The 72,089-nt window shown below is 42.2% G+C and overlaps 1 protein-coding gene, 1 long non-coding RNA gene and 1 pseudogene across 4 annotated transcripts; 2 read left to right on the top strand and 1 right to left on the bottom strand.

The window, feature by feature from the left end:
- Nucleotides 1–21,791: 21,791 nt before the first annotated feature.
- Nucleotides 21,792–26,903, top strand: LOC124010808. The gene is made up of 2 exons (XR_006834504.1): nucleotides 21,792–21,901; nucleotides 26,595–26,903. It is a non-coding gene; the product is annotated as an uncharacterized LOC124010808 (long non-coding RNA).
- A 7,626-nt stretch (nucleotides 26,904–34,529) lies between these two features.
- LOC124010695 lies at nucleotides 34,530–42,555 on the top strand (annotated as a pseudogene).
- Nucleotides 41,274–55,247, bottom strand: LOC124011644 (patatin-like phospholipase domain-containing protein 4). 3 transcript variants are annotated; one of them, XM_046325102.1, is made up of 7 exons: nucleotides 54,846–55,247; nucleotides 43,335–43,522; nucleotides 43,129–43,223; nucleotides 42,326–42,461; nucleotides 42,005–42,070; nucleotides 41,729–41,881; nucleotides 41,275–41,540 (listed from the first exon to the last, which is right to left on the bottom strand). In XM_046325102.1, exons 2-7 carry the CDS (start codon nucleotides 43,518–43,520, stop codon nucleotides 41,409–41,411), a joined length of 768 nt encoding a protein of 255 aa, XP_046181058.1. In that variant the 5' UTR covers nucleotides 43,521–43,522; nucleotides 54,846–55,247; the 3' UTR covers nucleotides 41,275–41,408. The 3 variants fall into 3 exon arrangements, with proteins under 3 accessions (XP_046181059.1, XP_046181058.1, XP_046181057.1); XM_046325101.1 differs by lacking the exon at nucleotides 54,846–55,247 and adding an exon at nucleotides 43,865–44,019 and having other exon boundaries at nucleotides 41,276–41,540; XM_046325103.1 differs by lacking the exons at nucleotides 43,129–43,223; nucleotides 54,846–55,247 and adding an exon at nucleotides 43,865–44,019 and having other exon boundaries at nucleotides 41,274–41,540; nucleotides 43,327–43,522.
- Nucleotides 55,248–72,089: the final 16,842 nt, after the last annotated feature.

The raw sequence follows: 72,089 nt of genomic DNA, 5'->3' as shown, positions 1-72,089 counted from the left end.
TCAAACGCATTAAGAAGGAAAGATATTCCACAAATGAACTTTTAACAAGGCACACCTGTTAATTGAAATGCATTCCAGGTGACTACCTCAAGAAGCTGGTTGAGAGAATGCCAAGAGTGTGCAAAGCTGTCGTCAAGGCAAAGAGTAGCTACTTTGATGAATCTCAAAAATAAAATATATTTTGATTTGTTTAACACTTTTTTTGGTTACTACACGATTCCATGTGTGTTATTTCATAGTTTTGATGTCTTCACTACTTTCTACAATGTAGAAAATAGTAAAACTAAAGAAAAACCCTGGAATGAGTAGGTGTGTGTCACGACATCCCCCGAAGTTGGTCCCTCTGCTTGTTCGGGCGGCGTTCGGCGGTCGACGTCACCGGCCTTCTAGCCATCGCAGATCCACTTTTCATTTTCCATTTGTTTTGTCCTTGTCTTACACACCTGGTTTCAATTCCCCAATTACATGTTCGTTATTTAATCCTCTGTTCCCCCATGTTTGTTTGTGAGTAGTTGTTTGATGTATTTCGGTCCTTTGTGTGGGCTTAGTATTTACTTCATGTATTTTGTATATTTGAGTAAAATTATTTTTATTACTCATCTCTGCTGTCCTGCCCTCAAATTTGGTATATTTGAGTAAAATTACTTTTATTACTTATCTCTGCTGTCCTGCACCAGCTACACCGCCTTACATTGTGTCCAAACTTTTGACTGGTACTGTACGTTTTACGGACACAATCTATTTTACAATAGTTACATCTAGTTTGTTTTTAGGCCTGTCCTTCCGCTACCCTCAACCCCTCCCACCTATCTCGAAGCACTGTCCATATTGGATTTCCACCCCCCCCCCCAAAAGATGTACTGTGCTGTGATAGTTTTGAACCTTTTTATTCTCATAGTTTCTACAGATTGTAAATTAAAATATTAGTTTTTTTTCTAAAAGTATTATTATATAAAAGTCGATCGACTATGACTTTCAAGCCACCCAGTTTTGCTATCTGCAGCATTAGCTCTAGGTAAATGTTGCAATTCTTCAGCCATTCCTGGCCCTGTGACCAAAAACAAGCTACATATGGACAGTACCAAATTGAATGATTGTCACGACTTCTGCCGAAGTCGGTCCCTCTTGTCGAGCGGTGTTCGGCGGTCGACATCACCGATCTTCTAGCCATCACTGATCCATTTTTAATTTTCCATTGGTTTTGTTTTGTCTTCCATCACACCTGGTTCCAATCCCATCAATTACATATGGTGTATTGAACCCTCTGTTTCCCCTCATGTCCTTTCAGTGATTGTATGTTTGTGCTAGTTATGTGTTGGTGCGTGACGGGTTTAGTACCCACTTTTATTATTTTTGTATATTTAGGTTTTTGGAGTTTGTGAGCACTTATTAAACAACTCCGTTTATACCAAGTTCGTTCTCCTGCACCTGACTTCCCTGCCACCAACACTCACCCTTTACAATGATCAAGGTTGTATCCCCCATATACAGTGCCTTCAAAGTATTCACACCCCTTGATTTTTTCCACATTTTGTTAGGTTACAGCCTTATTCTAAAATTGATCAAATTGTTTTTTCCATCATCAATCTACACACAATACTCCATAATGACAAAAGAAAAACTGTTTAAAAAAAAACTGCTAATTGATTGAAAATAAAAAAAAAAAATATCACATTTATATAAGTACTCAGACCCTTCACTCAGTATTTTGTTGAATCACCTTTGGTAGCAATCACAGCCTTGAATCTTCTTGGGTATGATGCTACAAGCTTGGCACACCTGTATTTGGAGAATTTCTCCCATTCCTCTCTGCAGATCCTCTTAAGGTCTGTCAGGTTGGATAGGGAGTGTTGCTGCACAGCTATTTTCAGGTCTCTCCAGAGATGTTTGATCGGGTTCAAATCTGGGCTCTGGCTGGGCCACTCAAGGATGTTCAGAGACTTGTCACGAAGCCACACTTGCATTGTCTTGGCTCTGTGCTTAGGGTCGTTGTCCTGTTGGAAGGTGAACCTTCGTCCCTGTCTGACGTCCTGAACGTTCTGGAGCAGGTTTTCATCAAGGATCTCTCTGAACTTTGCTCCGTTCATCTTTGCCTCGATCCTGACTAGTCTCCCAGTCCCTGCCGCTGAAAAACACCTCCACAGCATGCTGCTGCCACCACCATGCTTCACTGTAGGGATGGTGCCAGGTTTCCTCCAGACATGATGCATGGCATTCAGGACAAAGAGTTTCATCAGACCAGAGAATCTTGTTTCATATGGTCTGAGAGTCTTTAGATGCCTTTTGACAAACTCCAAGCGGGCTGTCAATGTGGCGTCCGTCTGGCCACTCTACCATAAAGTCCTGATTGATGGAGTGCTGCAGAAATGGTTGTCCCTATGGATGTTTCTCCCATTTCCACAGAGGAACTCCAGAGCTCTGTCAGAGTGACCATCGGGTTCTTGGTCACCTCCCTGAGCAAGGCCCTTTTCCCCCGATTGCTCAGTTTGGGCAGGCAGCGAGCTCTGTGAAGAGTCTTGGTGGTTCCAAACTTCTTCCATTTAAGAATGATGGAGGCCACTGTGTTCTTGGGGACCTTCAATACTGCAGACATGTTTTGCTACCCTTCCCTAGATCTGTGCCTCGACACAATCCTGTCTCGGAGCTCTACAGACAATTACTTCGACCTCATGGATTTTTTTCTCTGACATGCATTGTCAACTGTGGGACCTTATATAGACAGCTGGGTGCCTTTCCAAATCATGTCCAATCAATTGCATTTACCACAGGTGGACTCTAATCAAGTTGTAGAAACATCTCAAGGATGATCAATGGAAACAGGAGTCTCATAGCAAAGGATCTGATTACTTATGTAAATTTAAATGAACTGTTTTAGCTTTGTCATTATGGAATATTGTGTGTATGTGTGTAGTTTTATTTTTATTTTTTAATACATTTTAGAATAAAGCTAATGTAACAAAATGAGGAAAAAGTCAAGTGGTCTGAATACTTTCTGAAGGCACTGTATATAACATTCTATTGGTTGCAAGAACTTTGTATAATAAATTAAATTGGGAAATTCTAAGATTTGAATCTGGCAACGTTTTGCGTATCAATTCACAAACCATGTGCCATGGAATCGGTACATCAAAAATCTCTTCCCAACGACTTTGCAATCTATATGGCACAGCTGTCCTTTTTTGGTCCTTAAATGAAACTTTCTTTAACCAATTTTGGTCTTTAATGCAGGGCTGACAGACAAGTTCCTTACTTTTCCCCCTTGCCCTTGCCTCTTCCATTTTTGCGGTAATGCTGCAATTAGTTGGTTGTAATTTTGGGTAGAGAAGATATTTTCATATATTGTTGTTAGCTGCATGTGTGACAACTCCAACAGTCCTATTTATGATATAATATACAAAGAGTATACTTTTTTTTTAAGTATAGATGTTTTTTCATTTTTTTAATCAATTAGTATATTTTAGTTTAACCACAATATTTATTGTATTATTTGTTCTGTCGTTTCTGGTGGATTAAACTGAAATTGCATCTAACTTTCTATGGCTTGTTTTAAAAGTAGTGATATTTTGGAGATTATTTTGTTTTCAAATAACTGAAAGTAAGAGGTTGCAATCTGAATAAAGGGAAAGGGGCCATTCTTGAACATGGGGTGAGACATTTTTACTAATTTGCTAGCGAACCAGATTGGATTTAAGTATAACTTTTGTTTGACTGATGCCTTTAGTGAGAGGTCTAATGCTTTAATATTTAATCATTTTATTTTTGCTCATATAATTTAAAAAACAGGTCACTAGGTGTAGGCAAGACCATAAGCAGATAGGTCAACTGGAATATAACTAGGGAGTTATTCAGAATGATTTTTCTACAAATAGACAGGTATTTTCCTTTCCATGGTAGCAAGATCATTTCTTTCTTTCGGGATATGTATACCGAGTATGTCCACATCCTTGTCAGACCATTTTATTGGTAAACTATATGGTAATGTAAAAGTTGTACTTTTTGTGATTCAATACTTAATATAGTACACATTTGGTTCTAATCCAGAGGTTAGAAAAAGTATCTAGTATCCAGCCTCATCTTAAATGGCACAGACTGCCACTGATTGGTGTTTAAAATTTAAGGTTTCAGCATGAAATATCCTTTATTGATTCTTTTTTACAACTCTTTAATTTATTTGAATATGTCAATATTGTAAATTGTTTTGCCGCCAAACTGGTGGCTGTGGAGAAAAAGTCATTATTTGGAAGAGTAACAGAGTTAACTGAAAATAATGCCACTATTTGCTCTATCTACTAGAAATTCATGGACAATATGGACGCAAATATATGCTTTATACAGTGGGGAGAACAAGTATTTGATACACTGCCGATTCAGCAGGTTTTCCTACTTACAAAGCATGTAGAGGTCTGTAATTTTTATCATAGGTAGTATACTTCAACTGTGAGAGACGGAATCTAAAACAAAAATCCAGAAAATCACATTGTATGATTTTGAAGTAATTAATTTGCATTTTATTGCATGACATAAGTATTTGATCACCTACCAACCAGTAAGAATTCTGGCTGTTCTCCAGTTTGTTTGTTCTTTCCAATTCACCCTTTAGAAAACTGATATACTCCCTATAGAGATGTTTTAAGTAAAAATAAATTCCATGTCAAGAAGCGTCCTGTCTGTGCATAATGCGTGAAACTGAAAGCGCGAACCACTGCTTTTAATCAGGGCAAGGTGTATGGTAACATGTCCGAATATAAACAATGCAGATATTCCCTCCGCAAGGCTATTAGACAAGCTAAGCGTCAGTACAGAGACAAAGTGGAATCTCAATTCAATGGCTCAGACACAAGAGGCATGTGGCAGGGTCTACAGTCAATCACGGACTACAAGAAGAAACCTAGCCCAGTCACGGACCAGGATGTCTTGCTCCCAGGCAGACTAAATAACTTTTTTGCCCGCTTTGAGGACAAGACAGTGCCACTGACACGGCCTGCAACGAAAACATGCGGTCTCTCCTTCACTGCAGCCGAGGTGAGTAAGACATTTAAACGTGTTAACCCTCACAAGGCTGCAGGCCCAGACGGCATCCCCAGCCGCACCCTCAGAGCATGCGCAGACCAGCTGGCCGGTGTGTTTACGGACATATTCAATCAATACCTATACCAGTCTGCTGTTCCCACATGCTTCAAGAGGGCCACCATTGTTCCTGTTCCCAAGAAAGCTAAGGTAACTGAGCTAAACGACTACCGCGCCGTAGCACTCACTTCCGTCATCATGAAGTGCTTTGAGAGACTAGTCAAGACCATATCACCTCCACCCTACCTGACACCCTAGACCCACTCCAATTTGCTTACCGCCCAAATAGGTCCACAGACGATGCAATCTCAACCACACTGCACACTGCCCTAACCCACCTGGACAAGAGGAATACCTATGTGAGAATGCTGTTCATCGACTACAGCTCGGCATTCAACACCATAGTAACCTCCAAGTTCGTCATCAAGCTCGGGACCCTGGGTCTCGACCCCGCCCTGTGCAACTGGGCGGGGTCAACGTCAACAAAACTAAGGAGATGATTGTGGACTTCAGGAAACAGCAGAGGGAACACCCCCCTATCCACATCGATGTAACAGTAGTGGAGAGGGTAGCAAGTTTTAAGTTCCTCGGCACACACATCACAGACAAACTGAATTGGTCCACTCACACTGACAGCGTCGTGAAGAAGGCGCAGCAGCGCCTCTTCAACCTCAGGAGGCTGAAGAAATTTGGCTTGTCACCAAAAGCACTCACAAACTTCTACAGATGCACAATCGAGAGCATCCTGGCGGGCTGTATCACCGCCTGGTACAGCAACTGCTCCGCCTTCAACCGTAAGGCTCTCCAGAGGGTAGTGAGGACTGCACAACGCATCACCGGGGGCAAACTACCTGCCCTCCAGGACACCTACACCACCCGATGTTACAGGAAGGCCATAAAGATCATCAATGACATCAACCACCCGAACCACTGCCTGTTCACCCCGCTATCATCCAGAAGGCGAGTTCAGTACAGGTGCATCAAAGCTGGGACCGAGAGACTGAAAAACAGCTTCTATCTCAAGGCCATCAGACTGTTAAACAGCCACCACTAACATTGAGTGGCTGCTGCCAACACACTGTCATTGACACTGACCCAACTCCAGCCACTTTAATAATGGGAATTGATGGGAAATTATGTAAATATATCACTAGCCACTTTAAACAATGCTACCTTATATAATGTTACTTACCCTACATTATTCATCTCATATGCATATGTATATACTGTACTCTACATCATCGACTGCATCCTTATGTAATACATGTATCACTAGCCACTTTAACTATGCCACTTTGTTTACTTTGTCTACAAACTCATCTCATATGTATATACTGTACTCGATACCATCTACTGTATGCTGCTCTGTACTATCACTCATTCATATATACTTATGTACATATTCCTTATCCCCTTACACTGTGTATAAGACAGTAGTTGTCTTATACTGTCATACTTATATTGTCGGAACTAAAAGCACAAGCATTTCGCTACACTCGCATTAACATCTGCTAACCATGTGTATGTGACAAATAAAATGGCCTGATTTGATTTGAATGTATCTTATACTGTATGATTCAAAAGTCCATAGTTATAAACCAGAGAAAATGAACGACCATTGTGTTTCTATTGACATGATGGCTTGTTTGGTGTGCAAACAAAAGGTTCGCTAGTGAAACACAGGTCTCCTGGGGACGTGTGGAAATACAAACACACCACCCGGCAACGCAGTCTGTCAGCGTTCTATACCCATGGTGCATGGCGTCACACTTATCCCCATTCAACCCAACCAACTGGGTCTCTGTGTTTCTGCCTGTCTAAATACAGAATGTGTACACATGCATCTGAATATGACTGCTATGGTATCTCTCTCTCTCTCGCTATCCCTCTCTATTTTATGTCTTTGGGGTCCTTTACCTTTTAATTTTTTATCCTATGAGGGAGTTGTTGGTTCACAGATTGAAGAAAGTCATCCTTGCTGCTCTTTATGCTAACGCAGATATAATTTTCCGTCTATGGCATGTAACGGTGTAAAACACTTGTATGAACAGTAAACAGCTGAACACTCTGGTAAACACTGTACCTGGAGTCTATTTAGTATAAGGAATGAATGGCCTTGCTGTGAACATAACCAACTCTATCCAGCTTCATCCTGCTTCAGGATTAATGACTGTGTTTTAAGACCGTGGTCCCTCTATGCCCCAAACACATTTATGACCTTCCCTAGAGAGACAGAGTGAGAGCAAGAGAGATAAGGCAGAAACATAGAGGGAGCGATGGCAAAAGAGAGGAGGAGGAAGGAAGGAAGGAAGGAAGGAAGGAAGGAAGGAAGGAAGGAAGGAAAAGAAAGAAAGAAAAAGGGAAAACATGGGATGTACAGTTGAAGTCAGAAGTGTACATACACTTTAGCCAAATACCTCTAAAATCAGTTTTTCACAATTCTTGATATTTAATCCTCGTAAAAATGCCCTGTTTTAGGTCAGTTAGGATCACCACTTTATTTTAAGAATGTGAAATGTTAGAATAATAGTAGAGAGAATTATTTATTTCAGCTTTTATTTCTTTCATCACATTCCCAGTGGGCCAGAAGCTTACATACACTCAATTAGTATTTGGTAGCATTGCCTTTAAATTGTTTAACTTGGGTCAAACGTTTCGGGTAGCCTTCCACAAGCTTCCCACAATAAGAGGTGAATTTTGGCCCATTCCTCCTAACAGAGCTGGTGTAACTGAGTCAGGTTTGTAGGCCTCCTTGCTCGCACACGCTTTTTCAGTTCTACCCGCACATTTTCTATAGGATTGAGGTCAGGGCTTTGTGATGGCCACTCCAATATCTTGACTTTGTTATACTTAAGCCATTTTGCCACAACTTTGGAAGTGTGCTTGGGGTCATTGTCCATTTGGAAGACCCATTTGCGACCAAGCTTTAACTTTCTGACTGATGTCTTGAGATGTTGCTTCAATATATCTACATCATTTTTCTTTCTCATGATGCCATCTATTTTGTGAAGTGCACTTGTCCCTCCTGCAGCAAAGCACCCCCACAACATGATGCTGCCATCCCTGTGCTTCACGGTCGGGATGGTGTTCTTCGGCTTGCAAGCCTCCCCCTTTTTCCTCCAAACATAACGATGGTCATTATGGCCAAACAGTTCTATTTTTGTTTCATCAGACCAGAGGACATTTCTCCAAAAAGTACGATCCTTGTCCCCATGTGCAGTTGCAAACTGTAGTCTGGCTTTTTTATGGCGGTTTTGGAGCAGTGGCTTCTTCCTGTCTGAGCGGCCTTTCAGGTTATGTCGATATAGGACTTGTTTTACTATGGATATAGATAATTTTGTACCTGTTTCCTCCAAGTTCTTCACAAGGTAATTTGCTGTTGTTCTGGGATTGATTTGCACCATTGCAGCAAAGTACGTTCATCTCTAGGAGACAGCACGCGTCAACTTCCTGAGCAATATGACGGCTGCATGGTCCCATGGTGTTTATACTTGTGTACTATTGTTTGTACAGATGAACGTGGTACCTTCAGGTATTTGGAAATTGCTCCCAAGGATGAACCAGACTTGTGGAGGTGTCAGGACCTGGTTACGAACCCGGGTCTCCGGAGTGAGAAACAGTCACTTAACCAACTGAGCCACGAATAGTCGGCAGAACCCAGAAGATGAGGCAGACACAGCAGTACTTGAGACGGTGTATTTAATGAAGTAAAAAGTGAAGTTCTTCAGGAAACCTCAAAAGGAATTCCACAAGAACAAAGGGAATCCTCCAAGACAAAAAAGGTAAATCCACAAGGTGGAAGGTATAGCACAAAAAGCCTCAAAAGATACTCAAAAACAAACCAACAAGAACAAAAAACAGAATTCCACAAGAGAGTCCACCGGGATCAACAAGAGTTCACAGAGTACTAGGGCTGGGTGCTAACATACAAACACAGAGTAAAGAACTGAGGAAGGGTTTAAATACAATCAGGGGAAACGAGGCACAGGTGCAAATAATAATGGGGATCAAGGGAAAACAAAAGGTCAAAAGGCACAATGGGGGCATCTAGTGACCAAAAACCGGAACAACCCTGGCCAAATCCTGACAGGAGGTCTACAATTTTATTTTATTTTCCCATGATGTCAAGTAAAGACGGACTGAGTTTGAAGGTAGGCCTTGAAATACATCCAAAGGTACATCAATTATATCAATAAGCCTATCAGAAGCTTCTAAAGCCATGACATACTTTTCTGGAATTTTCCAAGCTGTTTAAAGGCTCAGTCAACTTAGTGTACAGCACAGTCAACTTCTGACCCAAATGGAATTGTGATACAGTATATTATAAGTGAAATAATCTGTCTGTAAACAATTGTAGGAAAAATTAGTAGATGTCCTAACTGATTTGTCAAAACTATAGTTTGTTAACAAGAAATTTCTGGAGTGGTTGAAAATCGAGTTTTAATAACTCCAACCTAAGTGTATGTAAACTTCCGACTTCAACTGTATATGAAAGTTTAGACTGCAAATTTACAATATTAAAAGATATTTCACATATTTCTTTAAGTATTTTAGCACCTAGCAACTAACTTCAAAATGATAACCGAGCAACAAACATTATTTTTAACATTGGCCTTATCCTTCACCTGATACCTCCATCTTTGTCCTCTGTTTTTACCACCATGACACAAACCTGTATCCTCATTGAGGAAAAATCATTCTAAATCATTCTACAAGGTCATCTTTGTGACTGAGGAAATATCCAATTTTGATATGTCAAGCTTATGGTACTGTATATATTAGTGTTATACTGGTAACTGACAAAATAATGGAAACATGTAAGTAAACGAGGACTACAAAGCTTATTGAAAGCAGGTGCTTTCAGACAGGTGTAGTTCCTGAGTTAAGTAAGCAATTAACATGCCATCATACTTGGGGTCATGTACAAAAATGCTGGGCAGGCCATTATTTTTGCAATTATTTTGGGTACCATGTCTATGCCCCCATCCACAGGGAACGAGTGGTCACTAAATGGTTTGATGAGCATGTAAACAACGTAAACCAAATGCCATGGCTGTCTAAGTCACCAGATCTCCCCCAATTGAAAACTTATGGGAGATTCTGGAGCGTCGCCTTAGACAGTGTTACAACCCATTAAGAAAACACCAAATGATGGAATTTCACGTGGAAGAATGGTGTTGCATCCCTCATAGAGTTCCATACAATTGTAGAATCTATACCATGGTGCAGTGAAGCTATACTGACTGGCTTGTGGTGGCCCAATGCCCTTGGGTGTTGTTGGTGTTTCCTTTATTTTGGCAGTTACATGTATATTAACGGAGGCTGTTGTCACAGACACAAAATCTTGTGTGGTTTAGAGGAATTTATTCAAACCAACTCCTCAGAGTCACCTTCAAAGCAGCTCTTGTATGTCTTTTTTTAAATGGCCCATGTGAAATGTATGTATAAATTAATGATCTGACACCATACTGAGCTGTGGGATTAGCGTTGGCTGAAAGCAGCATGGTGCCCTGAGAGGAATGCTTTATGTTCCCGTTATGTTTGTTACAGAGAGAGTCATTCATTCCTTTCATTATAAAAAATGGCTCTTTTGGGAGAACGCAACATCTGTTAGGGACTCACTAGGCCTGAAGTGTGAGAGGAGAGGAGGAGGACGGATGCTGCCTCTCTCCTCCCTTGTTCAGGGCATCAGCATGGTCCTCTACCATTGCATATGTTGGCTGGTTTGGATAACATGATATTATGGGGTAACATAACACCACATAGCATAACATAAGGGTTTACAAATGAATTCATTGTGGCTGATTGATTGTGGCACAATACAGTTGCCAACAGTATAAAAATAATTGAATCACATTGTATTTGTCACACGTGCCGAATACAAGAGGTGTAGCCCTTACAGTGAAATGCTTACTTACAAGCCTAAATAAACTGATGTAAAAAAGAAAAACAAAAAATGTAGAAAATCGAAAAATAACTACTAATTAAGGAACAACAATAGAATAACAGTAACCGAGGCTACAGTATATACAGGGGCTACCGGTACAAAGTCAATGTGCGGGGGCACCGGTTAGTTGAGGAAATGTAGATAATATGTACACTACCGTTCAAAAGTTTGAGGTCACATAGAAATGTCCTTATTTTTTAAAGAAAAACACAATTTTTGTCCATTAAAATAACATCAAATTGATCAGAAATACAGTGTAGGCATGGTTAATGTTGTAAATGACTATCGTAGCTGGAAACGGATGATTTTTAATGGAATATCTACATAGGCGTACAGAGGCCCATTTTCAGCAGCCATCACTCCTGTGTTCCAATGGCACATTGTGTTAGCTAATCCAAGTTTATCATTTTAAAAGGCTAATTGATCATTATAAAACCCTTTTGCAATTATGTTAGCACAGCTGAAAACTGTTGTCCAGATTAAAGAAGCAATATAAATGGCTTTTTTTTAGACTTGTTGAGTATCTGGAGCATCAGCATTTGTGGTTTCGGATTACAGGCTCAACATGGCCAGAAACAAAGACCTTTCTTCTGAAACTTGTCAGTCTATTCTTGTTCTGAGAAATTAAGGCTATTCCATGCGAGAAATTGCCAAGAAACTGAAGATCTGGTACAGCACTGTGTACTACTCCCTTCACAGAACAGCACAAACTGTCTCTAACCAGAATAGAAAGAGGAGTGGGAGGCCCCGGTGCACAACTGAGCAAGAGGACAAGTACATTAGAGTGTCTAGATTGAGAAACAGATGCCTCACAAGTCCTCAATTGGCAGCTTCATTAAATAGTACCCTCAAGTCCCATGGCTTGGGGGTAGAAGCTATAAGTAGCCTTTTGGACCTAGACTTGGCGCTCCGGTACAGCTTGCCGTGTGTTAGCGGAGAGAACAGTCTATGACTAGGGTGACTGGAGTCTTTGGAAATTGGACACTCTGGGGGTCTCAAATGGGGGCGTGCTCGGCCCTCCTTTTCCTGTAGTCCACAATCATCTCCCTTGTCTTGATCACGTTGAGAGAGGGGTTGTTATCCTGGCACCACACTGCCAAGTCTCTGACCTCCTCCCTTTAGGCTGTCTCATCGTTGTCAGTGATCAGGCCTACCACTGTTGGGTCATCGGCAAACTTAATGATGGTGTTGCAGTCATGCTTGGCCATGCAGTCATGAGTGAACAGTGAGTACAGGAGGGGACTGAGCATGCACCCCTGAGGGGCCTGTCATGCCAAATAATGTCCCCCTGTACGTCACAATGGGATTTGATGAGTTCTAACTTCTGTTGCTAGGGTAGTTGCTAGAAATTGCAACATTCTGACCGGATTACGTAATGAACCAAAGTGTCCGTTGCTATGCTGGTTGCTTGGTTACCTTGTAGTGGTCGTGAAGGAAGGAGGACACTGGCAGTTCTAGTTGTATTTCACCTCAGAAGTGCTCCCTCAATCCATGCAAAATTATTACCTCAGAATTGCTTTCCAAAGACTGTGTTTTTGACAGTGACAACCTTCTGACTACCTGCTGCTTCAGAGGCCCAGAAGACTGGAAGGAAAACAGTATTTCTTTCCCATATATTTGTCTTTATATAAGAAAATATTGTTAAATAGGAATCAATTATTTAAGCTGTTTGATTTTATATTGACATTGCTAGGTACTTATTTACCTCAGCGACACAGTTTTATTTAGCTAACGTTATCTAAGTTAGCTAGCTAACTGTTATTGCTGCTTTCTGTTTATCTAGCTAGCTAACTTCTTGTAGCTGCTTTCTGTTTGTATGTAGTTTGCACTTTAATGGCATCTCTCGAGGAGATTTTATTTTATCTTTCCAAGCAGGCAAAGTACTATGAAGGCAGCACTGATCTCAACTAGAGGCGTAACATTCATAGGGGGGCAGAGAAATTCACAATTCAGGCTAACGTTAACGTTAAGCTGTTAATTTATATTACTGTTACTGTTAGATAACTGGAAGGATTTATGTACAACCATTTAACAACCATTTGTCATCTAGCTAACGTTAGTTGGTCATCTACATGTCGCTAGCCATACATTTAGTTATACTGTATGTCTGTCACATTGAGGTATCTAGCTATAAGTTTACCCTGATCAATCAAATGGATAGGTGTAAACAATTATGGTAACTCCAACTGCCCTTAACTAGGTGTCATTAGATGACAGAGAGAGACCCATACAGAAAGAGAGGGAGGAAGAAAGTGAGAAAGAAAGAGAGAGAAAGTGGTGGGAAGAGAGTGAAAGACAGAGAGATGGAGAGTGAGAGAAACAGAAAGAGAAAAAGTGCAGTACAATTTTACTTTGATTTTAGTATTACAACAACTCTTGTCTTCCAACTTGTTAGGCAAGCACGTGCACCTACTGGGGAAGGATGGCCAGCAACACAGGAGGGTGATTTTCACTAAGGAGGAGAAGGAGGACGTGCTGACAGAGATGCATGTTGGACATTTAATATGAAATATATTTGCATTTATTTCTGTTGTCAATCAAGGTGAGACTGAAGATCAACAAGGTGCAGGATAAGCAGAAGGAGAGCTACCAGAGGAAAATCAAGAAGGGGACCAAGTGCTTCGACATCCGGGCGAATTACTTGGTTTGGAAGAAGGATGAAGGCGAGACCTGGGAAACCTCGCTCCTCTTTCGTTCCTAGCTGGGGTCATCATCCGTTAGGGTTATGTAAATATAACAGAATATCAGATAATAACTATTTGCACACAAAATAACCTGAAGCTAGTTTTAGTTTTCCTAACACTGACATTTTTTCTCTTTATGTCTTCATAATGGTTACGTCGGTAAAAGCCAACAATCTTCTCCAGTTGGAGCAGTTGGACACTTCCAAATATTCCGTCACACTCCTAGTTAGACAATTTTACAATTGATCATGCTCAAGCTCTTCTGCAGGTACAGCATTCAGAAGTAGGAGGCCTCCTCGCGGTGGGCGGCATCGCCATGATGTCAGCAGTACCAAGACTGGCCCAGGGGTTTGTCCAGATAGTCAATCTCAAGGCTAACTACTGGGTCACGGTAAGTAACCTTCGCTGAGAGGTAGGTGCTGTTAAGGTGTATGACTCCAGTGGTCATAACCCCATCCCAGAGTTTCTCTCACAATTGACAGTTCAGTTGCCTAGTTCCTTACTGGTCCTTAACCTCTTCTCCCTAACTATTCATCTTTTGTGTCTAATTCCAAATCAAGTTTTAGGTCAGGGTTGGCATGGAATTGTACATGGGTTTCTAGTGTTTGCATATCCGGAGGCTCTAGATTTGTATATGTAATCTGGCAGAAGTCTCCTGGAGTCCATTACACAGCAGGGTTGAGTCATCACCATATTGCTCCACCTATCCAAGCCCCATCAGGTCAAATACTACAAAGATAGAGTAGGGGGTTAAAGGCCTTAATCAAAAACAAAATCCTTCTCTTGGCCTGTATCCTGATGTGGTGAGAGGGCTTCCAACTAAACCAGGCCCATGTTATTGAACCCCTGACTGAGACTGGCTGCCTGTTGGGAACAAGTGACTGGAAGAACTAGCCACAGCACCTGATCGAACATCTCTTGATTCTGCCTCTTTCCTCTCTCCTCATCCTTTAACTCTTTCTCTCCTCTCCCTCCAGATGAAATTCTATATCTAGGGATGTCTGATTGCCCAACAATCTGACCACTCATCCCATCCCCTCCTCCATCTCATTACATTGTCTAAAGCTACTGTCATTGTCATGTTGTCATTATCTGCTAATAAAGTTTGCTAGCCGTATCATACTGGGCATATAATATGTAAAATACACAGATGAACTAAAAACCACTAGCACTGCAAACACTCAGAACAAAGAGAGCAGCAGTGCTTGGACTTCGCAGTCTCCCTCTTCAAGTCCCCCTTCCGAGACTGCCTGTTGAGAACAAGTGACAGGCATTCCACACACCCGAATGAAGTATTTCAGTTTGATTGCAATGTGAGTGTACAAACAAATGACCCGTGAAAAAAAATTCAATGACACAAATGTACCAAGAAACGATCAAAATGTATGTATTAAAATCTTACATTTTTCCAGGATGGTTTTCACAGCTGTTTCACAAGGTGTTCATTCCTGGAAGTTTCCTTTGATGCTATGTATTTCTTCCACATTATTCATTGCTGTATCCTAGGACCTACAATAAATAGATACATATATATTCAACCACAATGTTGTACCAATAAGCTATGCGAGATAGAAAAAAATGAAACATAATTAGAGGACTACTGAAATGATATTATTTCAGTGTAGACAAGGGTAAGGCAGGATGAAATAAAAACGTGACAGCCAGACAAGCCAGTGTATGACTCAAACGGATCTGCATACGAACTTTAATGTGTCAAGCAGATTACACGTTTACACATGGATTTCGTGTTGTAATGTTAACAAGGTACCAAAAAGTAGTTAGAATGAATGTTTTCATTTTATTAGCTAAACAAAACTTGTTTAAACAGCGAAATCGTCACAGACATCACTGCCTTGTTTGCATAGCGATGACGAATAGAACGTCATTTAGGCTGTAATGATCTCCAAAATTCGAATCATTAGGTCATCACACTGTTGATATAGCAACGGACGGACGAGGGGGGCGTCAGGAAGTCCAGGATCCAGTTGCAGAGGGAGGTGTTTATTCCCAGGGTCCTTAGCTTAGTGATAAGCTTTAAGGGCACTATGGTGTTGAACGCTGAGCTGTAGTCAATGAATAACATTCAGTGTGGAGTGCGCCATCTGTGGATCTGTTGGGGCGAAAAGGCAAATTGGAGTGGGTCTAGGGCTTCTGGGATAATGGTGTTGATGTGAGCCAGCATTTCAAAGCACTTCATGGCTACAGACGTGAGTGCTACGGGTCGGTAGTCATTTAGGCAGGTTACCTTGGTGTTCTTGGGCACAGGCACTATGGTGGTCTGCTTGAAACATGTTGGTATTACAGACTTGGTCAGGGACAGGTTGAAAATGTCAGTGAAGACACTTGCCAATTGGTCAGCGCATGCACAGAGTACACGACCTGGTAATCCGTCTGGCCCTGCGGCCTTGTGAATGTTGACCTATTTAAAGATCTTACTCACATCTGCTACGGAGAGCGTGATCACACAGTCATCTGAAACAGCTGATGCTCTCATGCATGCTTCAGTGATGCTTGCTTCAAAGCGTGCATAGAAGTTATTTAGCTCGTCTGGTATGCTCGTGTCACTGGACAGCTTGCAACGGAGCTTCCATAATAGTTTGCAAGCCCTGCCACATCCGACGAGCATCGGAGCTGGTGTAGTAGGGTTGAATCTTAGTCCTGTATTGACGCTTTGCCTGTCTGATGGTTCGTCAGAGGGCACAGCGGGATTTCTTATAAGCATCCGGGTTAGAGTGAGTGGCGCAGAGGTTTAAGGCACTGCATCTCAGTGCTAAAGGCGTCACTACAGACCCTGGTTCAATTCCAGGCTGTATCACAAATGGCTGTGATTGTGAGTCCCATAGGGCGGTGCAGAATTGGCCCAGCGTTGTCCTGGTTAGGGTTTGGCGTTGTCCTGGTTAGGGTTTGGCAGGAATAGGCCGTCATTGTAAATAAGAATTTGTTCTTAACTGACTTGCCTAGTTAAATAAAGGTTAAATAAAAATAAGAGTCCCGCTCCTTGAAATGAAAGCGGCTTCTGGTTGGGGTATGTACGTACAGTCACTGTGGGGACAATGTCATCGATGAAGCCAGTGACTGATGTGGTGTACTCCTCAATGCCATCGGAAGAATCCCGGAACATATTCCAGTCTGTGATAGGAAAACAGTCCTGTAGCTTAGCATCTGCTTCATCTGACAACTTCTGTATTGAGCGGGTTACTGGTACTTCCTGTTTTTGCTTGTATACTTGCTGTAGTGTGTATATTGGTTATATTTTATCCAATACACTATACACTAGAACCTTTCATGTAACTACAAATCATATAGTGTGCAATATTGATCGCACAACACATATAGACAGCAAGTATGCTATCCAAGTGGTTTGTGAGTGAGTGAGTGAGTGAGTGCCTTGCTTGTTGAGTAGTGAGCAACAAAATGTACAAGGTCAAGCAGGACTAGCAGATTTAATTAGGAATGTTCCTGTTAATTCTGATGAATAAAAAGTCCTTGAAATGGAAGTGTGATTTCCAATGTAACCTAATATGATGTGCTCTGGATAGTAAAGGGGGGACCTCTCTCTGTCTCCCTCTCTCTGTCTCTCCCTTTCTCTCTTTCTCTCCCCCCCTTCTCTCTCGCTCTCCTCTTTCTTGCTCTCTCCCTCTCTCTTAGAGGACATGCATGATCTGTCGTGATGTGTGCACAATACTGAGATGCTGGAAATTCTGATCTAGAGACACAGACTGTCAGTAAGGGGGACAGTCCAAGGTCCAGACAGAATATCCCTCTAATAAAAGCAGAGATGATACTGTGGGTTATGTCAGGGAGGTGGTTATGGATGAGAAATGCATTGTGTGTCATTTATGGCATGGCTTATAGCTAATTGTTTTTAAACTCAGCAATAGGGCAACAATGATTTATTGTACATGCAGGAGAAGCACTTTTTTTTAAAGTACTGGTGTGCACTCATGCATAACGTATAGGGTTTAAACCATTTTCTATGATCACAAATTTTACAACCTCAGCATGGTAACTGCATGTATTACCTGTAGAATGAATAGTAGCTTGAAGAGGTTTATGTACCGTGTTGTTATGGAATATGTACGCGGTGAGGAACTACAGGTCAATGGCAACACCCTGTATAACAGTTGTTGGTGTTGGAGATGCTGTGCTTCCTGTAAACCCTGGCTGGGTTGATTAAGTGGGCTGGGAGTAAAATACGTCACCTTCATTCTTCATTGGACCTGCAAGACAATGAAACAGCAGACTTCACCTCGAGGGCATTCTCTGTCTCCCATTGTTTCGAAAACGCTGTGTTGAAGGTCATCAACTCACTCAACTCACTTGTGCTGTATCTTCCATCCTGACAGGGTTTTCTTCTTATCAAACAAATGGGTACTGCGATCAGCCAAAAGAGAGAGAAAGAGAGAGTTGAATTACCTCAGAAAGAAAGGGAGAGAGAGAAGATGGAGAGAGATAGGGATAGAGAGAGAGAGGAATAGAAAGAGGTGGCTTGAGAAAGACAGATTGAGAGAGAAAGGGATAGAAAGCGAGAGAGAGAGAGAGAGCAAGTGTGTGTGTGGGGGGGGGGGGTGATGGCAGCTCTGATAGGTAGATAAAGCACGCATTGACACTTAATCTAAACCAGAGGGGCTGGCAGCAGCAGTTAGAAGTGATGAGGAGTCAAGGTAATACATTACAAATGGACATTCTTCCCGAGCTGCTATGCCAAAAGCAGGGTTTAACACAGGTGTGTAACAGAGGGAAAAATGTATGCAAAAATAGAGAAAAGTACATTGGAACAATACATCAATATCACATAGGGATGGTTCATCTTACAATGCAAGACGCCAAACAACTAAATAATACACATATGTATGTAGAAGTATATATACTCTGCACGATTTAGCCTAGCCTTGATTCCCAGGTTTCATCAACAATGAGACTTGGAAGGATGGCATCGCGAGACTAGCTTATTAAACCAAATTTCCTCACTCTCTTTGGTCTGCTATGTGTATTAAGCCAGTCATGAATGTCCTTGTGACGGGGACAGTGAGAGCTAGGTCACCACTACAGAAGTGTACAGTGCCGGGGTCCAACCACACAACCTTGGCCGCATTGATCTGCATTCCTATTCCCTTAGCAACAAGCCAACAATGTTGCACGTCCATGTTCTAACTGACCAACTCATTGAATAAACATGGATATTGATTGATATGATCTGTTGCACATAAGGGGTATCTGAGCTCCAATTGTCACGTTTATGGAGATTTTATGGGGATGTCAGCACAGTATGTGTAAAGCGTACTCACTGTGACTGTAGAATCAGAGAATAGACCATAGAAATTTGAATAATTCTGTGGCTGCGAGCCTGTGACTGCATTTCTGAGGAGATAGAGTATTTGATGTGGAAAATGAATACTTGAGAATGAAAGTATGACCTGACTTAGGGCTTCCATCAACACAGACCCCGTTACTGTACCCTAACCAAGGAGGAGATTAATCAAAGAGCATGACATTCTATACCGTATTTTCCACCTTCCTCATTAGTGAACTATTAAAAGTGCTATAGCAGTAGGACTGAGAAAACATCAGCTTGAGTGTTGAAGTGATATCAAAGTTCAGACACACTTGCACGCATACAGGCTCTCACCCACTCTCCCACACACTCACACACACACACACACACACACACACACACACACACACACACACACACACACACACACACACACACACACACACACACACACACACACACACACACACACACACACACACACACACACACACACACACACGATTGCGCGCACCAACTCCCCTCAGAATATCCACAGTCTCTTTGAAAAGAGAATATGGCGGTTTCATAATTCTGATTTGTGCTTCATGGCAGATCTGCTGCATGTGATCTTCAGGGATCTATTACTTGGACGCTTCCAACAGTCAGGAAGAGGCCTAGCAGAGGATATTCCCATTGGAAGAGCTGCTTCTAACGCCGATAGATTCAAACTGCCTCCCAAATGGCACTCCTGGTCAAAAGTACTGCACTCTATAGGGAATAGGGTGCCATTTGGGATGGATCCTTAGCAGAGTAGGTTACCGAAGAGAGGGCAGCCTGACCCACAGATATTGATAGACTTTAATATCACTTAGTATTGCATGATCTCTGGCCTCTCCTCTGCATTTCCATTACGCCTATCAACGTGTAGGTGCTTATAATATGGTAGGTGTTGAAACAAAATGGGTAGAGACACTTTACACGTGTAATAATCACTGAATTAGTTGCTGATTATTATGAATTATGAATCCAACTCCCTCTGCCTCCTATCTGATGGCATCTTCAGAGAATCATTCAGGAGTTTCATATAAACAAATCGGGACCTGTTACGGTATTGACAATATAATGACAAACTTGAGTCTCTGCCATGGCCTCAATGGTCGTTGTTTACGTGCCATGACGAGCATTCACATCAATAAGGAAACAAATGAAGTTCTTTGTAAGCGTAGTGGAATAGAGTCAGAACTGTCCTCAGTAGAGATGAATGATGAAAGAGCTGGGTACCTGGTTTCTCTCCCCTCTCCTTCCTATAACGCTAATGATGTGGTCATACACATCAGATGTGGACGGAGCTTGTGATCCACTGCCAGTTACCTTATTAAACACTAGGCTACAGAGCCTTGCAAAAGTATTCATCCCCCTTGGCTTTTTTCCTATTTTTTTGCATTACAACCTGTAATTTTTTAAATTTATTTTTTATAGATTTTTATTTGGATTTAAATGTCATGGACATACAATAATAGTCCATATTGGTGAAGTGAAATAACATGTTTCAAAAAATTCAAAACAATAAAAAATGGAAAAGTGGTGTGTGCATATATATTCACCCCCTTTGCTATGAAGCCCCTAAATAATATCTGGTGCAACCAAATAGCTTCAGAAGTCACATAATTAGTTAAATAAAGTCCACCTGTGTGCAATCTAAGCGCCACATGATCTGTCACATGATCTCAGTATATACACACCTGTTCTGAAAGGCCCCAGAGTCTGCAACACCACGAAGCAAGCGGCACCATGAAGACCAAGGAGCTCTCCAAACAGGTCAGGGACAAAGCTTTTGAGCAGTGACAAAGTGAACAATTATAAAAATAGACAAAAAATAAATACATCTGTCAAATCTAGCTAACATGTTGTTCTCTATATGTACAGTATGTACTGTAGGATTAATTTAATTTTTGGCTGTGAAAAGAGGCTATTATGCACAACTATAGTAACTGTAGTTATGCTTGCTCAAGTTTTCATTTTTTGGTCTTATTTCACAATAAAAAATATTTTGCATCTTCAAAGTGTTGTGTAAATCAAATGATACAAACCCCCCCCAAAAAATCTATTTTAATTCCAGGTTGTAAGGCAATGAAATAGGAAAAATGCCAATGGGGGTGAATACTTTCGCAAGCTCCTGTACTTTACTCTAGATCGGGTATTCCCAAACTGGTGTACGCATACCAATGCCGTGGGGTTTAAGCCAAATAAAAATGTGATTCACATTTAATAAATGTGTTTTACATTATTTTATTAATTGTTTTCAAACAGTCAACAGTAGCCTCATTTCACTGCCAAAAATAAAATGCTTCCTACAGTACATACATGCCGAGAACAACATGTTAGCTAGATTTGACAGATGTATTTATTTTTTTGTCTATTTTTATAATTGTTCACTTTGTCACTGCTCAAAAGCTTTGTTTTACAGTAATAATATCACTGTTGTTAGACGGTCCTAAACACAGTTAATTATGAGTTATTGACAGATATGTCAAGCACCACTGGCTATACGTCAGCACCAGAGGCGTGTGTGTTCATCGATTCCTACATGATGTGCTGTCAGGGATCTGAAGCCTGGCCAGCTCAGTAAATGACGAATGGATGACAAAGTCATAGTTAGTCACAGTTATAATTAATTATTAACCTACTAACAGAGTGCTGCTGTTAGTTTGAATTCAGCATGCAGTGGTCTAATAAACATTTATATTGGTTAATCTAGGAAAGTGGGCAGCCCACAGGGTCTCTCAGACAAAGGTGGTGCATTTTGAGAATATACTATAACATGAGAACACTGTTTCAGGATTCCACAGAGTGACGAGCTGTGTGAAACGGATTGTTCTAGGTGGAGAGGAAGATCAGAAATGTGTCTGCCTGCAGTTTTAGTAAAGTCCTGCATTTGTGTGAAATGTAAGTACTTGGACTGCAGACCACAGTGTAAAAAAAAGTCTAGTTGTTTCAATGAAATATTATTAAGTAACTTGGTTCCACAGCCTTTTTTTGTTTACGCAACTTTTCAGTCAAAGTGTTACCCGAACGTAACATTTTTAGTTGGTGCAAACGTAGCTCCAACATGAGAAAACTATAGGTGTAACGGCTTTCTTCCCTCGAAGGAGAGTCGGACCAAAATGCAGCGTGGTTAGTTCGATACATCTTTAATAAAGAAAAAATACACGAACAATACAAAAACAACAAACGGAACGTGAAAACCTATACAGCCTGTCTGGTGACAACTAACACAGAGACAGGAACAATCACCCACCACAACTCAAAGAATATGGCTGCCTAAATATGGTTCCCAATCAGAGACAACGATAATCACCTGACTCTGATTGAGAACCGCCTCAGGCAGCCATAGACTATGCTAGACACCCCACAAAAACCTCATGACCAAAACGCACCACAATAACCCATGTCACCCCCTGGCCTGACCAAATAAATGAAGAAAAACATACATACTTCGACCAGGGCGTGACAATAGGCAAAAACTTAAAATGACGTGTTTGCTCAAATTGTCTCATATGTTAATTCAACAAGAAATTATTATTTGGGCATCTTACCAGAAAAAAAGGCTGTGGAATTAGTTACACACAACAGTGGTAATAACAATGTTTCCAACTTAAATATTTTAACCACATGATTACCTGGGGCACATTCATTTAGAGTAATTTATATTCAACATGTCCTCAGCTGGGATTTGTATTCAAATCCTCTTGTTTCACAGCACACCAAGCGTCCTGCTATGCCACCATGTCAGTGTCAATAACTGATTTCACCTGTATAGCTACACTTTGCACTTCAAAGTAAATATCAGTTCTGTTAAAAGTACACCCAAGAAAAACTATTTTATTCATCATGGTGATTAAGGAGAGATACAGTGCTTTCAAAAAGTATTCACACCTCTTGGCTATTTCCAAGTTTTGATGTGTTACAACATTTAGATTTTGTGTCAGTGATCTGCACACAACACCCCATTTATGGGTAGCAGGTAGCCTAGTGCTTAAGAACATTGGGCCACTAACCAAAAGATTGCTGGTTCAAATCCCCGAGCTGCTAAATTGGGAAAAACCTGCTATTATGTCCTTGAGCAAGGTTGTTAACCTTCAACAACAACTGCTCCCTGGATGCTGATGAAGTTGATTAAGGCAGCCTCCTGTCTTTAGTCAATAAGTATTCAACCCTGTTGTTATGGTAAGCTTAAATAACTTCAGGAGTAAAGATTTGCTTAACAAGTCAGATAATACGTTGCATGGACTCACTCTGTGTGCAATAATGGTGTTTAACATGAATTTTAAATGACTACCCCATCTCTGTACACCACACATACAATTATCTGTCAGGTTCCTCAGTCAAGCAGTGAACTTCAAGTATAGATTCAACAACAACGAACAGGGAGGTTTTCCAACGCCTCGCAAATAAGGGCACCTGTTGGTAGATGGTTAAAACATTTTAAAGCATACATTGAATATCCCTTAGAGCATGGTGAAGTTAATAATTAATTACACTTTGGATGGGGTATACACCCAGTCACTACAAAGATACAGGCGTCCTTCCTAACTCAGTAGACAGAGAGGAAGGAAACCGCTCAGGGATTTCAGCATGAGGCCATTGGTGATTTTAAACCAGTTACATAGTTAAATGGCTGTGATAGGAGAAAACTGAGGATGGATCAACAACATTGTAGTTACTTCACAATACCAACCTAAATTACAAGAAGGGAACCTGTACAAAACAACAAACATACTCCAAAACATGAATCCTGATTGCAACAAGGCACTAAAGTAAAACTGCAAAGCATTTGGCAAAGAAATCCTCAATACAAAGCATTATGTTTGGAAAAAATCCAAGAAAACACATCACTGAGTACCACTCTTCATATTTTCAAGCATGGTGGTGGCTGCATCATGTTATGGGTATGCTTGTCATCAGAAAGGTCTAGGGAGTTTTTGGGATAAAATACATGAAATAGAGCTAAGCACAGGCAATGTCCTAGAGGAAAACCTGGTTCAAACTGCTTTCCAACAGACATTATATTTATTCTTCCACTTTGACATTACAGAGTATTTTATGTAGAACGTTGACCAAAAAATGACAATTAAATCCATTTTAATCCCACTTTGTAGCACAACAAAATGTGGGAAAAGGGATTCAAATACTTTCTGAAGGCACTATAAGTTTGGGCTGACCTTTTTTTCCCTTCAGGTAACACTTAGACTGAAACATTTGAGTAAACCAAAAAAAGGCTATGGAACCATTTACTTAATAATACTTAGTTGAAACTATTAGATTTGTGGAATTTAAAAAATATTTTTTACAGTGTGCAGGCTGTTGAGGTATTGGAGATGGAAATCAAACTACTTGTTTTCAAATGGAAGTAAGACTGGGAAATCAGTCCTCGCATTCAGTGGTTAGTTAAGGCTCTGTGTGCCAAAGGTCAAATAGGGTGTGCTTATGTTTGTCCTGCTTCACTGCATGTGCAAGTGGGTAACCTGTACGAGTGTGAGGTGTGAAATGGAAATGTGTATTTTTGCATATCCCAACTTCCCCTGAGACACCCTCGGAGAGTGGGGTCATTGCCATGGATCAGCCATTATTGACCGCGACCCTCGGGCTAAGTGCCTTGCTTAAGGATAGATCGACCAATTTTTTTTACAACTTGTCATTTCAGAGATTCAAAATCTAAACCTTTTGTTCACTGGTCCAACGTTCTAACTGCTGCCAATCGAGGGAGTATTTTGTTAACTTTGTTGTTGAGGTACTTAATGTTAAACCACCAAACTGTTACAATGTTCAATATTTAACAGTTGTGCATGCATTGTGTGTGTGTGTGTGATTGTATGTAGTACTGCTGTGATCCTCATGCACAAGCCTGGTCTGGGCTTCAGTGCTAATTTTGTTGACAGTCTATCACACACACACACACACACACACACACACACACACACACACACACACACACACACACACACACACACACACACACACACACACACACACACACACACACACACACACACACACACACACACACACACACACACACACACACACACACACACACACACACACACACAGCTTAAGGCCTTGTGTGTCTTTCCCGGCTTCGACCTAAACCCTGCTTGTGAGCGATGAGGTTTAGCCACCCCACTGGGAAAACCACAAAACACTCTCAGATATTTGACTTGACAGCACAAAAAAAAACTCTTCAAAATAAATGGCTTCAAATGGCACATCGATAGTTGTTTGCTGTCCACATATCTTGCATTTTGTATCTCCTCGCACCCAATCATGCATTTGCATTTTGTATCTGCTCGCACCCAATCATGCTTTTACATTTTTTTTAGATGCTTTTGTTCTTCATAGTGATGTAAGTACTCATAATTCCAATTAGATTTTATAGAGGCTGTCTGATTCCAGTTCAAATACGGCATAACTGTGAACTAAATCAAACACTCCAACCATCTGTTGTGGTTGCGGCATGACCGGAGGGCTGCAGACAAATGAAGGCATCAAGTCAAAAGCTTTTCGCTGGCTTGAACATCAAGTGAAACAGACCCTTTCGACTGCGCTGTGAAACCACTTGAACAGTTTGTCCCGGACTTTTATTCTTATAGTCATGTACATGTCAACAGAAAGACAATTGTTTTCAGTTGCAATCCACTTTGGAAAATGTATGATAAACCCTCAAAAACATTATAGTCTTGTTATTGCTTCAGGGTCAACCAAAGGCAGAGAAACTTAAGAGCATCGGATACCCAATTTATTTTGATAGCTCCAGTATGAATGCCCCAGTATGCCACAGAAGTATGGAAATGACGGTCAGTGGAACAGTATAGTCAGTGGAGTTGCAGGCAACATAAATGAAGGATCATTATAGAAATATAATCAGATATAAATCATTGAATTTAGTTTTTAGAAATTACTCCACCCTATTAGTTATTTTTCCCTCTCCTGACACGAGGGACAATTTGAAAGAGATCTCTGCATATTGTGTTTTCAATATGGCAACATGTGAGGATGCCAACAATGAGGATTCCTGCAAATGTTTCTTAGTCATGGAGGTGTACTGTATGAGATGACCACAAACACTCTACCTCCCCTCTCGGTCTGTCACCACCATGAGTGAGGGATGCCTGAGCTGTCCCTATCCAGGTGTGCTGTCAATGACCAGTATGATAAGATCTCGATGGGGGTAGAGAGAGAGAGAGAGAGAGAGAGAGAGAGAGAAAAAGAGAACAAGCGAGAGATGCACGACCCTAACCATACCCGTGGTCTGTTATCCCTCTGGGTGGGCAGGAAGGACCCCAGAGCCAGGAGGAGGGGCCCTCAGGGGATATGGACAGGTCATCTGTTGTCACTAAGAACCAGTCATGAACCATTCACATATCACAGATCAAACTAAATCTGGCCCAGGCTGATAGGGGAGGCCTGGGGGAAGCCCTGGACCTCACAGGGTGATGAGTGAATGTGTCCCAGACCCAAAGAAATTGAGCTGCATATTGGGAGGATATTGGGGGAGGGGAATGTCTACAAGCCACATTACGAAGAGTTTGTCTTTGAGTGTCAATCAATTACATTTATTTATAAAGCTCTTTTCCCGCAGATGTCACAAAGTGCTGTACAGAAACCCAGCCTAAAACCCCAAACAGCAAGCAATGCAGAAGTAGAAGCACGTCGAGGAGAGTTTGTCTTTGAAAGAGGCTGGTGAAGCCGACAGAGCTCCATTAGAAGACATAAGCTGACTCAATGGCAAACGCTAAATAAATCACTGCATACTGTGGTGAAGTTGTTTTTACACCGCTCTCATTGTAAGATGTCTTGAACTGGAAGATCTGTTGTGCAATGCTGCTCCCTGCTGGAGACATATCCATACCACGTTGAATATCAAAATAAAAGACTACAGTGCAAAGCGCACAATGTGCATTTTTTAATAACCACCAATTGAAAAAAAAAGATAATATCATTGATACTACTGTTGTTTACACAAACTCAATAAGAACCAATACAAATGCTCCAATCACTAATTAGCACAGCATCAAAGTGATGTTGTAGTGAATGTGGAATGACTCTTCAGGTTCATCACTCTCCTGATTTACTGTGTTGTCAGACAGCTGGTGTATAATCAGCCTAATTACAGACACTTTTTCTGAGCTGGAACTCGATTCCCCGCGGTTCTGACTTGTCACCATCAGGCCTGTGATTCTGTGAATCATAGTACAACGGATACACCATAGATACAACTGGTTTCATCTCTATGGGATGCACATTCTGTGAACAACATACAATGGATACACCATAGATACAACTGGTTTCATCTCTATGGGATGCACATTCTGTGAACAACATACAATGGACACACATTCAGAATGTATACGTCTAACATCGGTGGGAATGCGTTGCACTGCAAATGTATAGGGGAAAGTAGTTGAAAGACGGTCCAACCACGTCCACAGGAGTTTGACTGCATGGACTAAAGAACATAGCTGTTGCAGTTCAATATCAACGTGGTCAGGAAAATGTAGGGTTTTACTGAGTAGTGGGTAGGACATGCCTTTTAAATGATCAGTTAATAGATTCTAACTTCATCTAGTGTAAACATGCCTATCACGCATATAGAGCCCGACTCGGGCCCCCTGTTCTGCAATATATGGCTTAGACAACAGATGACAGTATTCATCCATAGGAGACCAGACCTGGGAGAGAGGCGAAACCGAGACGGTTCTCTCCTAGGAATAGGTTGCAGAAATACAGAGGACAATTAAGGGATAAATGGAAAATCCCTTTAACAGATTTGTATTACAAACGTCTGTAAGAAATGAAAAGCCGTGTAACAAACAAACACCCCCCCACCATCCCCATCATCTGAATCTCAGCTAGCTTTTCATAAGGGTATATATTCCAATGGAAATATTGTATTACCATTTCCTCAATTGCCAATTTCACATGGTTGGAATATTTCCATGAAAAGCAATTGATGTGTTTGTAGGATTTCACCTCTCTCTTCTTTTCAGTCAGTCATGTGCTTCTCCTGTGGAATGCAGCTCAACATCAAAAGACTAATCAGCTTGCCAGCATCAATACAAAAATCTCACCCGAAAGCTCTACATTTTTTCATGAGTACTTAGACTTCAGGGACACTCATCTGCAACCATGCATACTAGTTAACCACTTTGCTGAGGATTTGCAGTGTGAAAAATGTATATTTGACAGACAAAAACAGCACAAGTGTGAATATTCATCATTACTCATATCACAGTGTGATCAAAGAGTCTGTTCTGAGAGTCAACCACGTATCATTAGAATGGGAAGTCATTCTAGAAGTAATGGAATTTAGAAGTCATTCTAATTCTATGGTCAATCCTCTGACCAGTGTGTGAACCATACTTGACCGACTGTACCATCACAGTTTCCTTTTTTGACAGTATCTAAAATATAACTGGTCAATGCCTGTGGACCAGTTCAGTTCATCCAACCACAGACAATGATAACATCATCTGGTTCTACAGCATATCTATGGCATTCCTATTCTGTGCCTCCTATTGATGTATGAAACAGTTATGTCCTAGTCTGCTAGAGGGGTAGAGAGGGTCAAGTCAAAGGCATCAAGAACATATGGCCGGGAACATTGCATTCAAGGCAGGGACAGTGGTCTAAGACACTGCACCTCTGTGCAAGTGCCATCACTACAATCCCTGGTTCAAATCCAGGCTGTATCACATCTGGCTGTGATTTTGACTCCCATAGGGTGGTGCACAATTGGCCCAGCGTCAGCTGGGGTAGGATGTCATTGTAAATAAGAATTTGTTCTTAACTGACTTGCCTAGTTAAATACACAAATTGTAGGCCTACTAATAGAGCTATGATGGAACCTCTTGTTTGCAGTGTTCTACTGTAGGCCTATGCCAGAGTAAATTTATACACAAAAAAATTGTAAAGGTGCAATCTGTAATATACCAGCCTGTGAATTTGTCATTTTAACTAGTGAAATAGAATTATGGATTTTTTAAATAATATTGTCTTACCTTATTAATATGATCCACTAGTGTGGTCTTCCTTATGTTCCTGACACAAGGGGTATCTAAACATTTTAAATAAAGATTGGCAGGGATTAAGGCTGCACATTGGTTTGTAGGATCGCACTATAGAGGGTTGAAATCGACATTTAGTCTTGATTGCACTACATTTAGGCAGCACACAGGTCACCTAAAATATTTGGATAAACCATAATCCAATGAGACTGCTTCATTCTTAGTCACATGACAGTTGACAAAAAAACGTACCTCTTATTTCTAGCGAAAACATTTTGAGTAATGCATATCCACTAAGGTAGACTTGGCAACAATATAGTTTACACCAGGGATCATCAACTAGATTCAGACGATTTTATTTCTTGAGTGGATGGTCAGGTTGCCGGTGTTGTGTCGAAAATCTCCCCCGTTCAGAATTCCCTCCCCATTTGCGTTTTTCATTGCTGCGACTTGCTTGCTAGTTGATCATTTGTATACTGTAGATTGATAGCAAGAAGCCCAAACAGATATAACATTTGTCTAAAACACAATACTTTCAAACCTTCCTTACAATTGTATACAATCATATACATATATCTTATGGGTGGGAATACTGTACTTCGTAGCAGATTTCCAAAATTAAAATGTTTTTTTTTTTATAAAGTATTTTATGTCCAAATAAAATCACCCGCGTTCCGCTAGTTGGAGAACCCTGGCCTAAACTGTAATGTTAGCGGTCTATGATTTCGCAGGCGCTCTAGAGACACTCCAGTAGGACTCTAAAATGGCTATTTGCCCTGTTCAAAAGTAGTACACTATATAGGGTATAGGGTGCCATTTGGGTCTTAACCTTAGTAACATTTACTCTAGCTCTCTTCAAAGCAAAGTTTATTGGTCGCGTACACAGATTAGCGGGTGCAGTGAAATGCTTATGGTACTAGCTCTTACAAATGCAGTAAAATGTCAAACAATTAAAATGTAAGGAGACAAAAAAAAGACAAGAACGGCGGGGCAAATCTGATTAGCAAGCCAAATAGTCCTGTAGCAGTAAACACATGAAATCTATACATATGTACACCTGATTTACAGGTCAACCCTTTGCTATGAGACTCGAAATGTAGCTCAGGTGCATCCTGTTTCCATTGATCTTCCTTGAGACGTTTCTACAACTTGATTGGAATCCACCTTTGGAAAATTCAATTGATTGGACATGATTTGGAAAAGTACACACCTGTAAGGTCCCACAGTTGACAATGCATGTCAGAGAAAAAAACAAGCCATGAGGGCAAAGTAATTGTCCGTAGAGTTCCAAGACAGGATTGTCAAGGCACAATTCTGGGGAAAGGTACCAAAACATTTCTGCAGTATTGAAGGTCCCCATGAACACAGTTGCCTCCATCCTTCTTAAATGGAAGAACTTTAGAAGCACCAAGACTCTTCCTAAAGCTGACCGCCGACCAAACTGAGCAATCGGGGTAGAAGGGCCTTGGTCAGGGAGGTGACCAAGAACCCGATGGTCACTCTAACAGAGCTCCGGAGTTCCTCTGTGGAGATGGGAGAATCTTCCAGAGGGACAACCATTTCTGCAGCACTCCACCAATCAGGTCTTTATGATAGAGTGGCCAGATGGAAGCCACTCCTCAGTAAAAGGCACATGACAGGCAGCTTGGAGTTTTCCAAAAGGCACCTAAAGACTATCAGACCATGAGAAACAAGGAAACCTGGCACCATCCCTACGGTGAAGCATGGTGGTGACAGCATCATGCTGTGGGGATGTTTTTCAGCAGCAGGGACTGAGAGTTTAGTTAGGATTGTGGGAAAGATAATGGAGCAAAGTACAGAGAGATCCTTGATGAAAACCTGCTCTCAGGACCTCACCTTCCAACAGGACAGCAATCCTAAGCACATAGCCAAGACAATGCAGGAGTGGCTTCGGGACAAGTCTTGAATGTCCTTGAGTGGCCCAGCCAGAGCTCGGACTTGAACGTGTTCAAACATCTCTAGAGAGACCTGAAAATAGCTGAGCAGTGACGCTCCCCATCCAACTTGACAGAGGTTGAGAGGATCTGCCGAGAAGAATGGGAGAAACTCACTAAATACAGGTGTCCCAAGCTTGTAGCGTCATACCCAAGAAGTCTTGAGGCTGTAATCGCTGACAAAGGTGCTTCAACAAAGCACTAGGGTAAAGGGTCTGAATACTTATGTGATATTTTTGTATTTTATTTTTTATTCATTTGTAAAAAATATATATATATTTAACCAATTTTAGAATAAGGGGTCTGGATACTTTCCGAATGGAATATGAGTAAGCTCTGTCACTGAAATACAATGTACAGTAGGAGACATGTAATATTATGATGTGCTACGTCGGTGATAAAGTATTTAAATAGACAGTGTGAAATGAGAAGTGACCAGTGTGTGTGTGTGTGTGTGTGTGTGTGTGTGTGTGTGTGTGTGTGTGTGTGTGTGTGTGTGTGTGTGTGTGTGTGTGTGTGTGTGTGTGTGTGTGTGTGTGTGTGTGTGTGTGTGTGTGTGTGTGTGTGCACGTGCATCACCTGGTAGACGGCTAGTGATGGCTGTTCAACAGTCGGATGGCCTAGTAATAGAAGCAGTTTTTTAGAGTCTCTGTCTTAGCTTTGATGCCCCTGTACTGTCTGTCTGTCTGTCGGACGGAGCCGACAGAACAGTCCGTGGCTCGGATGGCTACGGTCCTTAATGATCTTATTGGCCTTTACTTTGACACTGGGTGCCTTAGATGTCCTGGAGGGCAAGCAGCATGCCCCTGGTAATGCGTTGGACTGCCCGCACTACCTTCTGGAGAGCCATAATGCAGTTGAGGGCAGAGCAGTTACCCTACCAGGTGGTGATGCAGCCCAACAGAATGCTCACAATGGTGCATCTGTAGAAGTTTGTGAGGGTCTTAGGGGCCCTGCCGAATTTCCTCAGCCACCACGATGTCGGTGTGCCGAGACCATTTCAGGTCCTCAGTGATGTACATGCCAAGGAACTTGAAGCGTTTGACCCTATCCAATCTTCTCGTGTTGCCTCTGTCTTTGCTTCTCCAGTGTTACCTTGAAAAATGAGGTCCCCATGGATCCCATGCGGTCTAGATCTACTGTTGTTGTTTGACGTGGGCTATGCCTTGAATGGTGACAAAAGGCCACATTTTGTCCTGATTATGGTCGATGACTTGGCGATTGTAGACAGTGGGAACACAACCTTGCACCAAGTTACAGTGATATAAACTGCAACAGGCTTTTTTATGTTCTTTCCCATGTTTCTAAGCATGGCTTTCCTGCATTACATGTATACTTCTCATTTGTAGTTGTGATTCCAAACAAAAATGTACATCCTCGGAAGACAACATTCGATTCTATTCTTTTTTATTCTGACTTCTAATTCTTGCTGTGCTCTGTGCTCACCTTTTTAAAACACGACTAAAACGTATCTTTCCAGATGATGAGCCCAGCTGGGTGGTAATGCGTTGTGTTGTTGTGTCTGCAGGACCCCCAACATCGACATGCTGGTTCAGGAGGGGCTGAGGCTGACGCAGCACATCGCTGCGGCCCCCCTCTGTACGCCCAGCAGGGCAGCCTTCCTGACGGGCTGATACCCGATATGATCCGGTGAGGCGAGTCATAAACAACAAATCAAATGATATAAGTCACATGCGCCGAACGGGCGTAGACTTTACTGTGAAATAGTCAAAATAGTAACAAAATAGCAATAAAATATATGACACAACAACAACAAGAGCTCAATGTGTAGCCTATCCTCCTGGGGTTTGACACAAAGCTTTGCCTAGTACTATAATTGGATTACTTAACAGATCACTAGCTAGTAGTATTGATAGGCCTAACTAGTATTATGTGTTGTTAGGGATGCATTAGTTAGGCTATGTGGAGAGAACAGTTCATAGGACAGGATAACTAGCATGTTGACCACAATGCAGCAAATCATTCCACTGTATAATTTTATACTTTGTTACTCTCCCCACTTTGTGATTTCACATCAGTTTTTGATCCTATTTTTGTCTCGGGACAGTTAGGGGGTGTATATCATCTCTGCTGCATCTGGCGGCCTTCCCAAAGAAGAAGTCACCTTTGCCAAGGTCGCCAAACGGCAGGGCTACGAGACTGCTCTCATAGCTGAGCCAAAGTGCTCTCCTTTGTTACCATTCAAGCGTCTTTAGGTCCATGAGAAACTCTACATATAACCCATTTATTATCGTCATGAGTATGTATCAATACACTCTGGGAATAGGGAACACGCAGAAGCAGTGGCAGTTAATTTGATTGGTTGGAGCGATGTGTCTGTTTTGTTGTTTGGAGGGTTTTTTCAATTCTGACTGTTTCAGCTGCATGATTGATTTGAACTGTATAACAGCTTTCGTACTCGTTATTGGCTTCTCAATGGTTGCACAGACAAAGTACATTTACCTGTGAGTTGACATTCAACGTCTTTGATATGCAACATGCCTCACAGGCGTTTCAGTAACCGGTGTTGACATATTATTACATGTCATCCTTTTCATCAGCAGCCTTTTTCCTCCACTGCTTGAAACACGTCATGTGTTGTCTTTCAAGGTCGTTGTTCTTTAAAGATGCCAGTTTATATGGTCCATCACCTGCCCCTTCTCTCCACTGTAGGGAAATGGCACCGTGGTCTTAACTGTGAGAGGAACGACGACTACTGTCACCACCCCAGTGCTCACGGCTTCCACCACTTCTACGGTATAACCCTGACCAAACTACGTGACTGTCAGCCCGGCCGCGGCTCCATCTTTACCAATGTCCAAGCACGCACACCCTTCGAGGGGATGTGCAGTCTACAATATATGTCGAGGAGGTACTGTCACGACTAGTCAAGGTGGGTGGAATCAGGCGCAGAGAGCAAATAATGAATAAAGGTTTATTCTCCGGTGAACAACAATAAACACAGACAACCCAAAATACAAACAGGGTGAAAAATATCCAAAACAGGAATAAACAGACAAAAAAAACAAAAACAAAAACACCTACATATTATACAGATACTAATTAACTAACACACAGGTGAAAACAATCAGACAAAACCAACAGATAACCGAAAAGGGATCGGTAGTGGCTAATAGGACGGTGACGACGACCGCCGAGCACAGCCCGAACGGGCAGGAGAGCCAACCTCGGCGGAAGTCGTGACAGGTACACTGTTTTGGTTGAACCTTTTAGAATGGTTGGGAGCGGGTGTAGAGTGTCTTCTCCATCTGCATTGCTTGCTGTTTGTGGTTTTAAGCTGGGTTACTGCTGATGTAAAAAGGTCTTTCTAAATACATTAGAGTTTACTCTCCATTAGTCAGCACCTCTACGGCCGTTTTGGGGTGTGCTCAAGCACAGCTCATGCTTTTTTCATGCTTTTTACTACAGTGTTGCGTTGAGTATTTGAACTTTTATTTATCTATCCTGGTGTAGCATGCGGTCCCGGATCTGTTTCTGCTCTTGCCAACTCCATTGCTGTCATTGTCAAGCCAAACACAGTGATAAGGAGTTGGCATGATGGCATAAACAGACTGGTAGCCGGACTAGTTTTAATGTCGTTTGTTGTATGTAGTTTGTTTGACCTTTTAGCTAAAACAAAGAAAGTTGTCCCTCAGGGACATAGGATAGTACATATTTGCAACTCTACCCTACAAGACCCTGGGAGTGGGTGTGGCTACCGTGACCTTCCTGCATGCGCGGGGCGTGGTCACCGCGTGGAGGAAGCCGGTGCTGAGGGTGGTGGCGTTGGTGGGCGCCGTGGCGGCCATCTATGGTACGTTCGTTGCCAACTTCCCCGACTTCAGCTGCTTTCTGATGAGGAACCGGGAGGTGGACGAGCAGCCGTATGTCTCAGAGAACCTGACCCAGAGAATGACAGACGAAGCACAGAACTTTTGAGAAAGGTGTGTGTTGAGTTTTTTAAATGTATATTTCCCCTACTACATGATAGATTGAGACAGAATAGAAGCCAAATCAAGTGTTTGTGTGTGCGTGAGTGTGTTTGATTATTGTTTATTTATGTCTTGCGTGTGGGACGAAACTCTAAAGGGCATGTAAGGAAAGCGTGTGTAAAGGGTTGGTGACCTAGGTGACTGTGTCTGTAAAATGAAAGCATACTGTACATGGTAGTTTCCATTGTTGTCATACAATTATTTTCTTCCATTTACACCGTGTGTGTTTACTATTTTGACAGGAACTCTGCACTACCCTTCCTGTTGTTCTTCTCCTTCATCCAAGTGCACACGGCCATGTTTGCATCGCCAGCCTTTCAGGGGACCAGTCAGCACGGTATCTATGGAAACGCAATCCAGGAAGTAGACTGGAGTGTAGGTAAGACTTGATATTTACTCTATATTTCTGTATGGCCTTCTTTTTTTATGTCCAATAAGTTATAAGGTTGCAAGATTTGAAATGTCCACACTAATTATATTTAAAAGGTTGGAAGATTTAATTGGATTTGACCTATTATGTCCTGTTTCATAACATCTGTTCGTAGGTCAGCTCATGCAGACTCTGGACCGGTTGAACCTGAGGGAGAACACACTGGTTTACCTGACCTCAGACCAGCTGGTGCACCTTGAGGAGATCATAGTCCGGGGGGAGGTGCACAGAGGCTGGAATGGCATATAGCAAGGTACAGTCTGTAACAGCTTCAAAAGAACAGGTCAACAGAGGCCGAACAGCCAGATGTCAAATTTTCGGTTAAAACAATATTTTTTGTTAATAGGTTACTTTTTTTTATAGGAGTAAAAATACTCAACCTAAGAAGTGCAGGTGCAGAGAGGCTTTAGTTTGCATCTGCTGTGGTTTAGTAGGGTATATTAATAGGAATGTAAATGGGAAGTCACAACCAGTCAATGTATAGAATAGAATAGTAGATTACTAGATAAATTGCTCAGATTATCTAAATGCATAAGAGACGAGGCGTTTCCATGAAAGGTTCTGGTAAGCCTTATATTTCAGTCGAGTGATAAAGGACTTCCCATATTCTCAGTCCTCAGAAAGTTTTTCGATCTGTCTCTGAGCAGTAGGGAAATACACCAACTGGGAGGGGAGGGATCCAAGTTCCAAGACTGCTCCGTTGGACTGGGATGTTACCTGCAGGGAAAGACATTGATGAACCCACCAGCAACATGGACATCTTCCCTACTGTGGTGAAGCTAGCCGGAGGGACGGCACTGGGGGACAGGTGGGTGCTGTGAAATTACTGAGGTCTGAGGGGCATTGTTTGTTCAAGTACTTCTATCTATTCCTATGGTTAAGTCCAAAGCACTAGAAGGGTTTTCTAGCAGCCTCATCTGTCAGTCAAAACTACAGGGTTTGGAATCTAGGTCACCATAGAAATGATATGCACTTTCAGTGCTCTGAATCACCCCCTAACTAGAGACATTATATTCACAATAGGTGTCAAAAGGGACCCGCTAGAAAAAATCTCAGCTAATGAAAAAACGGATCAGGCTGATCTAAACCTTTGATCAAAGGTTTTCAAGGGCCTTTGAGGTCTCTCTGCCTACGCAAAGGATCATTCCTACAGCATGCTCCATTTCTGTGTCTCAGAGATAATGTATTGTGTGTGTGTGTGTTTGTGTGTGTCTTCTCTTCCTAGAGTGATAGACGGTCATGACCTCGTACCCCTGCTGCAGGTGAAAGTTGAGGGATCAAAGCACGAGTTTCTCTTCCATTACTGTAACGCCTATCTCAACGTTGTCAGGTGGCAGCCTCCCAACAGTAAGTCCATATTTCCAATGTAATAGTTTTAAGAGTGCAATTTATTACTGTAACAGTGCTGCTAATTATGATTAAAAATTCCAATGTTTTTTGTAAGCAAGGTAACCTGTCTAGGACTGGGGTTAGGGTTAGCGGAACCTCCCCGCAACAGCCAGTGAAAGTGCAGGGCGCCAAATTCAAAACAACAAAAATCTCATAATTAAAATTCCTCAAGCATGCAAGTATTTTACACCATTTTAAAGATAAAATTCTCGTTAATCCAGCCACAGTGTCTGATTTCAAAAGGGATTTACAGAGAAAGCACCACAAACAATTATGTTCGGTCACCACCAAGCCACAGAAAAACAGCCATTTTTCCAGCCAAAGAGAGGAGTCACAAAAAGCAGAAATGGAGATAGAATTAATCACTAACCTTTGATGATCTCCGTCAGATGACACTCATAGGACTTCATGTAACACAATACATGTATGTTTTGTTTGATAAAGTTCATATTTATATAAAAAAAACTGAGTTTACATTGGCACGTTAAGTTCAGTAGTTCTAAAACATGCAGTGATTGTGCAGAGAGCCACATCAAATTACAGAAATGCTCATAATAAACATTGATAAAGATACGATTATTATACATGGAACTTTAGATAAACTTCTCCTTAATGCAACCGCTGTGTGAGATTTTAAAAAACTCTACGGAGAAAGCAAACCATGCAATAATCTGAGTACAGCCTTTAGACAACAATTTAGCCAAAAAGATACCCGCCATATTGGGTAGTCAACATTACTCAGAAATAGCATTTTAAATATTCACTTCCCTTTGATGATCTTCATCAGAATGCACTCCCAGGAATCCCAGTTCCACCATAAATGTTTGAATTGTTCGATAATGTTCATCAGTTATGTCCAACTATCTTCTTTTGTTAGGGTGTTTGGTAAACAAATTCAAAAGCGCGTTCAGGTTGCGCCGAACGTCGGACGAAAAGTTCAAAAAAGTTCCGTTACATCCCGTAGAAACATGTCAAACTAAGTATGGAATCAATCTTTAGGATGTTTTTAACATAAAACTTCATTAATGTTTCAACCGGACAATTCCTTTGCCTGTACAAATGAAGTGGAAAGTAGCTACCTTTCACGTGAGCGCGCCAGACCGAGGCTGTGGCACTCTGCCAGACCACTCACTCAAAGAGCTCTTATGAGCCCCTCTTTTAGAGTAGAATCCTCGCAATAGGTTCTAAATACTGTTGACATCTAGTGGAAGCCTTGGGAAGTGAAACATAACTAATATCCCACTGTATATTCAATGGGGGCTGAGTTGAAAAACTTCAAACCTCAGATTTCCCACTTCCTGGTTGGATTTTTTCTCAGGTTTTTGCCTGCCATATGAGTTCTGTTGTACTCACAGACATCAACAGTTTTAGAAACTTCAGAGTGTTTTCTATCCAAATTGACTAATTATATCCAAGCTGATTATATCCAAGCTACCCAATACTGCCCCCTACCCCAAAGAAGTTAACTTGAAAAGTAAACTACTATGGTGGTTGTAATTCATTATAAATCTTTAATGTTATTCAAAATGGAAGGTGTTCTTTTTCACTCCCGACTTCTACCCCGAGAACGGGACAGCCTGCATGCATACCCATGCCTTGTTCTTTGAACTCTCCTGCGACCCCCTCGGAGACCATGCCCCTGATCCCAGACACGGAACCCGCCTTCCACTTGGTCATGGAGGAGATCCGGGTTGCAGTGGCCGTCCATAAGGAGTCCATCACCCCCGTTCAGGACCAGCTCGCCCCGGGACACCTCCTATGGAAGCCTTGCCTGCAGCCCTACTGCTCCTCCCTTTCCCAGCTCTGCAGGTGTGACAGAGATAGTGGGAGAGACTGCCACCGGAGCACTGCAGCAGCAGACTCTCCACAGGACCAGCTCATCATCGCTGCGGGGAGGGTAACGTAGGAACCCAGAACCAATCTTTTAGAATGTATGTAAACAAAATCTGAGAGAGACAAACAGCAGGGAAAATACCCCCATTTTTAACTGGACTTGTTGGTAGAAGTAACCTGGATCTACTTTACGTGTGTGTGTGTGACCTCACTGGGTGATCCGTAATAACAGACTTTTTAGTGTTTGTCCTCTCAGGAACACCAGTAAAACATACAGTAAATTGTGTCACCTATGCTTGCTCCCTGAGGGGTTTATGCAGATGCTGCTATTTGGACTAACATGTCATTTTAAAGCACTTTGTGACAAAAGGGAGCAATATGAATCAAATGTGATTGTTGAGGCCAGCAACTCAGTGCACTGATTAGCACAAGGTCCAACTCAAGTTGAATTTCTAATTTTATCCTCCGGGGTGCTACAATAACCCTGTGTTACCCTTGTAGGTTACCGACGATCATTTAATCACTAATCATCATTTAGACACTACAGGGCCTCTGTAAAAGGCATATGCACATCCAAGAAGCAATGGAACTGAGTGGGCAACCGACATGAAAAGACATGGCTGTATTAACGAATAGAGCTGTATTAAGATGTTCAGTAGAGCTGCCATGTCTAATGCCAACAGTCAGTACAGAGTCAGCCAGAGTCCCTGAGCCACACATGGCTCATCCCCCTGTGGCCACAGCCAGCCGTAAATCTTCATCACCCAGACTAGCTTTAAGCTTGGCTCTTCATTTGATCTCAAATTTCAGTGACGTTTAGTTATATGTATCTTAGTCTCCTGCTCTATATCCAGCAGTCTATTTGTCACCGACTGCCATTAGCAAATCTCTGAATATTAAGGAGTGCTCTCTCCCCTGTTTAGTCATTTACAGTATATGATGGATGCTGAATTCTGATTTTTTTTGTGTGCATTCCCACACACCCGTTCCATTTTATGCCATGTGTTATTTTGTTATTACCATGTGTTCATTTGTTTCAACACATTTTTCTGGTGTAAATGATTAATGGTCTGACTTAGGTGGGGTACCAGCTACAACAGCACTACTGTTGCTACTAATAACTACCAGCACCAACTACAGAACGACAGCCACTATCACTAGAACTGGGATTGATATTCTACTTGACTGATATTCTACTTGACTGATATTCTGACATTGTGTATAAATCTAATTATTTTCCTCCATCCATGGCCCTGTAATCACGGTGGCTGATCATTATTGGATCCATCCACAACAGAGAGAGTTTGGCAGTGATAGAAGCCAGCTCTTTATCTTGTCTTTGACTCGGGACTGCGTCCCAAATGGCACCCTATTCCCGACATTGTGCACCACTTTTGACCAGTGGCCAGGGCTCTGGTCAAAAGTGGTGCACTATTTAGAGTGCCATTTGGGACGTAGCTCCCGTGTGTCGGCTTGGCCACTGGTCCGTCACATCCAGCCCAGCCTCTATGCTCCCGGACGCCAGAGAAGTGGAGCGCAGCAGAGTTTTCCTCAGAGGAGAAAACCTAAACAATATTAAACCATACGCCAGGGAATCTATGTCCCCGGGTGTTAATTACAACTGTGGACAAAAAAAATGGGCTAATTATTAACAACAGCAGGGAGGCTGGATAGCGGTAGGAAAACACCATGGTTACTTCACTTTAGTGTGTGGATGGTAAATCATGTTTACATACAGGACTGTATGGCCTAGTTTGTGATGTATAACTGATGTACAATTAATTGAAACACTGATTGTGACATAACAGATATTTTTATGATTGGACAAAAATGTTTACATAGTCATTATGTGGTTTCTGATCAAGCTAAATCTCAGCTTTAGTGTACAGATCAGCTCTTTGCCCTCATGCTGACGAGTGTACAGTGCTAAACGTTATTTATTTCAACTCATCCAAGTCTTTTTGGACAATTATGCTTTTATCAGTCACATTTGGTAAGTAGTTATGATAATTCAGCCTTGTCGTGTTAATAGATGCAGATATGGTTCTTCAATGTTTTGGGGTTAGACTATTTCAGCAATTGCTACTGGATTTGAAGACCGCGAGTCATTTAAACAGAGCACATTTTGCCTTGGTTTCTATCCAGGCATGAAGAAGAAGTATCCTCAGAAGATCCGAAGGGAGGTGTGTGTAATGAGTGTGTGTGAGTTCAACCACCGGGGGGGAAAAAGAAGATCTCTTGAACACAGTGCACGCCGATACCCGAGGACCGGAGGAAGTTAAATGGTTCCTCAGGTGGAGAGAAGAACGTGCAGAGTTCAAACAACCATTTCTATGGTATCATCAAAGGGGTACTACATTCTTGTCCTGGAGGAGATGAAGGACCTCCACTAGGTTAGCGTGACGCCACTGCCCGTTATATTATGTACTTCCATGAAGAGCCCTACTGATTTCCCCACCGCCTGCCACTACTGGCTCAGGGGTAATGGATCGCTGCTGAAAATTGATGGTGAGGCGTGTTCAAAGACTGATTTTCACCTCGTTACCTCACATGAGATATAGTTACATGCAGTTGGCTGATATTCCAACGTCTCCTCGGATTATAGAGTAGCTATTACTGTTGATTTCATGGGCTACAGTGGATTTGCAAAGAGAAAATGATACATTTTACTTGAATTATTGTATTTTTTTTTATTTTACACACTTTAAAATCTAAAATAAATAATGTGATTACACCATAATTACAAGAAAAAACACTATAATAAAAAGAATACTCAATTGAAATACAACACTACTGGATCCAGTTTTCGTTCTTCAGAAACCTCACTGCATCGTCATGACCCTCTTTACAATACTGGTTCATCCTTTCCTCTAACGGAGGGAATAAGGACTGGTTTAACCTGATGATGTTCTCTTTGGAAAACTGAGGGATAAAAACAACACAAAACATCAACAAAAACACCAACAAAATCAAAAGCAATTTTAAATACGGCAAAAGAATTGTCCAGGCAAAATGATGTGCAAAACCATACAATGAATGCAATACACACTTGTTGAAGATGTGTACTGTCTATCCCTGTGAACATGTAATCAAACGGTGATCATACTCACCATTACGTCCATGTTGGCCAGTTTGAGGTGGAGGTTCATGAGCCCTCTGTGTTTTGGGCAGATGTCTTGGGGACCTGCGAAGGGGGAGACTGTGATGGTACGTCCCTCTGGCAGGATGGGGAGACTATCCGTGAATCCCCCGTCAATCCATTTCTGAAGGATGTGTGTTACAGTTAAGTTGATAGATTTTCAGTTATAAACAAACAAATAAGTAACAGTCAGCTCGTAATGGATAACATCAATGGGTTGAGTTTGAGATGCAGTTCAAGTTATTACCTGTCCTTGCCATTCCACCGGTTTGATTCCAGCATAGACGGGCACAAAACTACTGGCCAAGAGTGCCTTCAATTAAAAGAAGCAAAGGCTAGGTCAGACCTAATCCTAAAATATGTAGCGAAAGAGATTTGTAAAGGTTCCTCGACCCACACATATTGTTAGATATGCATTTCTCTGTCACTTGACTGGCTAAAGAACTGACCCAACAATGCAGTGTATCAGGGGGAAAACAATGGCCATGCTCCTCAAACATTTGCGACAACATTTTGTGTTAAAGCCAAGGTACAGTAATATAATCTGCTCAGGCTTGTGGCCGGCTACCTTTATGAGGTCCTCCCTGGAGGCAAAGCTGGACACGATGGTGTTCTTGCCACTTTTTGAATGTGTTATAGAGATGTGAAGGCGATTGCCTGCTTTAATGTGGGCATTGCCAGGCAGAAACTCCTCGATTCCCTCCCTGGGGAGAACAAAGGGACAGATGCTTTTTTGTCATGTTTTTAATAATGAATTTAACAACACTGTACCGCTCTATAATAAAACATGCACTTATTACACGATCTGCTGGCTGTGTAATGCGTGCACTTAATGAAGATACAAACGCAACCAATGTTCAGTTCTACAGCCTTAGGTTTAATTTACTCCCACAAATGAATAGCTCCATTTATTATAAAGGTGATACAAATGAAAAAATGATTGACACACCCAGTTATCTAGACGTGGCTTTAACGCAAAGAAATACACGGTGTACAAAGCATTATGAACACTTATTCCCATTCAACCCAACCAACTGGCTCTCTGTGTTTCTGCCTGTCTAACTATGTGTGCATATGCATCTGAATATGACTGTTCTATACACTGAGTATACAACACATGAAGAACACTTGCTCTGTCACTTATTAAATCCACGTCAATCAGTGTAGATGAAGGGGAGGAGACAGGTTAAAGATGGATTTTCTTTTGCCACCTAAAGGACATGAAGCCAACTTGACACAACTGTGAGAAGCACTGTAAGTCAAGATGGGCTATGCTTTTGACAACTTGTAGAGGGGGGGGTGCAGCTCAATACTATGGTGTTCCTAATCTTGGTATATTCAGTGTATAGCTCTCTCAGAGTTAGTGACTACCTGAGTGTAAGCATGAAGTTATATCCAGGAGTCACAGCTCCAAACCTCTGGCTTCTGACATCTTTCGCAAATCTGAAGGTAAACTCTTTGACACTCTATTGGAAAAAGACCAAATGCATCAACCAGCAGTAGGACTAAACACAACAGTAATGTACAAGGAAAAGAAGAATAGGCTGATGATGATGATGAAGACCTTACCATCTTACCTGTAGTTTGTCTGGAGCAGTGACCATCACTGCAGCCACCAGAGCTCCAGCAGATGCCCCGGCACATGCCCTGAGAGAGCTCATCAGCTTGTCTCCGTGTCTCAGGATGGCTCCACATGCGCCCAGTTGGTAGATACCCAGGAATCCACACGCAGCAAAAGAAAGGTTCACCACTGGCACTGTCATCTCTATAAAGAGAACATAGATAGCATTATTCATTGAATAAACTAGGTCGATTGACAAACATAGCTACTGTAACTTCACCAGTGAAATATCGCGTAAAAGCCTAATCAAATCCGTATTAGCACAGTGGAATTTCGTAGCTAGATAACTGCATGGGGCAGGCAGCACTAGTAAATCTGATGTGGGAAACTAGAAGTCTAGGCTGAACAACATACGTAGTAGGCTTATTCACTCATTACAGAGGCAGTCGAACTAATACTGTAAACTACAACAAGTCCCCCTGCACGTTAATAACGAGGTGTAGCATTCAAGGTTTATCTACACACACATAAAAAAAGCTTCCTTACCGTTTATGGTGGGATTATGGTTTTAGAAACAATTGCAGTAAACTAAAATGCTTATTCTGCACTGCTTTACAAATACGATGACAATGTAAAGAAGTGCTCGATCCGTGCTTTACTTCCGGGTTTTCCGCGCTGTTTCAAAATAAAAGCCTACAACGATTTACGCAACTATCCGTTGAAATACGGTGAAATTGACTAAACCTGTAAGAAAACATTGGGGTACATGGTCTGGTTTGTGTTTGTGCAATAAAAAGTGGAATGTCTACTGAACAAATTATACTTTGACGTCTATAGAAGCAGCTGAGCTACAATAATGCATACACGCTGCGGTCTTGGGCCCGTTGCGAGCCACGCATTTACACTTTATGACTTTAAAATGTTACACACTCTTAAAACTCTAGCCCCAGAGTGGACAAGTCATAATACCCATAAAACCCAGCAAAAACAGATTTTTTTTTGCCATAGAGGGTTTTAGAACCACTTCAAACAAGGTATGTGTTTCATGGCTTTCCCTGGCGTGACGTTTTGATAACTCTGTAAATCTCTCTCTGACAAGGTGACTTTTATCAATATATTCGGCTCAATTTACTCTCAGATTCGAAAATACTATTAGCATCAAAGTAGACATGCAAGACTACAAATCCCTCCAAGCTCCTGCACACCTGGCACATGCATTTCAGTGGAGGCTGCTAAGGGGAGGAAGGCTCATAATAATGGCTGGAATGGTGCAAATGGAATGGCATCAAACACATGGAAACAATTAATGAACATGCACGCTAAAGAAGCCTTTCTACGGACTCTGAAAAACACCAACAGAAAGATGCCCAGGCTCCCTGCTCATCTGCATGAACGTGACTTAGGCATGCTGCAAGGAGGCATGAGGACTGCAGATGTGGCCAGTGCAATAAGTTGCAATGTTCTGTACAGTGAGACGCCTAAGACAGCGCTACATCCTCGCAGTGGCACACCACGTGTAACAACACCTGCACACGATCGGTACATCCGAACATCACACCTGGGGGACAGGCACAGGATGGCAACAACAACTGCCCGAGTTGCACTAGGAACGCACAATCCCTCCATCAGTGCTCAGACTGTCCACAATAGGCTGAGAGAGGCTGGACTGACAGCTTGTAGGCTTGTTGTAAAGGCAGTTCCTCACCAGACATCACCGACTACTTTGCCTATGGGCACAAACCCACCCTCGATGGACCAGACATGAATGGCAAAAAGTGCTTTTCACTGACGTGTTGCGGCTTTGTCTCACCAGGGGTGATGGTCGGATTCAAGTTTATCGTCGAAGGAATGAGCGTTACACTGAGGCCTGTACTCTGGAGTGGGATCGATTTGAAGGTGGAGGGTCCGTCATGGTCTGGGGCGGTGTGTCACAGCATCATCGGACCAAGCTTGTTGTCATTACAGACAATCTCAACGCTGTCCGTTACAGGGAAGACATCCTCCTCCCTCATGTGGTACCCTTCCTGCAGGCTCATCCGGACATGACCCTCCAGCATGACAATGCCACCAGCCATACTCCTCGTTCTGATTTTTTATATTTTTTATTTCCTGCAAGACAGGAATGTCAGTGTTCTGCCATGGCCAGCGAAGAGCCCGGATCTCAATCACATTGAGTACTCCTGAGACCTGTTTGATCAGAGGGTGATTCCCCCCAGAAATGTCCAGGAACTTGCAGGTGACAAATCTGGTGCAGTCCATGAGGAAGAGATGCACTGCAGTACTTAATGCAGCTGGTGGCCACACCAGATGCTGACTGTTACTTTTGATTTTGACCACCCCCCTTTGTTCAGGGACACATTATTCCATTTCTGTTAGTCACATGTCTTTGGAACTTGTTCAGTTCATGTCTCAGTTGTTGACTCTTATTATGTTCATACAAATATTTACACATGTTAAGTTTGCTGGAAATAAACGCAGTTGACAGTGAGAGGACGTTTCTTTTTTGCTGAGTTTATATTTTAATAATTGATTCATTAGCCCATTGTTGACATAGTCCCAAAACGTTTAGCTTGTCAGCAATCAAGTTTTCAAGATATGTAAATGTCAAAATACAGAAATCATCCCTGTATGATGCATTTTGCATTATATGATACTGCGTTTTTAATGTACAGTATGTTCATACGATATCTGGTTGACTATCAAAATCGATGATGGCCTCCTGGAGGTCAGGGCCCCCCCAAAACGTTTAGGGTGGCCCCCTGGAGGTTCCCTTCGTGCCCGGTCAGTAATTCAGCCATGATTACTACAAGGTTTAGAAAGCTGGTTTACCTCCCAAACTAATTTACCTACCAATCTGTAAAATGGTAGCTGAAATGGGCTAATTGAGTGAATGTCAGTGACTTAGAGTAGAAGTAGAAACTTGAAAATAAAAGAAAGCCGCACACTCTTGGAGCTCAGATGCAAAAATGTAATACCAACGTTTCGACAGCCAATCTGTCTTCATCAGGGTCAGTGCTTCTCACATTTTTGCATCTGAGCTCCAAGAGTGTGCGGCTTTCTTTTATTTTCAAGTTTCTACTCCACTAGCCAGCACCTCGTCTTAATACGTGTGCATTTCTTTTTCTTCTTGAATGTCAGTGACTGACATAATAAGAGGAAAACTGCTGATGCAGTATAAAAAAAAATGAAATTGCAACCTTGTGTATTCTACTATTCTAACTCGCAACAGTAAGTTGAGACCCCAACTGATTTCCCACATTTAAAAAAAATATTATTAATAATATATATTTGTCCAATGATATATATTTGTCACTGACTGGAGGAACTCTCTTTGCTGGATGTGGGTTCGGATCATGTGTGTCAGTCGCTGAGAGTGAGGGGGGCGGACAGGCTGAGGGAGACCTAGTCCCCTTTGTATTATTGGACTGGCTGACCAAACTACAGTTCATATATGGAAATCAGTCAATTGAAATAAATTCAGTAGGCCCTAATCTATGGATTTCACATGACTGGGCAGGACTGCAGCCATGGGTGGGCCTGGGTGGGCATAGACCCACCCACTTGGGTGCCAGGCCCACCCACTGGGGAGCCAGCCCTAGCCAATCAGAATGACCCCCCCTCCCCCTCTTTCCCAGACAATTCCGCAGTGAAGAAGCCGGATGTGGAGGTCCTGGGCTGGCGTGGTCTACAATTGTGAGGCCAGTTGGATGTACTGCCAAATGATCTAAAATGACATTGGAGGCGGCTTATGGTAGAAAAATGTACATAAAATGATCTGGCAACAGCTCGGGTGGACATTCCTGCAGTCAGCATGCTAATTGCACGCTCCCTCAAAACTTGAAATATCTGTGGCATTGTGTTGTGTGACAAAGCTGCACATTTTAGAGTGGCCTTTTATTGACAACAGAACAAGGTGCACCTGTGTAATGATCATTCTGTTTAATCAGCAAGGTGGATGGATTATCTTGGCAAAGGAGAAATGCTCACTAACAGGGATGTAAACAAAGTTGTGCACAGCATTTGAGAGAAATAATGAAGTGTAACCAACACTTTACATGTTGCATTTATATTTTTGTTCAGTATACTGTATATTATACAAACTCTCACGAATTGCAATGATGAGCCTCCAAACCCTTAGAGATGAACACCTGTGTTATTATTGTTCTTCAGCCACGGCTCTTCTCTTTGCTGTGACAAGTCATTTTGTGTTATAAAGAATGAAGCCAGTGTCCCCCATTTAGATGAATAGGGCACGTGTGGTTTAATTGTTGTGGCCTGACTAGATTGCAGTTCGATGGCTCAACATCCTAAACGTGCCAGACAGGATCCTGGAGAAGGAGAACACTTTGGACCGATTAATCCTCTGTCTTGTCTGCTGCCCTGCCAACGATGCCCACATGTGGAGCCTCCTGTAAAGTACATGTAAGGTAGTAGGATGGAGGACTCTGTTGGGACCGAGTCAAAACAGCACAGGGGACCCCATGAAGACTATTGTCCTCTGAAATTACAAAAATGTATGTTTTCATTATTTCAGATTAATTGCATATTTTCTTGTCTGAAGCAGGAAATTATTTCAATTAGTTATTTTATAATATAATAATAATATATGCCATTTAGCAGACGCTTTTATCCAAAGCGACTTACAGTCATGTGTGCATACATTCTACGTATGGGTGGTCCCGGGGATCGAACCACTACCCTGGCGTTACAAGCGCGTTACAAGCGCCATGCTCTACCAACTGAGCTACACAGGACCACACATTTTAATAATGTCTACATCCTAATTTATAGCAGTATTTTCAACCAGTTAATGTATTCTAATAGAGAGCCCAGTTTATCCCCATAAGGGTCCATCCACGTACATAATCTTATCATGTAATGACTTCAATAATAAACTAGTTGTGTATATATGCTTATATTATTAGCTAGAGCTAGATAGCCTCTGTCTGTATCTCTCTACACTTTAAGCACAGTCCCCAGAGTTCAATCCTTCCTTTGCAACCACTTCAAACAGTCAGCACTTATTTCCCAAGGCCCCAGAATACCAGAACAATAGGAATTCTCCCTAGTCTCACACATACTCCTCCTTACTGGCTTGTCAGCACAAATTCCCTGCTCCTTTAGTCTTGCTTACGGTTTTATATAATGTGCATTAGACGGGTTACGCTCTCTAGAGAAAAACATTGTCTCTATCGTGTCGTTCAGGAGTAGGTGTGTCTGTGTGTGTCTGTGTGTGTCTGTGTGTGTGTGTGTGTGTGTGTGTGTGTGTGTGTGTGTGTGTGTGTGTGTGTGTGTGTGTGTGTGTGTGTGTGTGTGTGTGTGTGTGTGTGTGTGTGTGTGTGTGTGTGTGTGTGTGTGTGGGTGGGCGGGTGGGTGGGTGGGTGATGGACTGTTTAAATGATGAAGTGGAGATAATGTATAAGCGGTGGGTGAGATATGGAGATGTCGGTAATAACACGAGTGTGGCGGGTAAACATTTTTCTTCATGGTTTAAACACAGAAGAGACAGAATCAGGTCTGACTGACTCAATAGTAGCACCATGTCTGTGAAAGCCCAACCAATGTTGTTGAGTCTCATTAAATCAATACTCCAAGACACACTACCCTTATTCAATATAGCCCACTGTATGATCTTAAGGTAGACGTTAGCAGTCTGGTACCAATAACTGCCCATGGCAATGTACAATATGATAACTCTTGATTACATGGAGATTCAATGAGACCAATATAGCTATGAGTGTAAATTGCATAAAATCTGAATCATTTGGACCCCTTAAGCATTATAGCCTCTGTGTACCCACTTACAACACATCATAACAAGTTCTAATGTAAGAGTAAGAAAGTGAAAAAACTTCAAGTTCCTCGGTGTACCCAACACTGATAATCTGAAGTAGTCCACCCACACAGACAGTGTGGTGAAGAAGGCGTGACAGTGCCTCTTTTAACCTCAGGAGACTGAAGAAATTTGACTTGGCCCCTAAGACCCTCACACATTTGACAGATGCACTATTGAGAACATCTTGTCGGGCTGTATCACCGCCTGGTATGGCAACTGCACCGCCCGCAACCGCATGGCTCTCCAGAGGGTGGTGCGGTCTGCCCAATGCATCACTGCGGGCACACTGCCTGCCCTCCAGGACACCTACAGTACCCGATGTCACAAGAAGGCCAAAAAGATCATCAAGGACATCAACCGCCCGAGCCACGGCCTGTTCATCCTGCTATCATCCAGAACACAAGGTCGGTACAGGTGCATCAAAGCTGCGACTGAGAGACTGAAAAACATCTTCTATCTTAAGGCCATCACAGTAGTGAGTCGCTCTGGATAAGAGCGTCTGCTAAATGACTTAAATGTAAATGTAAATGTAGTTAAGTCAATGCCACTCTGACATTGCTCATCCTAATATTGATATATTTCTTAATTCCATTCTTTTACTTTTAGATCTGTGAGTATTGTTGTGAATTGTTAGATACCACTGCACTGTTGGAGCTCGGAACACAAGCATTTCGCTACACCCGCAATAACATCTACTAAATATGTGTATGTGACCAATAACATTGGATTTGATTTGAGATGGTGCAATTGTGGTATTCATTTTTCCTCCCATGTCTCATCACCCCCTACAGTAAAATGATTGCAATATCTCTCTCAAGGACAAAACGAGCTAAATTAAGTAGTCCAATTTCAGATATAAAGCTTATGGAACGAGGACATAATTATAATTAAGACAAGAAACTACTCGACAAAAGAATTATGTGGAGGAAAGAAAAGCTGTAAGAGCATCCTCTTCCTCTGTGCTGTGACTGAAACCAGGACTTTGTCCCAAATGGCACCCTATTGTCTAGATGGCGCCCTGCTTTTGACCAAGCGAAATAGGGCCCGGTTCGAAAGTTGTGTACTACATAGTGGATAGGTTGCCATTAGGACGCAATCCAGAGGTAATTCGAGTTCTCATGGCTAGTGCTTACCGATAAAGCCAGGAGCTTTTTGTTTGGTGTGAGGGAGGCAGTAGGGAGGGATAGATGGAGGGAGAGAGGGATAGACAGAGGGAAGGAGGGAGGCAGTAGGGAGGGATAGATGGAGGGAGAGAGGGATAGACAGAGGGAAGGAGGGAGGCAGTAGGGAGGGATAGATGGAGGGAAAGAGAGAGGGAGGGGTCATTATTTCTCTCTCCCCGTCCGGCCGCTGCTCATGAGTGTAACTGCCACCGCAAAGACAGAGCAAGGTCATGTTGATAAAATAAATCTGCTAAAAGATCAAATACTTCCTGTAGATTGAAGGGGAAATGCAATTCATGAGCTGGGGGGATGGAAAGAGGAGTGGAGGGCAGGGTGCAGGGATGGATAGAGGGATGGAAGGACAACAGGCAGACCTATAGGAAAGACAATTAGATGAGACAGATGAAGGGGTAAAGGTGAGGCGCCTTTCAGACAGGCCGTTATTAGCTATCTGCACTGTGTACAAAGAGTATGAATATTCGAATGATATCACTATCAATATAACTCTGTCTGCACATGGAGGAAGAGAGGACGTGAGTGGGTATACAACTCGCTAAAATCGCATTTCTCGTCATAGTAAGACTGCTGCATCACTTATTGATCTATTTCGTTTTACATGGAAGTGATTTGATTGTTCAGCATGTAGAACTGAACAATATATCAGATGAACGACAGTACTGTTCACTGTAGAAGAACAATAAGAATATTAAATTTTTTCATTAACTTGCAGAGAAGGGGAAATTGCCTTTGTTCACAACCCACAGCACAAATGTAAACGTCATCAGACCCAATTAGAGCTGCATGTGGGTAAAAATAGCGGACAAATATAGCCTTTAAATCAACCCAGACTGAAGGTAAGAACAAAGCTATGGGTGGAACTGTGAAACGGCATCATGACGTCAGAAAGCTAGGCTTATATTAGACATAGCACAGAGAGGGCCTGTCTCAATATTGTTTCGACAGCCAGGTCACCTGTGAAACAAGTCAGTGTTAGCCACTAGGGGCAGCAGTGAGTGATGTTACCTTCAAGAAGGTTTGAGTTTTGCTAGGGCGTTGGCAGTGGGGAATGTGTGGAAGCATCTGCTTCTAGTGCAAAAGGTTCCATATCCAAATCCAGCAATATACAGTTGTCTTTAAGATTTTTGTTTGAAGCCTATCCCAAACCTTAACCCTTACCTTAACCATTCAGACTTAATGCCCAAGCTCAAGATTTCAGAGTTAATGGCTAAACTTAACCCTAACCTTCAAAAGCCTGAGTTATTACCACAAACACTTTGAAATTTGCCATTTTAGAAACATGGATTAATGTCTAATTTTGACGTGAGACTGTGACAGCTTGTGTGTAGATATTTCCGTCATATACAGTTGAGGTCAGAAGTTCACATACGCCTTCGACAAATACATTTAAAATCAGTTTTTCACAATTCCTGACATTTAATCCTAGCAAAAATTCCCTGTCTTAGGTCAGTTAGGATCACCACTTTATTTTAAGAATGTGAAATGTCAGAATAATAGTAGAGAGAATGATTTATTTCAGCTTTTATTTCTTTCATCACATTCCCAGTGGGTCAGAAGTTTACATACACTCAATTAGTATTTGTAGCATTGCCTTGAAATTGTTTAACTTGGGTCAAACATTTTGGGTAGCCACAATAAATTAGGTGAATTTTGGCCCATTCCTCCTAACAGAGCTGGTGTAACTGGGTCAGGTTTGTAGGCCTCCTTGCTCTCACACGCTTTTTCAGTTCTGCCCACACATTTTCCATAGGATTGATGTCAGGGCTTTGTGATGGCCACTCCAATACTTTGACTTTGTTGTCCTTAAGCCATTTTGCCACAAATTTGGAAGTATGCTTGGGGTCATTGTCCACTAAGCCAACAGCATACCATCCTGCATACCACTGCTGGCTTGCTTCTGAAGCGAAGCGTGGTTGGTCCTGGTCAGTTCCTGGATGGGAGACCAGATGCTGCTGGAAGTGGTGTTGGAGGGCCTGTAGAGGCACTCTTTCCTGTTTTACTGTGGATATAGATACTTTTGTTCCTGTTTCCTCCAGCATCTTCACAAGATCCTTTGCTTTTGTTCTGGGATTGATTTGCACTTTTCACACCAAAGTACGTTCATCTCTAGGAGACAGAACACGTCTCCTTCCTGAGCAGTATGATGGCTGCGTGGTCCCATGGTGTTTATATTTGTGTACTATTGTTTATACAGATGAACGTGGTACCTTCAGGTGTTTGGAAATTGCTCCCAGGATGAACCAGACTTGTGAAGTTCTACAGTTTTCTTTCTGAGGTCTTAGCTGATTTCTTTTGATTTTCCCATGATGTCAAGCAACGAGGCACTACGTTTGAAGATTGAGTTTGCCTTGAAATACATCCACAGGTACAACTTTAATTGACTCAAATTATGCCAATTAGCCTATCAGAGGCTTCTAAAGCCATGCCATCTTTTTAGGCAGTCAACTTAGTGTATGTAAACTTCTGACCCACTGGAATTGTGATACAGTGAATTGTAAGTGAAATAATCTGTCTGTAAACAATTGTTGGAAAATGACTTGTGTCATGCACAAAGTAGATGTCCTAACCGACTTGCCAAAACTATAGTTTGTTAACAAGAAACGTATGGAGTGGTTGAAAAACGAGTTTGAATGACTACAACCTAAGTTGTATGTAAACTTCAACTGTACATATGATATGTGTAATGTAAGACAACCTAAGTGCTTGTAATCTTCCGACTTCAACAGAACAGCCGTATTGACAACAATAAGAAAGATACAGAGGCCTAACAGTTACAAATCTCAGACCATTTCTGACTCCTCACTGTGTTCCTTCCCAAGATAAAATGATGACAAACTATTAAAAGGTGAAAAATATTGGATATCCCTCAGAAAGGAGAGGAGGAAATAACAGTAGTTGTGATTCTGAGAACGGATGCTCGGTCTGGGAGAAGGTGTTCCATATCACATTGAAGCCGGGGCCAAGTTGAAACTCAATCACTCTCTGGAACGGGAGAAGTTTCAAAGAAAGAAAGGAAGGAGAAGAGGGGATAAAAAGTTTGTGTGCTGAATCAAGTGCACTGTCGTCATTTTTGTGCAGACCTGTGAACAAATATGAAATATGTGACATTGTAAAAAATATATATACTTGTTCATTTCTTGTGCTCTAATTAGTGCCTTGCTTTGACATTCCATCAAAAACACAGATACATTCAGTAGATTGAACTTGATAAACATGTCCATAAACATACAGTACTGAACACTATCATAAGGTTCAGTTTTTCACACACGCTCACACACACACACACACACACACACACACACACACACACACACACACACACACACACACACACACACACACACACACACACACACACACACACACACACACACACACACACACACACACACACACACACACACACACACACACACACACACACACACACACACACTTTATTCTGTTCCTAATGCTGTAGCTGCACCATGTTGGCGTTGACCTGGGGTCAACTTAGTGTTTTGTTTTTGATTTTTGATTTTGCTTTTCTGTCACACACTGGCTGTTAAATTTTACTGCCGTTCACAGTCGAATCATGTGCAATTCACCCACATTTTGACCTTATCTTTGAGGGTCGACCGTTTCTATACAAAATACATTGCTCAATGAAAGGCTTTCAGTATCTGATGTGATATTGAGGAGTACTTACAACCAGCTGAAATTTTCAGTAGGCAATTCAGTAACTCAGATTTTTACTTCAATCATTAGATGCCCATTCTGGTCTGTCTATAAACCCCTTTCACTTTACTCATATTATAAACAAAATAAAAAGCAATACTTTAAATACATAATTTAGCCTGTGATTGATTTAACAGGTTTTTCAGAATGTATTTTTCAGGCTTAGCCTTTTGAAGATGAACTCATGAACATCAAATAGAAATTCCACTAAATGATGCATAACTTAAACCTCAAGTCTTTTTGCAAGTATCTGTCCTCACTGTGGTATTTGGCCTAATCAAATATTAATATTTTGTTCCAAAAATAAAACAGGATCCATTACAACATTCAGAAGATATAAAGTTTGGCATCTCAAGTCCTGGGACAAAAATATGTTGGAACAGTTTGTTGCCTAAATATCTTAGTAGCTTAGGCTCAACAACATTACCCGGATTCACACAATTGAAATACTGTGTTCCGTCTTAAGTGAAGTCAGTATCTACGTTCATTCCTCATTCTGATATGACATCGGACCCTGCGTTTACCCTGACCATGTGACCTCACGAGGAAATACAATCGGAACCCTAGTTATATCCTAGTACACAAGAGGAGGACACCGGCTTAGACTTCCAGCACTTTGAACCTAACTTACACTGACATACAGGGTGGTTCAACAAAGGACACAGTAAGAGGTTTGATTTAAAGTGCTTAAGCATATTTACCATTTAAAAATGAACAACTGCTTTATTATTCTGTCAATTACACAGCTGCCTCATTATTTTTTTGTTGTCTTTCTATTTATATCTTTACGCACCGGCACATTAGAGACAGGCTTATCCTCCTTGGGTCCTCGCTGTAGAATAGCTTGTAATCCAATTGGTATGTGTGTGTCTTAGCTTCTGCTCGCTTTTCCTATTTCTGCAATACAGGATACGTCTGTATGGGGACATGCTCCCAAAATAGGTTTAAGATGTCCTCCTCGATCTGAATCTGATCAAGTGACCACATTCATCCCATTTCATCTGTTTAAAAGAAGGCAAGAAGACGACACGAAGGTGACCAAGAAGCACCTTTGGTGAAACGTATATACGCATTTCACCTCTAAACGTCTTTGTCCTTCAGTTTAGGTCGTCTTCAGAGAACAGTATTTTAGAATCAAAGTCATAAACAGAAGAGCGGCACTAATCAGATATCTCATTGTGCTGTAGCTACATCCCTCCGGCTACATCCCTCCGGCTACATCTCTCCGGCTACATCCCTCCGGCTACCGGCTACATCCCTCCGGCTACATCCTCTGGCGATGCCTCATCTGAAATAGCATTATCATTTCAAGTTCATATCCAGATTAGAACTTTTCCGGCTTTGCATTGTCTGAAATAATGCAAACTGATTGAGGCTCAGGAGTTTTGCATTTTGACTATGTTGACAATCTTATGACAAAGCCAGAGCATTCTTAATTAGATTATTTGTTCAATTTTTTTTCATGGCTCTGCCAATGGGATGGAACTCTGTTATTAGTATAAAACAGCTTAGGCAGAGAGCATATTTTATTGAAAGATTTCTGGCAGTGAGGCATTAATGGCGTTGAAAGGTTGGGGCAGCAGCATTTACACTTGTCTTCAACTCAAGGTCCTTTTTAAGCAGTATGTTAATAAGGCTTTTATCCGAGACTCGTCAACAGAGCAGAGGGAAATCACTGTATGTGTCCCAAATGGCAATTGAGCTGGTAACCCTATGGGTCCTGGTCAGAAGTAGTGCACTGTATAGGGAATAGGGTGCCATTTGGGATGCTGCCTCTCTACCAGCCCATTCTAACGTAAAAGCACAACAGTCAGCAACTTGACTGTTGGTAAAATGTGTTATTAAGTCATGGCCATCTTTACAGTTAAAAAAAAAATCCCTTTGGCACTAATTTCAGACCCTTGTGGTCATTTTTCAAAACTCAAAACGGTCATCACTTGTAACACAGGCTGTCCAATGTTCCAAACATTGCATTGTGCATTCATATATTTAAAGAAACCTTGCACTTGCAGAATCATTGGTTCAAATAACTCATTTATCATGAAATACCATAGGAACATTCATTTAGGTCACCCACACACAAGATACCGATAGTTTCACTGTGTAGTTGTTCGTTCAATCATTAAATATTCTGGAGAAGGGTGGCTTGTTCGTGAGGCTTGTTCAATAGGGTATTAGGAAAGGAGAGTATGGGGGTAAGTACAGGGTGGTAAATTGTGGATGGGCCTGAAACCATGCTCGCACCATTTGAGCATGGTGGAACCTGACATTATCCAACACAATGACATAGGTCATGCCATCAGCTTTACAGACCTGATTTGGCTCATCAAGGAAGGTTACATTCGAACAGCGAATCATGTGGCTGCCTGCAACTCAATATATAGAGTATACAGAGTACAGAGCTTTAGTTGTTGTTTGACCTAACATTAGAATGGGCAAGATGCATAATCTAAGCAACTTTGACAGTGGTATGATTGTTGATGCCACAAATGGTGATTCCAGCATCTCAGAAACAGCTGCCTTCCTGGGATTGTTATGCACTATAGTCTCTAGAGTTTACAGAGAATGGTGCGATAAACAAAACACATTCAGAGAGAGGTCAGAGGAGAGTCCAGACTCATTCAAGCTAACAGAAAGGCCACAAATGCTCAAATAACAGTTGTTTAAACAGTGGTGTGTAGAATCGCATCTCTTAACGTACAATACCGTGAATAATTCAGGCTGTTGTGGAGGCAAAACGGGGTCCTACCCAGTACTAAATAATAAATAAAGTAACTAATAAAGTGTCCGGTGAGTGTACAGTAATGTCAAATCTGAAAACATGGTCTGGAAAAGTGGTACATGAGACCATAGAAACAGTGTCTGATAAAGAATGATGATGAAATATTACATCCATAGATAATGTAGTCCAATTGGTTCATGTTCCATGGTAATTGGTGTCAATGGATCTCGTTATCCTGAATCTTTCATGATCTAAACATGGAATATTGTTCGTCAGTTTCCATAAAACTATGCATTTAGAGTACTGCAACAGTTACTCATCATTTTGAGCAGTTGTATCAATTGATAGTTTGATCATTGTAATGAAATGAATAGACAGTCATCTCAGATGTAATGTGTGAATTGCATTTTGAAATGGTAATACTTTGATGTTAAGTTGTGTCATTTTGAACAGGTGATTGTAGTTAAATGAACAAATGATCTTAGCTTTATGTGTATTGCATCCAAGCAATTGGAAAGTGTTGGAGTTTTGAAAAATGTGCATTTTGATCATTGGTTGTGAGTTTTGTGTCTAGAGTTTTGAAAATGACATCAAGGTTTCCCAAAATTAGTGCCAAAGTGATTGTAAAAAACTGTAATTGGTCTGTGTAACAGTCTTCTTTAAGGAATACCATGTGGCTTTTCAAGATTTTCTCTGACCATGAGTCTACTACAGCATAAATTTTAAAAAGAGGCATTTTGTCAAATGGAGCTCTTACCTCCTCTCTGCAAATAAGTGTTTGTATGCGTGTGAGTGTGTGTTTGGATTCTGTGTGTGCAATGTGTGTGTGTGTGTGTGTGTGTGTGTGTGTGTGTGTGTGTGTGTGTGTGTGTGTGTGTGTGTGTGTGTGTGTGTGTGTGTGTGTGTGTGTGTGTGTGTGTGTGTGTGTGTGTGTGTGTGTGTGTGTGTGTGTGTGTGTGTGTGTGTGTGTGTGTGTGTGTGCGTGCGTGCGTGTGCTTCCTATGATATATCCTCCGGTTGATTCCAAAGAGGCTTCTGTGATGGAAGTGTGGACGGAGTCAGTACCCGTCTCTAACATGTGGGGGAGCAGTAGCTCTGTCCTCCATACTGTGTGTGTGTGCTTTGGCATTGGTGCATTTTTTAATATGCAGCTCCCCTACGATATATAACCCAAAGAACCTTGGACTGCTCTAAAATAGGTGTGCTTTGCTCCCTTCAACGGGTGTAATATAATCACTTACGTGAGAGATGCTACAGATATCCATCTCAGCTCTTAGGGTAATTTCGCAGCGAGCGTAAAACATTCGCAAATCTCAGTTAGTGATCTGTCTCTCCATGACATAATATCTTGCTAGTGTTTTATAAGGGGGAAATTGTTCGTAAAGTCACCGGGTTCCAGACCCTGACTGACACTGTCTAATATTGTCAGTTACTAGGAAGCCATCTCCGTGACCGATCATTTTAGTGTTAAAGTTTCAGCCCAATTTGTTTTTCCCAGCGAATTGCCAGTGACCAAGGTTACGTCTTGAATGGCACCTTATTCCGTATATAATGCACTACTTTTGACCAGGGCCCATACAGAAGTGCACTATGTAGAGGACAGTGTGTCATTTGGGACACAGACAAAGCGTCACGGGATTGTATCTATGCTAATGCGCAGCGCAGAGGAGTTGTTCCGTTCTCCACGGTACATAGAGCGATTGTAATATGCCACCGGTCAGTTGGAGTTAAGTGGTTTAGCGAGAGGCAAACTGAATGCTACAAGGGTGGGTGTGTGTGTTTGGGAGGGAGGGAGGGAGAGAGAGAGAGGTTTACTGTATCATAATTTGGTACTACAATATCATACACACGGTATCTTTCTCCTGTTGTGGTCTATGAACCCAAATCCAAGCCAATGTGAACTCTAATGTGTATCCCTTGTTTAGATGGAGAAGAAGAGTCTAAATCAAATCAAATTGTTCACATACACGTGTTTAGTGTTATTAGATGTTATTTTGGGTGTAGCGAAATGCTTGTGCTTCTAGTTCCGACAGTGCAGCAATATCTAACAAGTAATAACTAACAATTTCACAACAACTACCTAATAGACACAAATGTAAGTAAAGGAATGGAATTAAGAATATATAAATATACTGTATGTATGAGCAATGTCAGAGCGGCATAGACTAAGACACAGTAGATAGTATAGAATACAGTATATACATATGAGATGAGTAATGGAAGATATGTAAATATTATTAATCTGACATTATTAAAGTGACTAGTGTTCCATTTATTAAAGTGGCCAATAATTTCAAGCCTGTATATGTAGGCAGCAGCCTCTCTGTGCTAGGGATGCATATTTAACAGTCTGATGGCCTTGAGATAGAAGCTGTTTTTCAGTCTCTCTGTCCCAGCTTTGATGCACCTGTACTGACCTTGCCTTCTGGATGATAGCGGGGTGAACAGACAGTGGCTCGGGTTGTTGTTGTCCTTGATGATCCTTTTGGCCTTACTGTGACATCGGGTGCTGTAGGTGTCCTGGAGGGCAGGTAGTTTGCCCCAGGTGATGCGTTGTCAGGATGCTCTCAATTGTGCATCTGTAAAAGTTTGTGAGTGTTTTAGGTGACAAGTCAAATTTCTTCAGTCTCCTGAGGTTGAAGAGGCGCTGTTGCGCCTTCTTCACCATCCTGTCTGTGTGGGGGTTCCATTTCAGTTTGTCAGTGATATGTACACCGAGGAACTTAAAATGTTCCACCTTCTCCATTGCTGTCTGGTCAATGTGGATAGGGGGGTGCTCCATCTGCTGTTTCTTGAAGTCCACAATCATCTCCTTTGTTTTGTTGACATTGAGTGAGAGGTTATTTTCCTGACACCACACTTCCAGAGCCCTCACCTGGCTGTCTCGTCATTGTTGGTAATCAAGCCTACTACTGTTGTGTTGTCTGCAAACTTGATGACTGAGTTGGCGTGCATGGCCATGTTGTCATGGGTGAACAGGGAACACAGGAGGGGGCTGAGCACACACCCTTGTGGGGCCCCAGTTTTGAGGATCAGCGAAGTGGAGATGTTGTTTTCTACCTTCACCACCTGGGGGCGGCACATCAGGAAGTCCAGGACCCAATTGCACAGGGCAGTGTTCAGACCTAGGGCCTTGAGCTTAATGATGAGCTTGGAGGGTACTATGGTGTGCTGAGCTATAGATAGGGCATTGTGCAGTATGATGACGATCGCATCGTCTGTGGACCTATTGGGGCAGTAAGCAAATTAAATTGGGTCTAGGGTGACAGGTCGATATGATCCTTGACTAGTCTTTCAAAGCACTTAATGATGACAGAAGTGATTGCTACGGGGCGATAGTCATTTAGTTCAGTTATTTTTGCATTCTTGTGTGTAGGAACAATGGTGGCCATCTTGAAGCATGTGCAGACAGCAGACTGGGATAGGGAGAGATTGAATATGTCTGTAAACACTCCAGCCAGCTGGTCTGCGCATGCTCTGAGGACGCGGCTAGGGATGCCGTCTGAGCCAGCAGCCTTGCGACTCAAGTCGGCCATGGAGAAGGAGAGCCCACACTCCTTGGAAGCTGGCCGTGTCTGTGGCACTATGTTATCCTCAAAGCGGGCAAAAAACGTGTTTAACTTGTCCGGAAGAAATACGTCGTTGTCCGCGACGTGGCTGGTGGACCATTTAATTTTCCTTTTGTTGTCCTTGATTGTCCGTGTACCCTGCCACATACAGTACGTCTTGTGCCTGAGCCGCTGAATTGCGACTCCACTTTGGCTCTATACTGACGTTTTGCCTGTTTGATTGCCTTGCGGAGAGAAAGGCTACTCTGTTTGTATTCTACCATATTCCCAGTCGCCTTGCCATGGTCAAATATGGTGGTTCGCGCTTTCAGTTTTGCACCAATACTGCCCATCTATCCACAGTTTCTGGTGAGGGAAGGTTGTAATAGTGACAGTGGGTACAACATCTTCCTGGTCGTAATGCTGGTTATGCTGGTTTGTTACCATCACTCTGATATCCAACAGTTCGTCCCGGCAGTATGTAATAACACATAACATTTTCTGGGCTAACAATGTCAGAAATAATTCATTAAAAAAACAAAATATTGCAAAGTTTCCTAAGAACTAGAAGCGAGGCAGCCCTCTCTGTTGTACCATCTTTGGCGAGCAGAGAAAGAATACTGTGTACCCCTTGTTTAGAAGAAGAAGAGTCTATGGCGAGCAGAGAAAGGATACTGTGCATCTCTTGTTTAGACGAAGAAGAAGTCTATGGCGAGCAGAGAAAGGTTACTGTATATCCCTTGTTTAGATGGAGAAGAAGAAGAGTCTATGGCGAGCAGAGAAAGGTTAGTTTACATCTAGCTTGTCATTCTACTACATACTGTACTATCTTTATCTTTTGTTGTGGTCTTAATGCTAAAACCTGTGTTTAGTGAGGATGAGCTGAAGAAGAGGAGTCTATGTGCTCTCCTACCTTCACTTCCTCATTGTGATCACGCCCGTTAAATGCCTCTTGATTGGACGTTTGTTCTCATAAGTGTCAGATTCTCAGTAGCAGGATAGAGTTGTTTAAATGAGGCAGGCAGCTATAAATATTCCGCCTCTCTACCTCTGCAGTGGCCTCGTCCTCTCTACCTGCATGGCTGCAAATAGGGGACTGAGGAACTGACTATACTACCACAGAACTTTCAGGCACCTTATAGTATTACGCTGTACTTCATTGGTTTCTTCAGTTTTGGAGAACATCTTATTCACCTTATCTAATGATTTCATACTACCTTTTTGTCTCTGTCTATGTCTCTGTCTCTGTCTCTGTCTCTGTCTCTCTCTCTCTCTCTCTCTCTCTCTCTCTCTCTCTCTCTCTCTCTCTCTCTCTCTCTCTCTCTCTCTCTCTCTCTCTCTCTCTCTCTCTCTCTCTCTCTCTCTCTCTCTCTCTCTCTCTCCATGCACAAACAAACACACACACACTCACTTGTGAGTGCTGCGTGAGGAATTTGTTTTTAGAAATAAACATTTCTAATCCTGATAAATAGAATGGAAATTAAACAATCATTTGAATGAATAATGTTCTTGTGGAAAGGTCTGGTGCTATTGCGTCAGATTAATTTTTGACCAAGAAGTTTTGATCTCAATCTATCCCGCCTCCAATAGAATAGAATTACGTCTGTGTACGGTGATTAAAACATCACTTGATTTACAAAACATACATAATTAGAGACTGGATACATTTGAAAAATAGACTCCTCTCTACAATCTAGCATAACACCAACAATGGTAACTCAACACATGATTGTGAAATGTTTTAAATGTGTTCTATGGTTGAAAATGATCTTTCCTCTAAAAAATGTATCTTCCAAATCTACAGTCACATTTTATTCTCATAGGCCTGATCCATGTATGTGTCCCAAATGGCAGCCTTTTCCCAATGAAGTCCAGATCCCCATATGGGCCCTGGTCAAAAGCAGTGCACTATCAAGGGAATAGGACACCATTTGAGTGGCAGCCAATGTCTGCAGAATCGCTGGAAGGCAAGATTGGTGTGTATCGGCTGACGGTGATATTTAGGAAACATTGTTAGCTCTTTCACAATGCATCTCCCATCCCTGCATGCTGCTTTGGCCTCTCTCCCTTTTCATCTGCCTGAACTCTTAAAATGCACTTTCTGTCTGTCTAGAGAAACCCACCAGTGTGTGTGTACGTGGTTGTTTGTGGCGAGCGAGACCCACCAATGTGTGTGTGTCTGTGTGTGTCATGGCGAATGTGTCCCACCAGTGTGTGTGAGTGAGTGTGTGTGTGTGCCCACCATTAAAACACCGCAGCCAGGGCTGAATGTGTCCCGAAGAAGAAAAGGTCAAATCCTTGGAGTGTTTAGCCCCAGGCAGCCCTCATGCTCTCTCACATTTTTTAATCATTGATCACATCTTGATCATGAAAAGGGAAAAACTGCAGTGATGTGTCTCAGGCAGCATGCCAAGCGGCCCCTTATTCGCTATATTGTCACGTTCTGACCTTTATTCCTTTGTTTTGTCGTTATTTAGTATGGTCAGAGCATGAGTTGGGGTGGGCAGACTATGTTAGTTTTTCTATATTTTCTATTTCTGTGTTTGGCCTGATATGGTTCTCAATCAGAGGCAGCTGTCTATCGTTGTCCCTGATTGAGAATCATATTTAGGTAGCCTGTTTTCCTTTGTGTTTTGTGGGTGGTTATTTTCTGTCTTTGTGTGTCTGCACCACCTAGGACTGTATTTTTTGAAGTGTTCAGTTGTTTATTAAAAAGATGAACACTAACCACGCCGCGCTTTGGTCCTCTCCTTCTTCCACCGACGACAACCCTTACATATATAGTGCACTACTTTTGACCAGCGACCAAAGGGCTCTTGTCATGACAAAGGGAAGCTTTATCATAATGATTATTTACCATGAATGGATGGGGATGGTGAAAGACCACTTCCAATCTTGCCACTGTAAGCCTGTACGCTACACTTCTAACTACTCATAAATAAAATATATATTTCCTGTTGCAGTTTGATTAGTTTCAGAGACATCAAATACCTAACAGAATAACAAAAATAGCACCTTGTGATACTATCTTGGAGGAAGAACTGTCTGCATAGGAACATAATAGAAGATAGTCATTAAATATACATATTCTTAATAAGTGAGTCATAGGCCAATCCTACCGATACTCTTTCTACCAACAGCCCATTACAACAATATTTTTTCCATAGTTACTGTAACTACAGGAATTTAATAACAAACATCATGGGATTCTATTGGACTCTGGAGCTTAATCAATGATTTTGTATCAACAGCTTTGCCAATGCCGCATCAGGCTACTCTATATCAAATCTCCAGTATTCTCTCTCTCTCTCTCTCTCTCTCTCTCTCTCTCTCTCTCTCTCTCTCTCTCTCTCTCTCCATGCTGATTTTCATTTCCTTTAGATTGGTCTGGCCTATAGGGAGGAAGTGTGAACCACCATGATATAGAACAGCTATGCAACTCTAATGAAGGAATGGACAGTTAAAGGCTCTGTCTTTGAGATGGCTGGCGGTTCGGTCGATTGTCTTTCCACCTCCTCTTTCCAACCAAAAGCAATTTATCTGAGTCATTACCCCTTCCTCTCCCTTATGTCTTTGTGGACTGGTAGACTTGATGGGGCAGCATCCCACACATGGAGCCCTATCTCCTTCATAGTGCACTACCTTTGACATTTGGGACTCTGCCTGGGCCTGGCAGTGTAGTGTAGTGTAGTGTGGAGCTTAATCTGCTGGATGTGAGACATTAACTCACGCAACGTCCCTCAGGACTAGAGCTCCTCTCCCCTGACCGACGAAGTGAACACAGTGGCACTGCCCACTGCACACCAACCAAAGCTACACACACGCTCCATCAGCCACCCCGGGGCAAGGTTTGTGTGTGTGTTTGTGCAAACCTGAACATATGTGTGTGTGTGTGTGTGGGTTTGTTTAAGTGTGCTTCCATATACGTGTGTGTGTGTATGTGTGCATGTGTGTGTTTGTGTGTACCTGCATAATGTATGTGTATGTGTGTGTGTGTGTGTGTGTGTGTGTGTGTGTGTGTGTGTGTTTGCATGTACCTGCATACGTGTGTGGGTTAAAGTGCTCTCCTGACAGTGTGTATGTTTGGATGGGAGGTAGGTAGGGAGGTAGGTAGGGAGGTAGGTAGGGAGGTAGGCAGGGAGGTAGGTAGGTAGGGAGGTAGGTAGGGAGGTAGGTAGGGAGGTAGGCAGGGAGGTAGGTAGGGAGGTAGGCAGGGAGGTAGGTAGGGAGGTAGGCAGGGAGGTAGGTAGGGAGGTAGGCAGGGAGGTAGGTGGGGAGGTAGGCAGGGAGGTAGGTAGGGAGGTAGGCAGGGAGGTAGGCAGGGAGATAGGTAGGGAGGTAGGCAGGGAGGTAGGTAGGGAGGTAGGCAGGGAGGTAGGTAGGGAGGTATGCAGGGAGGTAGGTAGGGAGGTAGGCAGGGAGGTAGGTAGGCAGGGAGGTAGGTAGGGAGGTAGGCAGGGAGGTAAGCAGGGAGGTAGGTAGGGAGGTAGGCAGGGAGGTAGGCAGGGAGGTAGGTAGGGAGGTAGGCAGGGAGGGATTCCTCTGTTAAACTATGGACATATACTTCTCGTCACGGAGGGCGATTGCAGCCGACAGCTGCCTGCAGCTATGTGTTAACAGAGTGAAGGAATAAGAAGGAGAGAAAAATGGACTTTGGAGTTTTGCACTAAGAGGTGGCATGGCCTTGGGTTGAGAACTGGAGAACTCCAAGTCAGACCATGAAAGAAGTAACAATAGATTCACTTCATCCCATTGATGCTTCTGTATCCAATTGGCAGAATTGGAGAACATCTTATCTAGGTGTGTGTGTCCCCACCTCTCTCTCTCTCTCTCTCTCTCTCTCTCTCTCTCTCTCTCTCTCTCTCTCTCTCTCTCTCTCTCTCTCTCTCTCTCTCTCTCTCTCTTTCACTCTCTCTCTCTCTCTCTCTCACTCTCACTCTCACTCTCGCTCAGCTAAATAGTTGATCAGTCATCACAGCCTGTGGTTGGGGCTGTTTTGCTGTTCCACCTCTTCTGCAGGGAAGCCTTCAGGTGGAAAAGAGAAGCGTTCACGTGGAATTCAAATGGCAGCATATTTCCATCATAGTGCAGTGCATTACTTTTGACCAAGGCTCATAGAGTCTGCTACACCTTTCGTCCACAGACAGACAAATGAATGATAGCATGGACTTTAGAGGTACCCAGACTAACCTTGACTGACTGATTTGAGTTCCTTTCTGATGGTTTATTAGCTGTATTTAATTCAAGACATAAACAACCAATTTATTTGGAGTTCATTTCTCTATTTGTTATCACTCCTCTCTATTTGCCTGTGGTCCGAATTGACTGTCAGAATGTAAATGAACAGAGGCACTGAGCTGAACTGTCCGTGGTGCTGAAAAGAGGAATTGGGTTTGGTTTGTAGTGAACACAGCTGCTAAACATGGCAACACATTGGGATGAGTCTCAAATGACAACCTGTTCACTATATAGAGCACTACTTTTGACCAGGGCTCTGGTCATAAGTAGTGCGCTATGTAGGGAATAGGGGGCTATTTGGGATGCAGAATGAGTGATGAACGTTGAACTCCAACTGAAGGCAAAACTGGGTAGGTGTATTGGTGGGTTTGACCTTCGGGTCGAAGCGTTGCTCTCAATAAAACTGCGGGAGCATTTAACAGTGTGCTGGTGATATCTTTCATAGGTTATAATATCCCTCATGCATACAGTTGTGTTTTTTGGACATTTCAAGCCTAAAAAAACAACAGCTTTATATGTTTAGAGAATATCAGAATTGCTCTCATACTTTAGTCTTCTTTAAACTCTGCTGGCTTTCAAGGCAGTTGAGGATTTTTGACACAGCCCAAAAAAACATGGAATAATGTTCAAGTTATCAGTTTCCCTTGGCGGCAAAATAAATCAATATGTCATGAGAGGCTTTGGAAGCATGTAGTCCTTCATTCCAGGCAGCTGTCTTCAGTCCACCCTGCTTATACCCCCACTGCTTCCCATGATGACAGCATGATGTGGCAATAACATCCGATGGCCTTTCACATTATATTAGTCCATTCCCGCCACCAACTCACCACCTCACTGTTTTTCACAGTAAAAAAAAAAACTCTATGCTTCATATATCATGTGTAGGCTACTAATCACAATGGTAATGTAAAGTTGGATGTTTTATTCACTGGCTGTGAGTGTAAGCCCTGTATTAATGAACCTGATTCATACAAACCCATTATTTTCAATATAGTGTGTAAATGTGTATGTCCCAAATGGTGCCCTATTCCCTATATCGTGCACTACCTTTGACCACGGCTCGTATGGCTCCTTAGGGAATATGGTGCCATTTGGGAAGCATCCTACCTAAATAAAGATTCTTACATGGTCCTGTGGGTTCCTTAAGGTTCATTGGAGAACTCATGCCCGATAAAGAAACTTTGAGTTAAGTGTATGGTTCCTGATGTGGCATCTACGGTTCTTAAGAATTCTAAAAGGTTCTTGTAATATATGGAAGTTTGCGATGTGATGTGTACCTTTCATAGCACACAGCATAGTGGCCAGTGTTAACTTGTGTTGCTTTTCCAGTGTAACATTTCTAGTGTTGATTCAGGAGTTAAATTAACACTGTAAAGAGATAAATTAACAATCAGTGGTGTTAAAGAACCCCAGTGTTGGTGTTAATAACCAGTGTTGAACGAAAACCACTCCCATCATTAACGTATTTCCCAGCATACTCTATAGCAGGTTGATGTTTAGATGTTTCAGGTTGATGTTTAGATGTTTCAGGTACTCTCATATCTTTGTCTTCCCAACCCTGACAGTCATTCGAAATGCAGGTTGCGGGTGATTTTTTTCTCTCCAAATGTTGGATATCCCCGCTCTGGCTGGATTCCAATACGAATTACATATCACTTTGCAAGCCAGCATAATGTGACTTGCAGGCAGGGCCTGATTAATGCAGGGGCTTAGCGGGGCTGAAGCCCCTGGGCCCAGGCCTGTGGGGAGCCCAAGAGGCAGCAAAAAAAAGAAAAAGGAAATATATACAGTATACAAAACAAAACATTAGGATTACCTGCTAATTCCACTACATAGGTTGAACAGTTGAATCCAGGTGAAAGCCATGATCCCTTATTTATTACACTCGTTAAATCCACGTGAATCAGTGTAGAAGGGGCAGGGAGAGGTTTAAGCCTTCAGACAATTGAGACATGGATTGTGTATGTGTGCCATTCAGAGGGTGAATGGGCGAGAGAACATATTTAAGTGCCTTTGAACAGGGTACGGTAGTAGGTGCCAGGTGCACCAGTTAGTGTGTCAAGAACGGCAATGCTGCTGGGCTTTTCACGCTCAACAGTTTCTCGTGTGTATAAAGAATGGTCCGCCAACCAAAGAACATCCAGCCAACTTGGCAGATCTGTGGGAAGCATTGGAGTCAACATGGGCCGGCATCCCCGTGGAACGCTTTCGACACCTTGTAGAGTCCATGCCCCGACGAATTGAGGCTGTTCTGAGGGCAAAAAGGGGCCTAGGAGCCAACCACTGGAAAGCTCAGGAGCTCGAACTCAATGAGCGTAGACAGCCTGCTGCTGCCACTCTGCTAATCATCAGATGGGGGGAGGAGAGGAGATAGGGGGACCACGTGGGTAACTGGGGGGCCCTGCCTTGATTGGATAACTGATTAATACAACAATTTAAATCAACTGCATAATAAATAAATGCCACTGGTCAATTGTGTGAGTCATGTGTAATTTATAATCCAATCAGAAAGCTGTCACCGAATATGGCACATAACATGTATGGGGTATAACATGGTTGCAGAAATATTGCTGGCTAGCCTGCCTACTGAAAATGTTGGGGGAAAAGTGTCCTGAGTGCGGCTCAGAAAATGAAATGACTGAACAGAAAACAACAGCAGGAGCAAGAATTTAAATGAAAAAATACCCAAACTGACTGTTTATTTTTATGCGCAACACAAAGATACAAAGTACAAGGACAACTATAGGCCTGCAATCGCACATATGAGAGATCAACCCATTGGTAGAGTGGGTGCCTTGTGCTGCATATATTGTGAATTTGGTTGGGGTAAAAACTGTGAACTGTTGCCTCTGGACAAATGAGTTGTTCACGGTTGTGCAGTCAGCAATTAACTTTTGCTCCAAATACACTTGGCGATGGCAGGAATGTATTTCAACCTATCACATCTACTGTTGAAGTCGGACGTTGGAGTCATTCAAACTCATTTTTCATCCACTCCAAAAATGTCTTGTTAACCAACTATAGTTTTGGCAAGTCGGTTAGGACATCTACTTTGTGCATGACACAAGTAATTTATCCAACAATTGTTTACAGACAGATTATTTAATTTATAATGCACTGTATCACAATTCCAGTGGGTCAGAAGTTTACATACACTAATTTGACTGTGCCTTTAAAACAGCTTGGAAAATTCCAGAAAATTATGTCATGGCTTTAGAAGCTTCTGATAGGCTAATTGACATAATTTGAGTCCATTGGAGGTGTACCTGTGAATGTATTTCAAGGCCTACCTTCAAACTCAGTGTCTCAGTGTCTTTGCTTGACATCATGGGAAAATAAAAAGAAATCAGCTAAGACCTCAGAAAAAAAACTGTAGACCTCCAGTCTGGTTCATCCTTGGGAGCAATTTCCAAATGCCTGATGGACCCACGTTCATCTGTACAACAATATTACATAAGTATAAACACCATGGGACCACGTAGCCATCATAGCGCTCAGGAAAGATGAACGTACTTTGGTGTGAAAAGTGCAAATCAATCCATGAATAACAGCAAAAGACCACGTGAAGATGCTGGAGGAAACAGGTACAAAAGTATCTATATCCACAGTAAAATGAGTCCTATTTCGACATAACCTAAATGTCAGCTCAGCAAGGAAGAAGCCCCTGCTCCAAAGCCGCCATAAAGAAGCCAGACTACAGTTTGCAACTGCACATGGTGACAAAGATGGTATCTTTTGGAGAAATGTCCTCTGGTCTGATGGAACAACAATAGAACTGTTTGGCCATAATGACCAAATCAAATCAAATCAAATGTATTTATATAGCCCTTCGTACATCAGCTGATATCTCAAAGTGCTGTACAGAAACCCAGCCTAAAACCCCAAACAGCAAGCAATGCAGGCGTAGAAGCACGGTGGCTATGACCATCGTTATGTTTGGAGGAGAAAGGGGGAGGCTTGCAAGCCGAAGAACATCATCCCAACCATGAAGTACGGGGGTGGCAGCATCATGTTGTGGGGGTGCTTTGCTGCAGGAGGGAGTGGTGCACTTTACAAAATAGATAGAATCATGAGGAAGGAAATTATGTGGATAAATTGAAGCAACATCTCAAGACTTCAGTCAGGAAGTTAAAGCTTGGTCGCAAATGGATCTTCCTAATGGACAATGATCCCAAGCATGCTTCCAAAGTCGTGGCAACATAGCTTAAAACTTCTTATGGTTGAGATCCCGCTAACGGGATTGATATGACAACAGCCAGTGAAAGTTCAGGGCACCAAATTCAAAACAGAAATCCCATAATTAAAATCCCTCAAACATACAAGTATTTCACACCATTTTAAAGATACACTTCTTGTTAATCCCACCACAGTGTCTAATTTCAAATAGGCTTTACAATAAAAGCACCACAAACGATTATGTTAAGTCAGAGCCAAGTCACAGAAAAACACAGCCATTTTTCCAGCCAGAGAGGAGTCGCAAAAATCAGAAACAGAGATATAATAAATCACTAACCTTTGACGATCTTCATCAGATGACACTCATAGGACTTCATGTTACACAATACATGTATGTTTTGTTCGATAAAGTTCATAGTTATATAAAAAACATCTCAGTATACATTGGCATGTTATGTTCAGTAGTTCCAAAAACATTCGGTGTTATACATGGAACTTTAGATACACTTCTCCTTAATGCAACCGCTGTGTCAGATTTCAAAAAAGCTTTACGGTAAAAGCAAACCATGCAATAATCTGAGTACGGTGCTCAGAGACCAAAACAGCCAAACAGATATCCGCCATATTGTGCAGTCAACAGAAGTCCGAAATAACATTATAAATATTCACTACCTGTGATGATCTTCATCAGAATGCACTCCTAGGAATCCCAGTTCCACCATAACTGTTTATTTTGTTTGATAATGTCCATCATTTATGTCCAAATAGCTCCTTTTGTTAGCGCGTTCAGTTCACAAATCAAAATTCATGACGCGCATTCACTAGGAGCAGACGAAAAGTCAAAACGTTCAGTTACAGTCCGTAGAAACATGTCAAATGAATCTTTAGGATGTTTTTAACATAAATCTTCACTAATGTTCCAACCGAAGAATTCCTTTGTCTGTAGAAATGCAATGGAACAGAGCTCGCTCTAACGTGAACGAGCGTCCCAAGCTCATGGCATTCTGGCAGACCTCTGACTCAATCCCCTCTCATTCGAATAGACAGCTGCCTCTGATTGGGAACCCTACCTGGCAAACAAAGAAAGACGAAACTAGAATGCCCATCCAAATCACACCTTGATCATACCAAATAGAGAAATAAAAAGGTTATAAGGTCAGGGCGTGACAGTACCCCCCCCCCCCCCCAAAGGTGCGGACTCTGGCCGCAAAACCTAGTCGACTCTACGAGGGAGGGTCCGGGTGAACATCTAGCCTCGGCGGCGGCTCAGGTTCGGGGGCGTAGACCCCGCGCCTCTTGCTGATCCCTCCGCTTCCGTGGAACCGAACTGTGGATCGTCGTTGGAGGCTCCGGACTGTAGATCGTTGCCGGAGGAACCAGACTGCTGACCTTCGCCGGAGGCTCCGGACCGCCGACCGTCGCCGGAGGTTCCGGACCGCCGACCGTCGCCGGAGGTTCCGGACCTCGGACCATCTCAGGAGATTCCGGACTTCAGCCCGTCTCAGGAGGTTCCGGACTGGGAACTGTCGCCGGAAGCTCAGGACTGACAACTGTCATTTTTTTGGTGCTGCCTCTCGTGCTTGCGTCTTGTCCTAGATTCCTGGTCTTGTCGCCGTTCCTCTCTCACTGCCTCCGCCGGCTGGTCTTGTCCCCTGCCATTACCCCCCCGGTCCAGGATGTCCTCCACTCCTGGGCACATTGCTTGGTCACTTGGTGGTGGGATCTTCTGTTACGTCTGTCATTGAATGGGTAAGACCAACGCGCAGTGTGGAAAGTATTCATTGTACTTTATTAAATGAACACCAAAAAAACACCAAAATATAAACAAACATAAAGCTCTGTAGCGCTAAACAGCAACTATACAAAGACAAGATCCCACAAACTAGGGTGGAAAACAGGCTGTATGATTCCCAATCAGAGACAATGATAGACAGCTGCCTCTGATTGGGAACCCTACCCGGCCAAAAAAGAAATAGAAAACTAGAATGCCCACCCAAATCACACCCTGACCTAACCAAATAGAGAAAGAAAAAGGCTCTCTAAGGTCAGGGCGTGACACGGGGACTTTTTACTAGGATTGTCAGGATTGTTAAATGTCAGAGATTGTGGAAAAACTGAGTTAAATGTATTTGGCTAAGGTGTATGTAAACTTCCGACTTTAACTGTATATATATATATATATACAGTATCAGTCAAACGTTTGGACACACCTACTCTTTCAAGGGTGTTCTTTATTTATACTATTTTCTACATTGTAGAATAATAGTGAAGACATCAAACTATAACTAGCCTCCTTTTTCCTCGATGGCAGCTTTGCACACTCTTGACATTCTCTCAACAGTCTTGAAGGAGT

The sequence above is a fragment of the Oncorhynchus gorbuscha genome, linkage group LG23 (assembly GCF_021184085.1).
Source record: "Oncorhynchus gorbuscha isolate QuinsamMale2020 ecotype Even-year linkage group LG23, OgorEven_v1.0, whole genome shotgun sequence".
In the NCBI taxonomy this organism is placed as follows: domain Eukaryota; kingdom Metazoa; phylum Chordata; class Actinopteri; order Salmoniformes; family Salmonidae; genus Oncorhynchus; species Oncorhynchus gorbuscha.
Note: the sequence above shows the minus strand (reverse complement) of the source record. Positions and strands in the feature narration are given on the sequence as shown.

Bases quoted from the DNA above. Each gene is read 5' to 3' on its own strand.
- LOC124011644 (XM_046325102.1), bottom strand. From the start codon at position 43,520: ATGACAGTGCCAGTGGTGAACCTTTCTTTTGCTGCGTGTGGATTCCTG. The intron at 42,071-42,325 runs GTAGCCGGCCAC...TTTTAATTGAAG, and splicing joins CCAGGGAGGACCTCATAAAG to GCACTCTTGGCCAGTAGTTT. The intron at 41,882-42,004 runs GTAATAACTTGA...CACATCCTTCAG, and splicing joins CGGTGGAATGGCAAGGACAG to AAATGGATTGACGGGGGATT.